A 72,089-nucleotide genomic window follows, 5' to 3' on the forward strand; every position below is an offset into this window, starting at 1 on the left:
GCCTTCCCTGAAAGGAATCAGTAGCTGCAGCTAAGAAGTGTGTCTGATTTCATGCTGCTCATGGCTGCTGTCCTTTCCATGCTGATCATGCTGGACCACATAGACCATGATCAGAATGGATACTGGTGTCTTCCCATGCAATTGATGGAGAGATGATATCCCTGTTGCTCCACTTTTGTAGCACACAACTAGTAAAATAAATGGAGAATAAGCTTTTCCCCAAATGAGATAATCTTTTGCTCTGAGTTCTTAAGCCATGTATTGGCTAACTATGGACTGCGTGAACCCCCCAGCCCATTTTTGCAGCAACCAAAGCCAGTAATATCAACTTGCTAAAATTCAAGAAGGCTTGATTAATCTAAGGCATGGTGGTAACCTATGTGCCTAGTCTAATGTTTGTGGCCCCACATGTAATTCTGAGGCAAAAATAGAGCATTTTGTAATATGATTGTTTTGATTTCAATAACTTGACTGCATGTACTAAAGGCATGCACTCTGGGGGGTTAAAACCTGCATGATTTATATGTTATTTTGAATACTATTGATGATTTTTCTCATAGTTAAATAAGAAAGTGATTTTTCAAGTATAGCTTGAAATCTGTAATCTGCTTTACACCCCTTCTTTTTTTCTTCTGATCTTGCAGCCTTTTTGTGCCTATTTTTTCCTTCATTTGCTTCATGATTTCTTTTCCATATTTTTATCTATTTCAGTCTCTGACATTCAGTATTCAGTACAATAAGTATTCAGCCTAATACATTCTCTGTAAATGCTGCCATTTCTAATGTAACAACTAAACCATTTTTTTTAAAAAAGGAATAATTTATTACTTTAAAAAGCCTCTCTGCCCTTTGGTTATTGGCTTCTCATATCAGTTTTGAATCGATAGCAGTCTCTCAATTGGGTGAAAAGTGTCATCAATGGCTGAAAAATAGAATATCAATAATAATGCTATTCAGTGTTTTCACATTTATATTTAGAATTTCTTTCTTTTTTAAAAACAAACAAACAAATCTCTCTCTCTTCTGAGAACTCTATTGATTGAAATGTGTGAATCTGACAGCCTAACAGCGCTGATATTCATTCATACAAGTGAAGGAGAAGATCTAATGGTTTTCCATTAGGACCCAATTCCACTTGCCACAGACTGTTTTTGCTAGCAAACTCTTCTTGACTTATCTTCTGAAATAAACAGGACAGACATTTCCCAAAATCTGTGCCTGACTTGGCTGATGTAATAAGGAGTTTGCCTGATGAAAGGAACACGGTGAAGAGGTGCCCTTTTGTTGAAAATTTGTTGAAATTTACCAAACAAAAGGGGAAAGTATGTTTTTAAAAAGGAACCTATGAGAGAAAAGGAACTAAAAGCTGGATATATGGTAAATTACATTTCAATATTTGGGCTGAAAGAAATTGGCAGGGTATTATGAAGACACTGCCTTGTTTTTTCTGCAAGTCTTCCCCATGAGTTCAATAGAGTTGTAATCCTATGCATAGTAAACATGTATAGGATGGTGCACTCTAAATCAGTGGGAAGATATATATTTTCCAATTTTTCTTCTACCTGAAATTACAATTTTTCTTCTACCTGAAATTACAATTGATTGCACATTTAGCTTGGGGCCCTTTCAATCCCATCTGATCTATCTTTAAATATATGATATACCTAAATCATGGGTGTGGCTTTCTAATTTAAAAATTGAGATGAGAGCCACCAAGGAGAGGGGCAATGCACTATGCTATTTTGTGCCCCGGGACCATATTAGAAAGACAAACGTCTCCTAGTATCTCCAAACAATGTCACATTTTGAGATAGGTGAGCAGAAATAAAATCTAAAATATTTATAGTTTCTACAGAAAAGATAATAAACACAACTGTTGCAGTGACATTGTGCTATTTCCTTGGGAAACTGATTTTATTCATTCCTGAAGGAGGCTGCCTATCTGAAAAGATTATAGATTGCTTTGAATAAACTAGTTGCCATTTCATATCTAACCAACTTTTTGTTTTGCTTATTCTTGAGGCAATTGATAAATATGGAATAATACCAATTGTATTCCTGGAAAGATGCCAATTACTTGAAATTAGGAGTGCAATGGAGATGTGAATATTTCCAATCTAGCTTTCTGTCAAGGACTGTTTTTAATTTTCCTCATTTAGAATATCAATCAAAGCTTGTAGTAGTCTGTCATCCCTGTGTTTATATGATTTTGAATTGTAAAAAAGGTCAACATAGTCACTATACAGAGACTCCTCTGAGTGTCTGAGCTCGGGGCCTTGGTTTAGTTTCTCGAGAGCTTGATAGAAATGTTCATATGGAATATCTCTGTTTTCATTTAGCATCTTCTTTGGTAAATGATTCCCAACCAACTGAGCATGGAATGCATTTTGAAGTAGACGGAGCATTGCATCAGAGAGAACCACATCTTGGTTTTGCTGTTTGCTGCTAGTGCTTCCTCTCACTTTGTATTTGTCACTTGGGTTTTCTTGGGTCGTATGGTCCTGAAAAATAGATATGAGGGTACCAAACATCAGGAGCTATTGATTGTTATCAAAAGTAGGTCACAAGTTTCCTGCAAAAGCTGTTTGAGCTGGAAATTCTGAGAACAAAATTACAGAATTCTTTGTGTGGTGTTAAACATGTGTAGCTAGTTATACATGTTTGAGATTCAGCACACTTAAGATGTTCTTGAGACCTGTGGAGAAATTTTGCAATGGCTTGGGGAATCAGCATATTCAGGAAGTTTATGTATTAATCCTACATGAACTAGAACATAAGGAGTTTTTTTCAACCATATGCATTACTAACTATTGACCAGGCAAAGACGAGTAAGCAGAGGAGTAAGGTAATAATAAATTTTCTAGTGTTGCTTCTCCATTTTTTTTGCAACTAGTGCTTTTGCATAGTATATTGGCACTACACCAGGAATTTCTTGAACTACAACACCTTGCTATAGTTTTTATGCTAGTCTTTCATAAATTTGTCTTTAAAATCCATCTAATCAAGTAGTCATCATCCTATGTAATGTTGGGAAATACCCGAGAGGGGAAAACAATGTTGATTTAGAATAATGCTAATTTAGAATAAAAACCATTCTCACTTATTTCACATTTTATGATAATAGATCAGAATAGATTTAGAAGGGTACCTCCATGGAGTCTATCATCTTTTCCACCCCTCTCCTGTCATTTTGGACAGTGTTGTATGATGTATAGATGCGAGGTTGCTTCATATGTTCAGGTCGTGTGGAAGTGCCATGCAGAATCAATTTCCAATTCACAATTCTGCCTTCATTTTGCATTCTTTTAGACTGAAAAGAGTAATTGTCAATCTTTTATAGTCCATCAGTTGAAAAGACAAAAATACAAGCATATTACAAAAAAATTAAATTTAAAACTATTTAAATCTGAAGATATTTATATACTCATATTGACTATGTATGTATATTTACTTCTATTAAATGTACAGAGATCAAACATAAATATTTTATTTAAAAGAGTAACAACCATTTGTAATAAAGGGAGTGGGAATCTTATTAATGTGGTACTATCCCATTCACTTTCTGAATATATATGTAAATAAGAAGACATTAATGTCTCCAAACATACTATATTATCAAATGTACAATAGAGCTTACAGCTCAAAAATTGGTACATAAGAATGCGTATATGTTATAAATGCCTACTATATAATCTAGGGTGAAGTATGTACAAAACTGGATTATGTTCAGATAACATATTAAAGATCGGATAAAATGTACATTTTGAGAACCATAATTATGCATACAAATATTTATGCATAAATGAGCTGACCATAAGTTAGTTTTTAAATATATATATATACATTGAGCGGAATGAAATGGATACATCACCACATTCCTATCTTGGGAGCATCCCCATTCATTTCTATCTAAATTGAGTTATAGGTGATGAGCCACTGAATAACATTCCTAAAGTATTTTAATTGTTATGCAATTCTCTATTTGAAGTTCACAATTTTCACACTTGGCATTTCAGGAGACAAATGTGATTTTAAAAAATAAAAATCATAGTTATTATGTTTCTTAAATAGGCCCCAAAAGTACCAGTTCACCTAAAAACTGTTATAAAATCCTAAGAATAAATTCTATTCATTATCAGCAGTGAATCTTAGTAAAAATCCCTTTGGTAGCAGTGATTAAAGTTAAGGCTCATTGGCGCAAGAATTGCTTTCTAGAGAAGCAAGATGCCGTGAATTCAGAAATGCTGCTTTCTCTATTTGTCAGTTTGCATCGAAATGCTATACTCTTTAATCTTTTAAGTCATCAGGGTATTCTGTTTTTAAATAAGTAAATAAATAAATTGTCCATATTGATAATTCTCTTATTCTATGGAATCACTAATACAAATACTCCCACCCACCAGTGATCAACTAACTAGATATTTTTCACTGTGAATGTTTGTTATCAACACATTCATTGGGATCACTTTTAGAATAATCAGTTGTAACATTATAAATCAAATTTGAGTTAAACACATTTTCAACAAAGGAACAAAGCTAACACCATGAGGAAAACATTTTGACTCTGTGATTAATTTCTCAACAAAATATTTAAATTCTCTGAAACAGTTAGCTGTAAGAAATATATTTACTAGTTGACCAAAACTGGCAAATAGACCTATCCAGTATAAATTGCCATTCAAAGAAAATTTCTTTTTTGCCTGTAGTATAAGTACCAGGTAATTGCTGCAAAATTTTGTCTTACTCTAACTGATATACCAATCCACAATTGCAGTTCTTCCCTCTTAAAGATCTCAGGCAGTATTAAAATATTTGGCTGGAATTTTTCAAAGCTACGTAAGTCTCCAGTTCCTACCGAGGTATCAAGGAAAAGGCAAAAAAGAAGTTATTTAATTAGAGGAGCAAGCTGTCACATAATTTCAGTATCTAGCTTTAGTTGTGAAACATTTGATCATTTATTCATTGCTAATATTATTTTATGCCTATTCCATCCACAGCTCAATAAGGGTTTTTTTTTGTAGGAAACTAGTTTTATAGGTTAGTGCTAAGGGAGTAAGGGAAATTATAGTTCAATTCGAAGTCAGTACAAACTTTTCATCTTGAAATTAAAGGCCATGTTTTAGAATAAAATCAGGAAGGAAGGAAGGAAGGAAGGAAGGAAGGAAGGAAGGAAGGAAGGAAGGAAGGAAGGAAGGAAGGGTTTTCCAACTGAAGCACTAATATTATTTGACAAGAGAATACACAAGTAGGAACATGATACATTTAATTTTATATTCAGTAGTTGACCGCAAATGCACCTATGCACTGAAGCTGCAAAAAATAGCTTTCATTAACCTATTTCCTAACTACATTTACTTGAGCTAATCGTGATTATGTTTTGCTCCATCTTATTTTAAGTTTGCATCCACACATACAATTTTTCCTACTCACCATATCAACTATTTTTAAAACCCAGGTTCCTGTTGGATCCTCGCCCCAGGTGTGAACAGACATAAAATCCCAGTCCTTAAAACCATAAGGTGATTTATCTCTTTGCCGTTCAGCCAGTAAAACTGTTTTGGTCCCTGAATCAGAGAAAAAAGTGACATTCCAGTATGGGATAATATAAAATGCAACCTCAGGCAAAAGACACACAACCTCAGTTTCATCCTCTGTACCCTCAGAATCATCTTTGCGTGCTCATTGCTGCCATCTTCACAATGCTGAGAACTCACCATGAACCAGACAGGAATCTCTCTAGCTCAGAGGTCCCCAACCTTTTGGGCACCAGGGTCCGGTTCCATGGAGAGAGGTTTTTCTGCAGACCGGAAAGTGCGTGGTTTTGTGTGCTTCCTGAATCTCATGTATGGGGCTTTGCTTGTTTGTGCGGTCCAGTTGCTAGCATGCTGTGGCCCGGTACTGGTGCATGGGCCGGGGATTGGGGGCCCCTGCTCTAGCTGACCAATAATGCGGTACTGTCCAGCAACAGCCACCTCTCTGTTCAGTTTAGGAAGCCTGAGAAAAAAGTGTCAAGGTATTGATTCTTCAGCTTGAGATGAGCCAGAAGTCAAACAGCTCAGCTGCAGAAAAAGTACTGAAATCCTGGGCACCTAGAAGCATGGGGTTGAACCAGATCAATGTGAAACACTAGCTGAAAAGGGCCATATATAAATCCCAAATAGATAATCTGGTGTACTTAGCACAAGATATCTCTTTATATTAAAATAAATGATGGGATTGACTTCAGGTTGATAGGAGTAGTACCTAAAATACTTGTTTCATATACAGAAATATGAATTTCAGTGAACATACTAAACTGCCAAAATTTTCAGGCAGGAGACTTTCCCATCTTTCTTCTACTTGGAGACACCACTAACAGAAACCTGCACGCAAAGTTTCTATGTGCAAAACAGTCATTCCTTCGCTAATCATCAACCTTCCTAATTTCAACTTATTTTGCAATTAGCAACCTATTTTCTTCAAAGCACTTCTGATCAGAACTGTAAGAACAAATAGAAGATGTTAAATGAAAAAGAAGGAAGAAAGGAGGAGGAGGAAAATTGCTGTTTGGCCATGTGTCATCCTAACTTTAACAGAGAAATGTTAAAGCAAAAATGCCATAATATGTGGCTTGCAAAGTATGAAATTAAGAATGTTGTCTTATTCTAATAAGCTAAACAACAATGACTGGATATCTATGTTCAGTGTGCATTCCATAAGAGAGATGCATAGTTTTGTTAGAACTACTTTACACTAACAGTATTGGCATTAATATTTTAAGAGCATACTGAATCAAACTGCATGGAGACCAATTTAATAGGACCATTAAAAAAAAGTCAAATTATGGAATTTGCTGTCACCAGATAAAATAAGACCATCTGGTTAGGCTTCTAAAAAGATGAAACAAATCCCAGAGGAGAGGACTATCAATAGCCAATAATCTTCACTGTAGTACATTACCTCCAGAAATAAAAGAAATCTCAATTCTAATGAACTACAGTGTAAGACAGACATGTCAAACACAAGTCCCGGGGGCCAGATCCGGCCCGCGAAGTGGTTTCATGTGGCCCCCAAAGCCATCCTGGAAACAATGAGGGAATGGTGTCCACTGCCTTGGCCCTGGCGCAGAGGCCCTCCTTCTGCCAGAGACCCTCAGATCTGTCCCACTCCTGCCCAGGCCCCCATAGGCACCCTTGATGCCAATGATGTAGAGCTGGCAATGCCCACCCAGTAGGCCATACGCAGTCTAGCCATGCCCACCCTGGCCATACCCACCCGGCCCCTCGAGGGCAACCGCAATGCTGATGTGGCCCTCAATGAAATTGAGTTTGACACCCCTGGTGTAAGAGAACTATCAGCCTCCTGTCTGATTTATGAAATGCATTGGGCTGGGACAAGGTAGATTCATTAATGCTGAACAGGTAATCTGAAACTTTAGAGAACCTATAAAAAAAAGGTAAAGGTTCCCCCGCACATGCATGCTAGTCATTTCCGACTCTAGGGGCCGGTGCTCATCTCCGTTTCAAAGCTGAAGAGCCAGTGCTTGTCTGAGGACATCTCCGTGGTCATGTGGCTGGCATGACTAGACACCAAAGGCGCACGGAACGCTGTTACCTTCCCACCATAGTGGTCCCTATTTTTCTACTTGCATTTTTACGTGCTTTCGAACTGCTATAGAAACAGCTAAAGCACTCTTCTGAAATGCTACTGATTTGTTGCTCTCTCTCTTCCATTTTAATACAGCAAAGATGCATGATTTAGCTAGATAACACAAATGAAGTGCATGGTTTAGATAGCATCAGTTGCTATTTGACTGATTCACACTATCCAAAATGTTCTCATGAATAAATATTTTTATTTGAAATTTCAGGATATTATTTTCTTTATTTCCATTCTAATATGTTGGCAAGTATTCCTTTCCTCAATGTATTCTTCATTTTTGTATCTGTTGAGGTATTAAAACAAACCGTGCCACAATTACTAGCTAGTACACAAATAGATAATGTTATGCTCTTACCTGATGGGGAAGTCAGGGTCACGTGAAGGTCACCCCTGCGGGAATATTCAATTGTTGCTTCAAACTGTACATGTTCCAAGGATTTAATGGCATTTTCTTGGCCTTCACAAGCTGTGGTAGGAATTTCAATGGTAACTTCACCACTAGCTTTTAATAACCTGCCAACAAGATTAGAAACTTAATTTACTTCACGAAGTCCTGATGCAGTTTTAAAAATCTGCAAAGTTTATTTATTTACTTATTTCTCATATATAAGAACTGCCCATCTCTCTCACAGCGGGATTCTGGGCAGTGTACAATGACAACATTAAAAACAAAAAGAGTAAAACTTTGCTTTTAAAGAAAAGTTTACATAGTTGTTTTTTTACTAATACAGAAGTCCTTCAAAGCAATTTTAAATTCCCATAAAGCTCTGAAGCGCAATTCAGGTTTACTGAGGAAAAATACCAAGATAATATATTGTTGCAGGGAAACACTGTTCAAAACAAATATAGATGGTGGTGGGCCCCAGCTGAAGGATGATTGGGCTGTCAGATTTTACATGCTACCTGTTCTTTGGGTAGACTGAATCTGGTTCCTTTTGTATGCAAAGTGTATGCCATAGTCCCCATTCATTCCCTCCCCCATTCGTCTTGCAACTGTTGCTATAAGGATTTTTATTATACAATTAGATAATAGAAACACTGCCAGATGGAAGCAGTCGCCTAGGGACAGTTGAAAAAATGTTATATGGGAAGGCTATGGGTTTCCATATGTTTCTGGATCAGAGTTCAGCTAAAAACTAAGCTAAAATACCAAAGTGTCAGCTCTTACCTCGGCTGAAAGTCATTGTCTTTAACTATGCATTCTTTCTTCTCTGGCACTCCTTTCCAGCTTTTGGGATCAGCCAAATCTACCAGTGCTTTAGCATTGAGTAATCCAAATCCAAATCGGCTGTTCACCATCAGTCCAGCTCCGTTCTTCTTCCATCCTGGATTGTTGGCCAGTGGATCGAATTCAGATGTCCACACTACCAAATGTTGCATATCCCTCCAGGTAAGATTAGGACTGTCACAAACAAAATTCTGGTTAATTTTGATCTTAAGGTATTGTAGTCTTTGCCCATAATCCACTATTTTAATAGGCACAGAATACGTTTCACACACACACACCCAGTGAGTCAGTTAGTTAAAGCATAAGCGCTCAGTTAAGAAGCTCCAGTAATCAGCATCTCTCTACTGAATTTCCACCAGTATTTTGTTTTTAACGTCATAAAAGATTCATACTAAATGCAGAAACCTACTTAGAGATAAAGGAACTCTGTTCTTTGCTGGGAAAATAGATCAGCTAATCGGGTTACCTTATACAATATTTATTATTCTATTCTATTTGAAGAGTCCTAGGTGATCTCTGAACTTGGTTGTTTTCTTGCAGACATTTCATTACCCAAACTAGATAACATCATCAGTGCTAGTAACATCATCATAGCATTGATGATTTTACCAATTTGGGTAATGAAACATCTGCAAGAAAACAACCAAGCTCAGAGAACATTTCAACCCTGAGTTACAAATGTTCTCATTTATTGGTTCTATTCTATTTATCATTGTGTTATATTTGTTCTCTATTGTCTACTTATTAATGGTTTTTCTGATTCTTGTCTTCAAGCCCTCTTCAAGAGAGTTTTTGAAAAGTTTCAAAGAATTGAACTGCAATAGTTCCATTAGGACATCAAGAAAAAGCACAATAATCACAATATAGAATTAAATTGATCATTCTCTTTACAATCCCATATCAGTTTGTCTGTGGTCGTTCAGGTATACGTATCCAAGAAGAAAATTTTACTTCAGGTTTTAATGTCTGTTTGAATATAGTTTTGTTATTCTGCTGCAGATGTTTATGCTAGTAATATGGAACAGGTCAGTTGCTTGAAATGTGAATTAAATCAAAGTTTCAAGCATGTCTAACTAGGAAGAAGTTTAAGAAGACTTACTTGGCTTCTAGAGCTAGAGCAAAAATCCCTGCGGCTAAAGGAGCAGAAGCAGAGGTCCCCGTGTGAGTGGCTGTACATTCATTGTGTAGATCCGCACTTATCTGAAGGAAATAAACATCATATAAAGGTTACGTATGGCCATGCACAAAAGCATTCTTCTCCATCATTGTCTTGGAACATGTTATTCTCTTCCAGATAAAATAAGAGTTGAAAACCCTCCCCATTTATTTTGCCTACAATTTTTAATTGAAATAGCTCATTTTGAATGAACATAATGCTATGTCAAAGGCACTCATCTTATTATGAAATCCTAGTAAGATAAAAATAAATGTTTCAGAATGACTGTTGAATCATAAAATGCATCACTGTAAAATGATTACCAGATTAAAAGTCACATAGGAGCTAATAGCCAATACTTTTGTTTCCCTTCTTCTCAGTCTAATAATGCACAGCACTGTAATTTGGAAAATGAAACAGATGGTTTATTAGAAAATGAAGTGCTCTGCTTGGAAAAAGTGCCTCACACTACTGCCTGCAAAATTTCAATATGTGGAAGTACAGTATTGAAATGTGTACACGTATATATGTGAATGTACAATAGTAAAATCTGTAGACCTTAGATGAAAAAATTTGAAGTTTTTGATCAATCATACTGGTTATTTTTATCCTTTCTTCTCTATTTCTCAACAAAACACTAGAATTTATTGGAAAGGGGTTACATCCAGTTTCATTTTTCATGTATCTTGACCCCAAGAGATCAGATGGAAGGATCAATAGTATTGATACTTCCTATATCATTATCTCCCTTGCCCTTTCATGAATCCAGGCAATTGTTTTGCATTTCCCAAAGGTACCTGACACTCCCATTTGGGGAAATGAAGCAGCCATTTTGAACAGTGGACCATGGTTAGATGATGAATTGGGGACAAATCCTTACCTTCTACTCAATCTCTTGACTATTGGTCACAGAAGCTGGCTCATTGCTTTGCTGGCACATAGGTCTTTAGAGAAACCTGCCACTCTAGCCAATTAGTCCATGGATGGTGATCAGAGAAGTCCATCAGAGCAATGCTGGGAGTTTCTGTCTATACAAATGGCTGACACAACCATTTATTGCCTGGATGACTGCTCCCTATGTGTTGCTCATAGGATGACCAAGTAGATGGCTGTTCAGAAAGTGAATAACAGTGTTGCTGTTGGGGGAAGTGTGGTTGCATGAGAAATGAGTGTGATGGAGTCTCGTGTTGCCCAAGTAATATGTCTTTCTATTCTGTACAGCAAGTCTCTCTGGGGTTGCTCCTCCACTCAGAAGTAATCAATGGACATCTAATAAAATCACCAGTTACATTTCACCAAGAGTAATGAATCCAGTTTATACAGTGGCCACAGTACAATCAATTTAATAGAAGGTTTACAGGATGTTAAAACTGTTTAAACTCGCATAATTACTTCTTAAAAATAGGTTCTGTTTCTCAGTCAAGACAACACTGTTATTCTGTATTTTCCTATTTGAATTGACTAGGTTTGCACTAACTCCTCCTTTGATTACTATTATAGGTGAGGTTGTACATCACAAAATTAAACATATCCACAATAATCTATCAGTTGGAGAATTTTTCTGCTATTAGTATTGAGAGAAACTTCCTAATTTTTAATCTTGACAGTGAAAGCAAATTCAGCTCACTTTTTTCTCTCCAGAGAGCTACAGTCCTTTGCATATTAGCTTTGAGTTTCCTTTATATAGAAGTTGCATTATTTTTGCAGGCAAGAAATATGGAATCCCATTTGAACAAAAGGTGACTGTATGTTATTTTAGCAATATGTTTGTGGTGTGCTTTTGATGGCTTTTTCTTGAAATATTTACAAACTAAATTTATCTTTTAAAATTCCTGCAGCTCTCCTCCCAAAATACCTCCCAATGTCACCAATCACCAACCACATTTTTTCCAGGAGCTTATTTAAAAATAAAGTTTAATCCTGAATAAAAATGCTCACCATATTTCATTTATGATTGTTAGAGCATTAAGACTAGTATCTATGAGTTTACCATCCCTGCTGTCCAAATTGCTTTGTGGTTGCCCCCCCAAATGTTGGTTAAATCTGGTAAAAACTGGCTTCCGGTTTGCCACCGCCACCGTTATGGATGCTTGGAGGATGGCTGTCATCTTCCACATCCAGTTTCGCATCGCTGGGGGGGTCCTAAAAGGGCTGAAGAGTCGCCCTGGAGGGGCGACCAGCAAGAAGGGGCTTTTGCAGAAACGCGGGGGAGCTGCAACTCTCCCATTAGTGCCTGCATTCCCTTCGAACCGGCAGACAAAAGACCGGCTATAGCAACATGGCCGGTCACTAGGCTGCAGACAGCCAAAGTCACACTTACCACCTGGCAACATTAAAGCAGTGTGGAAGAGACCAGGTAAGATCAACCTCTCTTATACTCCAATCTTCTTCTTTCCACCTAAATAAGCTGCTAAGTACCTTCCCCCCTGCGGAGAGGGAGGGGGGATTTTAATCCTCCCTTCAGAAACAGCGGTGATTGAACCTCCAGGGGTGATTTAAAAAGAAATGTTGAAAAAACAAATTGGACCTCAACTAGAACTTTGTTCCTTTGCGGACTAAAAGCTTTTGACTATTTATTCCTTACTTTCTATCCTTATTTGAAAATTTGGCTCTGTTCTTCTAAAACAGAAGAAACAACTGAAAAGAGATTAACAGGCAGTTCCCTAAAAGAAAAGAAAAGAATTTTCTAAGCACTTGGGGGACACCATCTGGCTAAACCTGAAATTGCAATCTGACACCCTAAAAAAGAGAGAGAGAGAGAGAGAGACTCGGCTGACACTTTAGAAAACAAGTTAAGACTAACCTTGAACACCAGATGTGAGAGTCCACCATGGAAGAAATACAAAAACAAATCTATGCTATCATGAAAATAACCTGCCAAACGTATCAGTTCCTTTCTACAGCTGATGATGAAATAAGAACTTTTGGGGGGAAAACTAGAAAGCGTCTTGGATAAGCAAACTCAAATTGTGACTATAACTATTAATTTATCGGGACAGAACATAACAGAAGAAATTGAACAATCAAATACTCTGACAGAAGATTTAACTACTCAACAAGCACAGACAAGAGAAAACTCAGAGAAAAACCTGACAAAATGGATTAAGGAAAAAATTAGTTACATAAAGCAGAAGGAATTTAAAGATCAAAATGAGAAACAGATGGAAGAAAAAAATAGACAGTCCAGCACAATTGCGCCAAGAGGAGAAAATAATGAGAAGATTTGGTATGTCTATCAGACCCCTCAACCCTTCAAAAATGGAGATTGGAGGGTCACTTCAACACAATACTACAACACAAGAACTCCTTGATGACCCTGAAGCAAAAAAACGGAAAATGACATGGCAAAGGAAAAAAGCCAGAATAAGATTGAAGAAGAATGGACATATTTAAGAGGAAATATGAAACAGAAAATATCTAAATAGACAGGATTGTACTTGGATTATGAGAGACTGTTTTGATGTGCAGATAAAAATACTGGCTAATTAAAAAACTTAGATGTGTGGATCTCAACAGTTAAATTGAAATATTGAACCATTTAAATGAAATTGACTAAGATGTATTTATGTTAAGAGTGATATAATGTAACTAATATACTTGGATTTAGTGATAAGAATAAGATTATAAGTCTAAATTTTGGTTATTGAATTTACAGTATGTGGAAATTATAATGAAAACAAGAATATTATATTGTATTATTAACCTGTTGATATGGAAATGAGATAGATAGGATGTGTATCTAGATTATTAGGCATTGGAGAGAAATGTGAAGGGAAGTGGGGTCACCTAGAAATATGAAAATGAGAAACTTCAAATATTTAACTTTAATATTAATGCAAATTAAAGCTGGGAAAATTTATAAGGTGATTGATTCCTTAAAGATGAAATGTTAAAATAAATAAAATATATAAAAGTATTGACAAATGCAAGGAAACCATTAAATAACTGATAGATAAAATAAGAAGTATGTTAATTTAGATAAGAGACAATATGTATTAAAGGAAAAAAGAGAGGAAATATTGGCTACAACAAATTGGAGATTTGTAATAACATGTACCTGTATGAAATGGAACTATTGTAACTCAGACACCACATTGCTTTTCAAATATATAAATGTAATATTGGAAAATCAATAAAAAATTATATAAAAAAAATCTGGTAAAAACAACCTACAATTTTTTGATCAGAATAGTCCCCACTGCTGTATGCTGTGGCCAGTGTTGAGGAACACTTCTCTGCATACCAAGGAGAATGGCCTTGCTGTGAAGCACTGCTGATGGAGATTGTGTAGATGCTGTCTGTGTAACCATCACAGTCACAGTTATCTCCTTGACGGCCACCGTTCCCTGAAGCCCAGACAAAAAGGGAACCTTTCCCTTTTCTTCCCTAAAGGAAATGAAAGGAAAGAGATGATTATTGTGAGTAAAGATGTGTGAACTTTCCCCCAGATGTAATTTTTATGCTCATTTTGTCACTACGCCTTAACATGAGAATCAAAGTAAGGATACTCCCTTATTTTGTTTGACAGATCCATATCTTTAATTGGTTTAAAGGTAAGCAGTAGATCTACATATTATAGAATTTTTTTGAATGATCTGAAGGGAATGATCGGCCATAGAACAATGTAAGCAAGGACATTTTCCCTGCATGAATAAAAGCTTAATTTATCTAAAGAGATCCTAAGATAAGGTCTAATGATAAAAATAAGATAATGGACTGAAATGTTTGAAGGGCTAACAACTAAGTAAGAAAGCTGAGGGTACAAAGGAAATGAGGACACAATAAGGAGGTCACACAGAGTTTGGTGTGAAAACTATAATCAGTGGACAGAAACAACAAAATGAGCCTTTCTCAGGTCTTTGGCTGTCCTGATGCTTCTGTCTGAGAGTTGTTGTTGGATAGGCAATACATTTTAATAGGGAAAGCAGGAGCATTATAATCTATTGGTGCAAAAGTCCACAAGAACTGGATAGAATTTCTCATAGAATGAAATGTTGGCCAGTCTCTAAGCTGGTAAAGATAAAAATAGACATTGCACACTCCAAAATGTAGAAGGCCTCTTGTGGGGTTCAGACTAATTCATATCCAACAAAAAATTAAGAGAGGTCTACTTCAGATGTCCAAACACTTTTTTATAAGTGAAGACTGAGGGTTCACTGGGGTAAAATTCACTGCATTGACAAAAGTCTGTTTTTGTTTGAGATTCTCCTTTTCTAATAATTGGCATGCAAATTATATTATGGGGAAAATAATTCACGATCCATGATGTCATACTTATTGTTTGCAATAAGCCAAATCATTTTCTCTCTTTAAAATACAATATATTAGAAGTTAAAGTGCTGTTATTTTCCTAGCAATGATGTGTTGATGTCTACACAATCTTGGAAACATAGCTATATTCCCTAAGGAATCGGAGGTATTACGGAACTAATAAACAATGGCTGCACATTTCTTGCATTACAAATTAATATTCTGGGAAATACTAATATATATTTCATACATTGCATCTATTCCATCACAATCATTTAATAAAGTACTGAATAATTAAATGGAGTGTACACTATTTGTTGATAATTTCTTTTAAAAGGACTATTCTTAGTCTTAATGTATAGACCTCAGACATCCACAACTTTGCCCAAATCCAGCTCAGACTTTGACTGCAGTACTTATTCAATTCAAGGCCATTTGCTGCATTGAATATAAAATATATTAACCAATGATCTGCCAACTAAAAAGAAAAGAAAAGAAAGGTAAGAAAGGCAATATTGCTCAGAGAGAAGACAAATGATTTTAGCACTTCTTTTATTCCAACAGAAATAGTGATAATGCATTATCTATGTGACTAGCAAGAGTCAATAAAAGTGCACTAGCATCTTAAGACTTGGTGCTTGGCATGTCCATTTCATAGTATGAAGTAGTAAAGCCTTTAACTCTGTATTTTCCTGTTGCTTCATAACTCTTGGTTCTCCGATAATTAACAGTAATTAATGTGTAGCCCGTAATGGAACTGTATCTACATGGAGGGAAGTATGCAGTGAAGTATCCCAAGGCTCTGCTTTAGGCCCAGGACTCTTCAATATTTTCATCAATGATTTAGATGAGGAGATAAAAGGGGAACTCACCAAATCTGCAAATGACACCAAGCTAGCAGGAACAGCCAACACTCCAGAAGATAGGCTCAAGATACAGAAAGAATTAACAAAATGAAATTCAATGGTGAATTCTTGCTTCTTTTAGGCAAGAAAAACCAAATGCACAGGTATAGTATCGGTGGCACCTGGCTCAATAGTAGTAACTGTGAGAGGGATTTTGGATTCCTAGTAGGCAACAAAAAATTAGCTACCGGTTCTGCTGAACTGGTGCAAACCAGCTGAATCCTACCACTGGTTGAGACTCTAAAAAGATGATTAGGGGACTGAAGGATATGAATAACAGTTGCAGGAATTGGGTATGTCTAGTTTAATGAAAAGGGAGACTAGGGAGTGATATGATAGCGGTGTTCCAATATCTAAGGAGCTACCACAAAGAAGAAGGGGGTCAACCTATTCTCCAAAGCACCCAAAGGCAGGACAAGAAGCAATGGATGGAAACTAATGAAGGAGAGAATGATCCTAGAACTAAGGAGAAATGTCCTGATATTTAGAACAATTAATCAGTGAAATAATTGGTCTGCAGAAGTTGTGAGTGCTCCAACACTGGAAATTTTAAGAAGAGATTGGGCAACCATTTGTCTGAGATGGTATAGGGCAGGGGTAGGCAACCTCGGCTCTTTTATGACTCATGGACTTCAACTCCCAGAATTCCTGAGTCAGCTATGCTGGGAGTTGAAGTCCATGAGTCATAAAAGAGCCGAGGTTGCCTACCTCTGGTATAGGGTTTCCTGCATGAGCAGAGGGTTGGGCTAGAAGACCTCCAAGTTCTGTTCCAACTCTGTTATTCTGTTAACATCAGAAATTAAATGTTCCTGCTCATCACTAGCTGCCTTTCTGAGTGATGAGCTATAAACAAAATCACACACATAGATACCCCGCAAGATTATGCAAAAAGTAAAGGCCATCTAAAAATTAAAAAAAATACTGTACAGTAGAGCTGGAGCTAGGAGACTATTAACATTTTATTAGGAAGTTTCTACTTAAAAAAAAAGATTAATGAAAGTATATTCACTGTAAAAAGTGTCTCATTTATTAACATGCTTGAGTGAATTTTTAAAGACATAGTTCATAGATTGTAACAAGTCTAGCAGTGATAATAAAAGAACCCTTTTCTTGAATTGTTCATGTAGAAGATGTTAATAACTCTCATTAGGAAAATATGACTCCTTATTTGCCTTACTTCGGAAAATGTATAATCTCTGTCAAATTTAGCTATGCTGGGAGAAAAGCAAGGATGAAGAATTGTCCTCTGTATAGTTTGTGGTAAAAGTCCAAGATACTGACCTTCAGACTTTCTCTCAAACCTTTCTCTTGACTTCACAGGGAAAATTGAAAATTCAGAAATGAATCAGGACAGCTGTGTCCACAGTGATGGAGCAAGGGGCTCAAAATGATGAAGAACCCATTGTGTTGTCACAGTGCAAGTCCTTCCATTTCATATGTGCGTCATGATGTTACCAGGGAATATAAAAAGGGTAGAGTTTATGGCATGCTGGTGTGTCATTTTGATGTCCCATGGTATTCCTCATGTGTATGAAGGATTTTTTTTAAAAAAAAAGCTTCAAAAATTAGGAATGAACAGACTGAGAAAAAGAGAAGTAAGGGAATGATTTTCTCCAAAGACTGAAAGGAAATAAAAAAGAGAACAAGGGAAAACAGCGAAGGAAAGAAGAGAATGACAGAAAAAGAGAAATAAGAGGCAGAAGAAAGAAAAAAGGGTGATGCAAAAAGATAGGCTAAGGTTGCATAGCTTATTAAACCCTAAGCCCACATTAAACATACAATTGCTGGGTTTTAATATGCTAAAGGTAAAGCTTTCCCTTGCCCAGTCATGTCCAACTCTAGGAAGTGGTGCTCATCTCCGTTTTTTAGCCAAGGGAGTCAGCGTTGTCTGAAGACTTTTCTCTGGTCATGTGACCAGCATGACTGTTCACCCGTGCTTTTACCTTCCCACCAAAGTGATACCTATTTATCTATTTGCATTTTCATGCTTTCAAACAGCTAGGTGGGCAGGAGCTGGGGCAAGTAATGGGAGCTCACCCCATAAAACAGTGCTTGGGTCTTGAACCCAGACTTGTCAGCTTACCAGCTGACAAGCTCAGCATCTTTAATCACTGAGCCATTGCTCCCCCATTTTAATGCTATGCTTAAACAAATTAAAAACATAGGGTTATTTTGATGGCAATGATAGTTTGGTTCACGCAACATGCTAAACAGCAGCAGTGCTAAACAGCACCTGTAATAACAGAATAGAACCGCAACCACCTCAAGTTATAATAGCTTAGTATAGCAGATTATTTGAACCCACATGGCTTTTATCCAGTAATTCTGTGTTACAAAAGTACATAATTAGAGGATCCTCAGTTTGGACTGGGCACTTCCCCTCTTGAAAAGCACTGATTTTAAAGTAAAGTCCACAATCTACCTCAAATGATTCTACATCTTGCCCATCTCATTTCTCAAGCCAAATAAATAAATAAATAAATAAAATACTATTTTGGAGAAGCACCAAGTGGCCAGCAACCTTCATGGAAGTATTATGGTGGCAGCTGCAGAGTGCTATTTGTTCTTTGTACTGAATATATTTTTAATCTTAATTTCATTTTTTTTTAAGTGTGATTGTGTTGTAGGGGATTGACAAAAGCAAAAAACTGATGCATTTCCCAGTATTGACCTTAAATTTGATAAATTCATTTTATTTCCAGATAGAGCATCCCTTGACTTTATTCTTAGTGGAGGAAAACTCTTTTCTTCTTCCAAAATAAAATTCCAAGTTAGCGATGAAATTGTTAGAATTCAGTTTTTCCCAGTTTGGTTTTCTTCTGTCGTGTTGAACAACAACTCCCAAGGAGGAGAAGGTTAGAAATAATATGTGCAAATGTTACCAAGCTGTGTAAATTGTTTTAATATTTAGATAATTATTAAAACAATTAACTGTTAATTGTTTTATACCTTCACTTTCAGTGAAATTGGGAAATAGGAACTTAAGCTGAGTCAAGTATTGGCTGCAACTGTCAGCAAGTCCACCTCCTATCAGATTATTAGCCCCAAACATTGGTCTATCTAAATTGTGAAAGGACAGTTAATGAAAGAATAGCTTGAAAAATTGTATAAGTCAAATTACAGGAAAAAAACATAAGGCAGGTGTCTCTATTTATACCAGAGGTGTGTGGTAAGTGGGTTTAAATGTTGTTGTTGTTGTTAGTTGCGAAGTCGTGTCCGACCCATCATGACCCCATGGACAATATTCCTCCAGGCCTTCCTGTCCTCTACCATCTTCTGGAGTCCATTTAAGCTCACGCCTACTGCTTCAGTGACTCCATCCAGCCACCTCATTCTCTGTTGTCCCCTTCTTTTCTTGCTCTCAATCTTTCCCAGCATTAGGCTCTTCTCCAGTGAGTCCTTCCTTCTCATTAGGTGGCCAAAGTATTTGAGGGTTTAAATGTAAGTGGGTTTAAATGTTATCTTAGTTTTTAGAATTAAAAAGTATAAAACACTGCCCATGAACTTCAACTACTTCCTTAACTGGATCTACAGGACCAAAAAGAATGCTATTTTTCTCAAGTATTTAAAGGTAAAGGTAAAGGTTCCCCCGCACATGTGTGCTACTCGTTTCCAACTCTAGGGGCCGGTGCTCATCTCCGTTTCAAAGCCGAAGAGCCAGCACTTGTCCGAGGACATCTCTGTGGTCATGTGGCTGGCATGACTAGACGCCAAAGGCGCATGGAACGCTGTTACCTTCCCACCGTAGTGGTCCCTATTTTTCTACTTGCATTTTTACGTGCTTTCAAACTGCTAGGTTGGCAGAAGCTGGGACGAGTAACAGGCGCTCACTCTGTTATGCGGCACTCGGGATTCGACCCACCAAACTGCCGACCTTCTGATCAACAAGCTCAGCGTCCTAACCCACTGAGCCACCGCGTCCCTTTCTCAAGTATTTAGATCATCTTAATTATAACTAACTGAGCTACGTATTCTGAAATAAAATAATGCATTAAATGTTGACACTATACAAGATAATAATGCAATATTCAGGAAGTAGACCATTTCTATTAATATTTTATAGGAGCTCTTTGTATAAAATCCCATTAATATTCAAAGGAAAACAAGTAGAAAAAAGCCAGCAAAGAAAAAAAAGAAAAACAAGAAAGTGTGAGAGTGATGATAGAAAATAACCCAGTGATTTAGATGTTAAACCCTTAAATATAAATACTGTAAAGATATTTTGCTGAGATCTTTCTAGTAGTTTCCATTTTTTGAAATTGGTGTTTCTAAATGGACTAAGCAACTCCTCAAACTAACAAAGGAACCTTTCTATTTTCTGGCACGTACTAACTGCTTTTTCACTCTGTGTTAAGAGGTCTTACCTTTTTAATTCCATATTCGAAAGCCTTTTGTGCTAGTCTGCCAGGCCCCTCAACAGTTTTCCCATCATCATTTGGACCCCAACTGGCACTATAAATATCCACGTGGTCAGGATTGAAACCAATTGAACTAGCTTCAATGGCATCTGTGACTATGCCATCCAGCATTCTGATCCCTTTAGGAGAGAGAGAGAGAAAAACCCCAATCAGTCATTAATTTGTGTTCTGTCTGAATTGCCAGTACAAAACAGGGCTTTTGACCACGTCAAAATGGAAACATTTTGTGCATTTTTATAAACTGCAAGAACCTGAGAACACTGGATTGGATATAGGTGATTCAATATGTATAGAGGATATAAAATGTCTACACATCCCTGTAAAATGCCAAGTTTTTGAGATGTAAAAAAAAATCAGACTAAGATAAATTCTTCAGATTTTTTTCCACCTTTAATAAAAGATACAAGCTGTACAATTCAAAGCTGTACATTTGGAAAGCAAATCTTTTAGGGGAAAAATAACCATTAAAAACTAGAAAAAATGTGGCTGTATTCAGAATCAGTCATATTCAAACTTATGTTAAATAGTAGCCACTACACACCTGCCATCAATTAAAGTGATCCTGATCAAGCCCATAGAAAGTTCAGCTGTTTTAGTAGTATAGTTTTGACATTTACCCAGTAAATGTCAAAAGAGATCTTACAAAGAGATCAAGTCCCTCCCCTCATCTTCACCCCACAATGCTAAACTGCATCCCTGCTTCTGTTAATCACCAAAAGGTTGGTGTACAACTTTAATATGAAATATATTAATATGAAAGACCTTATCTTTGCCAAAAGACTGTTTAATGTTGGAAGCTTGATTGATGAGAAAATGGCCTTCACTTTAGAGCAGTGTTTCTCAGTCTTGGCAAAGTTAAGACATGTGGACTTCAACTACTAGCATGCTAGCTTGGAAATTCTGTGTGTTGGTCCATACATAAGATTTTTAAGATTGAGAAACACTACTTTAGAGGTTTGATTTTTTGTAATGAGGTATATATCATTTATTTATTTGAAAAACAAAATAAAAACAACACAATGAGGGGATTGCTTACACAATTTTTAAAAATCTACACTATTGTAAATTAACTAATGGATACATACATATAAACATGCATACATACTCTTGTTGAGTTGATTATTTTGTTGACTTTCCTCTAATTTCTTAAGAAACCCCTTCCTCTCCAAACTAATAGCATATTAGTAAGTCACATTTAAAATTTAGAAAACTAAAAGGTTGTTTTTTATCAGAGTTAAAGGAAAACTAAATCTTATGTCCTGAACGTTGCTAGACTTGAATGTGATAATAGCACTTTGAATACATAGTTGAGGCCATGACATGCTTGCATCAACATGCATTGACAAAAACAATAATAAATAACTAAATTTCAGCCCACATTTGTAGGCCACACGAATTAAGTATATAGTAGCAACCTAATCAGCCACTAATGCTCAGGGATTATGGTACTTAACGAAAATATTATTTTCAGTGTTCTGTTGAAATTCATTAAACTGCAGCAATAAATAGCCCTTCAAATTTTTGTACAATCATAATGCATAATAGAAACAGAAAGTGTACCATCATTTCTTCTGTCCCTGCCATTCAACTTAATATTACTTTGTTCAGTACCTCTCCACTAGCATTTCAAACAGAACTCCAGCAAAGAAACAGACTGCTAAAAAAGAATTATTGTTTATATTTTTTTACCTCCAACTTTGGAATTGTATGCCACTCCAACTCCACATTTAACATTGTTTGCTTGCATGGCAATCTCTCCTGCACATCGTGTTCCATGTCTGCAACAAAATCAGTTTTATATGGGTCATCTTCAAATCTTATTATGTAATTATTATTCATATGAGTATATGAAATTCAGATGGAGCCAAAAGGAACTAAATTACATAGCCCTGTTTGCACAACATGATCAACAAAATTGTAGGAGAAGATTAGAGGGTTACATGAATGCCACAATGTAGTTTATTTATTACGTTAATATGCCCATCTCTACTTAATTAACCTTAAACCAGGCACCCTTTCCCCCAGTCAACCATGTAATTCTTATTGAAGAATTAACCAGTTTTGAAACAGACAAAATTCTGGAGTGATTCCATAACAATGAGATTTTTCTAGGAACATTTTCTGTTTTCTTTTTACTCACCTGCTGCAACTGCGTTGCTGGTGGTTTAAAAAAGGAGCAAACAAGGTTGGTGAGATGAGGCTACACTGATTCTGTCTGTTCTGTACCACCATGGATTTTTCTTTGATTTTTCCCCCCTCAACATTATCACTGATACCAATGATGGCCTTCAGATCTCAGACTGAGAGGTTGCACTGACTGAAAAATCAGCATTTTTCAGAATTCAATGTGTTGCACTGACTGAAAAAAACCGTCAATGCACAACCAACCCAGTCATCTTGGATCTACTGTCTACTGTTCTACTGTCACACAAATTTGGCAAGTTGGGGATAAGCAAGTAAGTTACCCTAATTATGAAATCATCCTGAGTGATTATAAAATACAGAACAACTTTAGTCAAGCTGATGTCATTCTGATTTGTTGGATCTACAAGAATTCTTCAGTGAGTATGCCTATTGTTTTCCCAACACATTTTGATGCTATCATGAATTAATTCCAAGAATAAACTCAATATTCAAGAGACCAATGAAAATGCATAGCTTTAATGAATATCAGATATCAAGTTATTTATTGAGATGATTAGATTTAAATATGCAGTTTGTCCTTTTTATTTACAGAGACTAAATAGTACAATATTTTCTATTCCACATTCCAGAAACTCTTCACCTTCATTGCATCAAATGATAGTCCTCTTGTGAAAAGCTACTTTATTTAATAGCACAGTTCGGTATGCACTGAAGCTGTTGAATGCTGCCAGTTTGAATTCCATTTACATATATTAGAAACAGTAGTTGTTATGCAGAGATGGCAGATTTCAGAGAATTTAAATCAGTGGATAATGGTCAATTATTACCAATAACTGCTCCAGCTAAGCAGAATGATACATTTTACAAAACCTGAAAATATTCATCCTTTGAAAACCTTTCATTGTCATAATATATATATATATTTCTGTTACAACAGAATCCACACAAAGAATTCAATATTATTTGCCTTCAATAGGTGGTGGTGAACTTTATTGTATCATAAAAAAATGACATTCTACCTTAATTATCTTGGGAAGTATTACATGTTTACAATTCTACACTTGAAGTGAACAGGTAAGCTGATCTTCTGCTTCTCAAACCAACATAAACCATATCAATGCAGTCCTCCACTAAAAACTAAATCTTCACTCTGTTCAGGTTGCTTCTCTCAAGTAAATACGCACTGGTCTTGCAACTTTTATTTCAGGAGTGTCCATGGTGTTGGTAATCAAAAAAGGCAGTAAGGCAGCCTGATCACACAATTGGTCCATCCATTATTGTTATTGGGATTGTGTCATCAATTGGAAATGGGAGTGTGTGTGTGTGTGTGTGTGTGTGTGTGTGTGTGTGTACAGTTGATTTATCATATTGTTTCATCTAAATCATAACCAATCCAACATCTGAATAAAACCAGACATTTTAGATTAGTCATTTGTATAATGAAGTCCCATGCACTTTAATAATAGAATCCCAAAATTTAGGCTCACATGTTGACTGTATAAATGACTTTTGAAATTTAATTTCACATTCACTGAAACTACCTATTCAACACTATGACTACTAGACAATGCTAACATCTACATCAGGACAAAACTAGATAAAACAAGAGATCTCGTCCCACTGTGGTGAGAGTATGGAAAAATCAGTATGGATATCTGTCTCCCTTGGCCCAGCAAATAGAAATATTTTAGAGTGCAATCCTGAGCAAAGGGAAATAATGAAAAGAAAGTAATAATTCTTGTCCCATCAATATATAAATGTGACATTTTCTGGGCTGTGCAGCAAAGGATGACAACAACAACTCTGTGGTCTAGAGTTAGTTTTGTCTGCTACTGTTCTTAAAGTTTAATTCAGATAGATAATATAAAGCAACAGTGAGTATCACTGAAAATCACCCAGTAATTCCAGAAAAAAACTAGCAATATATATCAAAGAGTATATTAAAGTAGATAGTTACTCACTTATTTTCATTTGTAGGATCATATCTGGGAAATGGATCATGATCATTGTCATTGAAATCATAACTTGCATCAGGATCCTAAATGTTAATCAAGAAAATAGCTGTAACAGCTGTAAACAATTGTTGAAGCAACAGAGGTAGGGATATAAGAAAAATTATAGCAAACCAGAATGGAAACTTATCTAGTCTCTCTTTCTGTTTCTTCATTGGTCAACACAGTGTCAATCTGGGATGCCAACAATTGTACATAATTGCAGTATAACACCCTTCTTTCCTCATAAACATATTAATAGAGTATTCTTTTTTTTAAAAAAAAATCAATAATAGCTCATGGTTTTTTGAGTTGTCATATTTGCATTTCTCTACCCAATCATCATGCAACAAGTGATTTTAACTCTTTTGAATTCTCTCCAGAGTCTACAGATTGACAAACAATTGGGTGAACACCCAATCACGTTTATTATTGAATAGGAATATTTTTAAACTCCAAGAATCTCATCATGAAATTGGAAAAATAATGATTGCTACTGAAATATTAAACTCACATAGTTAAAGTAAATGTCCGTGTGATTCCACTCCAAGCCATCATCAAGCACTGTTATGACAACCCCTTTGCCTGTGATGCCCTTTTGCCACACTGGAAGGACATGAAGATCCAATTTGCGCAAAGATCGGTTGATTCTTGTATCTTGCTAGGAGAAACAAAAGACAACTTATTTATGCATTGTGCAAATGTTACTAACTTGTTTTGCCTATAACACATTGTAAAAATTACTTTTCTTACAAATGCTGCACTCAAGTCTCTTTGTACAAATGAATGAATGAATGATACCAAACTTGTTCCTGCATAGCTTTTGATTATTTAATATTACATTACAAATAGCTACTTTTAAATATTACTTGTAGAGATAACATTATTTTATTATTTTATTTTATTTTATGTTATTTTATTATTTATTTTATTTTATTAAATTCGTTTGCCATTGCTTATATAGTTAGCATTGCTGAAAAAAACAGCCCCTCCTTTACTGAAATTTTGTGTCATGAATTGCATGGCACATTGAAAAAATATGGTTCATAAAACAGGAATATGGTTCATAAAACATATTTAATTTTAATTAATTTTAATTCCATTTATATCCCGCCCTTCTCCAAAGACTCAGGGCGACTTACAAGCTTAGCAGTAGCCTTCATTCTATGTATATGCCTGCTTATTAGGGCTTTCGCCTCCCCCCAAGCGGCATTATTACAAAGTCAGCTTAATTGCCCCCAACAATCTGGGTCCTCATTTTACCTACCTCGGAAGGATGGAAGGCTGAGTCAACCTTGAGCCTGGTGGGACTCGAACCTGCACTAATTGCAGGCAGCTGGGGTTACTTAAGGAGGCATTAGCCCTCTGCTCCACCAAGGCTCTGTATTGATTTGGTTTTGATTTGAGTTCAGTGTAAAAATTTATACAGTTGCTTCATGATGCAAATAGTAGTTCTGTACACACTAGCCTTGCCCAACTTCTTTCGTCTAGTATGGAATATTATAAGAAATGAAATCTTAAATCAAGAGAGCACAAGATCTATATTTTATTGTCAATTTCAATCTCTTAGAATCATCTTCTTTTAAAAATTTTGATTTGTTAGTAAGAAGTGGCTGAGTCACATTGTGGCTGACTGATTAAAAAATGGCATCACTTCATCATGGCCTTCCTTTCTTTTCATTTGAGGTACTTATCTTCCCCATTAAATTTTATAAAGCTTGTGCTCTTTTTCACAAGTGCTACTTATATCAAACTGTAATATGTTATATTTGGGCAAATGCCATAAGAGAATTGTTCCACTAGAGAATAGTTTTGTGACTGTACAGTTTTCATCTCAAAAACAGAAAATATGCTGCAGATGATTGTATATATCATAGTTTATAACCTAAAAGCCAACTTCTATTATCATATTTTGAGTAATCTCCCAAATGGTTTACTACACTAATGAAGCAATACTAAACATATATGTTCTACATGAAGATTCAAACTCTTACCAGATACCATTGTTGGCTCCACATTGGGTCATTAAATAGATTTTCTGCTGAGTCTCCTAATTCAGAACGCTTCGTTCGCTTTTTTTCATACTGTTGTTCTGCCCAAGTCACCTAAAATAGCATGAGATAGATGAAGAAATGCTGAGATAAGAAAATACTGGTGGTTCTTGTGTCTATAAATGCACATCAAAGTCTTGTTTCTTCCATGTATAACCCAGAGGTTTTCTAAGGAAGTCAGATCACTATTTATAGGAATTACAGTCTTTCTGTAAAACAGCATATGCTAATTTAACATTGTTACAGCTAAGAATAGCTTAAGACTGTCTCAAGTCTTAGCTATGGATGAGATGAAGATAATATCATGGAAGAATAAAGATGTAGATAAATGCTCTATCTAATGACCATATGGAGCAGGGCCATTAATGTTACTAAAGGGTAAGTTTAAATTTTAAGACCCTTTTGAAGGGAGTCTAAGGGACAAAATAGCCACTTAGAATCCCTACCTCCCTCAGTGGAAAAATGTGAGTCTCAAAATTTTATGCCCATTCATGTAATGATGCAAGGATGTGATGCATGAGCCAGAGGTTGCCCAACCCTATGCTATACCTTTGTTCTACTCCCCTCAACTATAGATATTCTGTGTTCCATAATTTTGAGGAATCAATCTCCTTCATGCTCCTTCAATCTGGGGGTAACAAAAATGTCTTATCTCTGAGTGTTTAACCAATTGCTGGAGTTTGCAGAACATATATTCCATATACTTAGGAGCGTGTCATGAAATTTGTTTGGCTTTTCTCACTGTGAGCACCTGTTTGGCCTATGCTCTACCAGTGAGAGAACAACTGAATTGGAAGACATATACAGTACTAGAAGCAGAATTGTTCTTTGCAGTTGGTATGTTATCAACATGATGCTGTAGCTGCATGTGATTGCAAATAAGTCACATTCAGTGAGTTCTTATTATGAGGTCATAACCAATAATAGAATAAGTATATGTGAAAAGGATACTACGGTCTGAATAATGGAGCGTGTCTGTATACTATTTCCTCAAATTTTTAAAATCATACTGCTAATTTATTATCAGTCTTACTTTATTATTTTGGGAAACCAAAGTCCAGTTTTATAAGCCAGCCCTTGTTCTTTAATTTTAAAAGGATAATAAAAACCACTGAAGCCTGACAAGAAGGCAGTATCTTTGATCCAGCAGTAATGACCCATAATCCAAGCATCAAAATGAATGATGTTTTTAATCTGCCTTGATTTTATTATAGTATGTAGAATTTATTTATTATAATTTGTTTTATTATAGTATGAGAAATATTATATTATGTATGTATGTATGTACAATCTGTGGGATTACCCATTGTCAAGAATTTTTGTCATGGGAAGTAAAGACCACTGCTTTTTGTAATAACATTGTTTGGAATACAAATTTGGTTTTTATAATATGGACCAGAAATCTAATCTGGACTTTTTGCCTCTCTCCCATGGCTTTTGCTGTCCAGGATGAAGGATAAGATAGTACCTCTTCAATCCATGTGCAGATAATGATCATATTGTTCATCAGATCATATTTCCTAAGGGCAGCAAGCTGGCTTAAGGATACAGTGTAGTTCTGACAATCCAGCAATATCCTCTAAATCCTAGCAATTACATTTTCCTCACCTGCCTTGCAGCTTCTGACATGCAAAGCAACTGCTACCTCACTCTGCCTCTTTCTAAGATCAGTCTTCAACCTTGGAAAGATCTTCTCTTTCAGGCCTTTGGCTGTTGCTGCTGTGATGGTAGGAATCAAAACTCGCTCATTATTCTGCTTGAAATGTTGCTAAGGCAGCGTTTCAAGTTTTAGCAAGGCCAAATAAGATACATTCCCCAGCACAACTGTTGCCTGAAATTTGAAATCCTAGTTTTAAATCCTAGAAAAGGACAATTAAAGATGAAGATGGCAGATAACAGATTTTTTTTTAAAAAAAGGTGAAGTAGAAAAGCACAAAGCCATATCTCTAATTGCATTAAAGAAGCAGTGAGAGAACAAGAATAATTGCATTAGCTAAGCTATTTTCATGGGGACATACAGTATAACATGACTTCAAATGGGCTTGGCTTGGGCACATGATTATTTTTCTTTTCTAGAGTAGGAATATCATTCATGTGATGTTCCCAATTATGAATTAAATGCAGCAGAATCATCAAGAAATTTCAAAGACAGTAAGGAATTTAAATGCCAGTGATGATCCTAGACCCCTCTTGCAGTGCAAAAATGCTTCACATGATTGGAAATTTGTTTTCTACAAAAGAAATGATGAAATTCATTAGGAACCCAGTGGTTAGAGAAACAGCAAAGAAAATTTAGGATAAAAAGAATAAGACATAATGTATCTTAATGATTTCACTCACATATCTACAGTACATATTAATAATAGCTTGACATTTTTGATTAGTGCCCATTTTGCATAGTTTTCCAGCCCAGTTGAAGCAGAAATTACTGTGGCAAATTCTCAAATTCTGAAGTAATTATTTCCATAAGAACATGGTGTTTAGTAGTGAAGAGTCAAGCTAATAATAATAATAATAATAATAATAATAATAATAATAATAATAATAATAATAATAATAATAATAAGAAGAAGAAGAAGAAGAAGAAGAAGAAGAAGAAGAAGATAAGAAGAAGAAGATGGAAGGGACTTTGGAGTTCATCTAGTCCAACCCCCTGCTCAGGCAGGAAACCCTATACCATTTCAGACAAATGGCTGTCTAGTCTCTTCTTAAAAACTTCCAGTGTTGGAGCATTCACCACTTCTGGAGGCAGGTTGTTCCACTGGTTAATTGTTCTAACCGTCAGGAAGTTTCTCCTTAGTTCTAAGTTGCTTCTTTCCTTGATTCTATCCCTCTGCTAATGCAGCCTAGCACTGTGTTGGCCTTTTTGGCAGCTGCAGCACACTGCTGGCTCATATTTAAGTGACTATCCACTAGGACTCCGAGATCCCTCTCACAGTTACTACTGTTGAGCAAGGTACCACCTATACTATACCTGTACATTTGGTTTTTCTTGCCTAAATGTAGAATCTTACTTTTTTAACCATTGAATTTCATTTTGTTAGATAGCGCCCAGCGTTCAAGTCTGTCCAGATCCTCCTGTATCTTAAGCTTGTCTTCTGGAGTGTTGGCTATTCCTGCCAGCTTGGTGTCATTTGCAAATTTGATGAGTTCCCCATCTATCCCCTCGTCCAAATCTTTGATGAAGATGTTGAAGAGCACCGGGCCTAGAACAGAGCCCTGGGGCACCCCACTACACAATTCTCTCCATGTAGATGCGGTTCCATTGAGGAACACATGCTGAGTACGGCCGGTCAGCCAGCTACGAATCCATCTGGTGGTGATGCTGTCTAACCCATCTTATCAAGTACTAGGTTGTGATCTACTTTATAAAATGCCTTACTGAAGTCCAAGTAAATTATATCCACAGCACTCCTCTGGTCCACTAATTTTGTCACTTGATAAAAGAATGCAATAAGATTTGTCTGGCATGATCTGTTTTTGACAAACCCATGTTGGCTTTTAGTAATGACTTTGTTTGCCTCTAGGTGTTCGCTGATTCGTTGCTTGATTATTTTTTCCAGAATTTTCCCAGGTATTGAGGTCAGGCTGATAGGTCTGTAATTTCCTGGATCCATTTCTTTCCCTTTTTTGAAGATGGGAACTACATCAGCCTTTCCCAGTCCTCTGGTAGTTCCCCAGTGCTCCAGGATATTTGAAAAATATAGTTCAGTGGTTCTGAGATCACATTTGCCAGTTCCTTGAGAACCTTGGGATGTAATCCATCTGGTCCTCATGAAGGCTTTACATTTAAAGAAAGCTTTACATTTAGAAAAGATGCTCCTAGTTTAGTTACCCTTTGCTTTTGAATTCAGCACTGTGAAATTAATTTCCTGAGATTTTGGACACCATTTGAGTGAATAGAGATGGCAATATCCCATGGAGCAAGAGACCACAGTAGGCATTCAATAACATTGTCTTCTGACTCACTGTAATGCAAATGCCCCCTACTCCAGATGTGTGAAAAACCTATAAACCAGGTTTTATGGGTTCTTTTTTGAAGGTATTCATTTTGAAACATGTATTTTCAATTGACATTATAATGTATTGGGCCTAGTTTCACTTGAACTGTACCACGTGGGTTTTGAATGCTGTGAGATTGCTTAAGCAGGGAGTTGGTAACAGTTGCTGGCTCCTCAGACAAGCCGTCTCCAGGACCATCATTGGTTGGCTCTAGGGCGGCAATAGGTTCCTTTGAACCTATTGGCCGCCGCCTATTGGCCAGTGTATAAATAGCTGCGTAAAAGTCTTGGTTACCAGTTCAGTTCCTGCATTCAATAAAGCATGTTCCTGCCTGAACTCTCTCGCCTCGTCTCCTGCTTTTTGCAAAGAACCCAGTACACAACAGATATGTTTTTCCAGTTAATTACTGTATATCATTTTGTTGCACCTACTATTAGAAATAAATTGACTGTTAGACGAATAGGAATGCAGCATGAAACTATTAAAAAGACACATTTTTAACTCCTTCTTAATCTTTAATTGAGCTGTTTCGAAGTTTGCAGAATAGAATAGAATAGAATAGAATAGAATAGAATAGAATAGAATAGAATAGAATAGAATAGAATAGAATAGAATAGAATAGAATAGAATAGAATAGAATAGAATAGAATAGAATAGAAGTGTTGAAAGGGATCTTCTAGTCCAATCCCCTGCTCAGGCAGGAAACCCTATACCATTTTGGACAAATGCTTCTCCAATCTCTTCTTAAAAACAATACCAGTAAACATCAATTATCAATAGCAACTTTAAAATAGGGGTTGTTGTTCATCTGTGAAGCATTTGTGAAATGTTTGCAAACTTCCTAATTCCTAAATTACAAGGATTTCAGTAACAAACAGAAGACAAATTTTCGAGGTCACTTTCCAGAGATATTCACATAAAAGACCCAGAGAGAAATACGAACAAATTCATAAATGAAGAAATACTTTGTGCTTGATTGTGCCTTTTGGAATTTCATTTCATTCCACAGTCAACAATTACAATTTCTTTGTTTTAAGATGCCACTTTTCAAATACAATTTCTCAATGTGGTCTAGATTAAGATTTGATCAGTCTCAGAGTCAAAACAGGGAACCATATACACATATTTTAAGATCTTTGGAGAAAAAATATGAAATATAAATATTATAATAATTGCCAGAAATCATTCAACTATTGAAGGATTATATCACATCATTTCCCAATGGTGACTTAATAGCAAACTGGCAGGCAATCTCACATGTAGTTTATTCAGAGGTGAAAGCTTCTATATTGAGAAAAGTTTACTCACTTAGAAGGAGGTTTAGAATGGCCGTCTAAGAGAAGCTATAAAGCATACATTTACTACTTACACGATCATCATCTGTGAGTTGCCTAGTGATATGAGAAGCACTTCGTTGAGATCTTCTAGGGTGATTCTTATGTCTAAGTAGATAATGATCTTCTAGTAACCCAATCTGTAAAAAACAGAACAATTTTAAATATTTTTCCCATAACAGCAAGAAACAATGAAAACTACCCAGAACACTATTTAGTTTAAGAGCTGAAACCATGCAGCAATACCTAAATGCCTAATAAAACGTATTTTAAAAATAAAGGATCAGAAAGCAGAATTATGTTCCACTAGTAGTTTTAAATCTTGTATATGTTTGTGTAGAAATGAAAGTGCATTGCTTTTATTTAATGGTAAGATGCACCAAATAGGAACATGTGACTAAATTTATTTAAGGATAAATAGAAACAAATAGGACAGGAGTTTGATGCTATCCTCAGACTGACAAAAGTAGCATCAGGGTATTGTATTTTATTGTAAGCTCCTTCCCTTTCATTAATTGTGCCGTGTCAGAATGCATGCAGGGACAATAGAAAACAAATTTTGACCTTTTTGTGTGGGACATTTGTTTAGGTATTTTAGAATACAATCATATTCCATCCTCTTAGCCTATTCTTAATATTAAACATATTAATTTCTCTCAGTCTAACTTCACAACACTTACTTTTCTTGTCCCATTATTTTTCTCACTGCACTTCTCTGAACCTGCTCCAGTTCTCTAAATCTTTCTTCAAGTGCAGTACCCAGATCTGACCAAAGAAGAGTAAAATTATTATTTTCCATGAGTTGGAAACCACGTTTCTATTAATTCACTCTAAAACTATATTCCCCCCTTCGTTTTTCCTTTTGCAGCCATATCTGCCAATTTGGTTTTCCCCATCCAGACACTACCAGCTTCTAGACACCAAATCTGGATTTCTACTAAGTTCTACCATAAATTAAAATGTATTCACTTTTTAATTTACTGTAGAACTTAGTAGAAATCCAGATTTGGTGTCTAGAAGCTGGTAGTGTCTGGATGGGGAAAACCAAATTCAGACTCAGCCCAAGCTAGACAGAATGACTTAATGTAGAAGTCTATTAGGCATATGATTAAGCCTACCTGGTTGGGTTGGAAATATATAAGCCGTGATGTATGATATCACTTTAAATGTGATGATTGGCCAAGGGTGTGTTTGCCTCCCAAAGGCCATAAAGAGGGAGCTAGGGCTCTCGCTGTTTTTTTACTGTTAGTTACTCTGTTACTGCTATTGTTGGTTTGCTACTGTGTTAAACCTGAATAACTGTGTTTTTGACCTTTGGACTGGTAAGAAGACTTTGTATTTGGAATACTCCTTGGACTGTTACTATTGTTTATCTGTTCTTTACATGTGTATGACCTGGACTGTTTATTTTTGACTGTGCTTTGTATTACACCACAAAGTAAAGTATTTTGTTTTTCACACCTCAGTGTATCTGTGTGGTTACTGTGTGAACTTTGCTGCTCTCAGTACCTTTTTTGTCTGTGCAACTTATTTATTTATTTATTTATTTATTTATTTATTTATTTATTTATTTATTTATTTATTTATTTATTTATTTATTTTATTAGCTTCTTGTTAGCTCAAGGAGATCTCTGCACGATTCCTGACAAAATCTATTAATTCAGGGACATTATTACCAAATTTGGCTGTGGATGGGGTCAGCCCCAGGGAAAACAAACTTGCATCTTGAAAGTCTTCCTGGAACAGCAGGTAGAAGCCATGGTCATGAAGGCCTTTGCCCAACTGGGCAGAAGGCACTGAAGAGGGTTATTCATGCGCTTGCCATTTGTCATTTGGATCCCTCTAATATACTTTGCTTGGAACTGCCCATAAAAAAACTCAGAAACTTCAATTAGATCAACAAATGCTGGTCTTTCTGTTTATGGGAGAGCTTCCTTATTGTATTTCTACCGTTGTAATTCAAATTAACATTATCACCTATGCAGCTAAGCATCTTGGTATCCATGAAATTGAGATAAATTCCATATGGCTGCTGAAGGTCCCAATCTACGGGGGGGGGGGAGGGGGAGGGGGGAGAAGCATTCTCTGGGTGGACTCTGTTCTTCTGAAAATTCTCCTTTCCCACTCCTTGCCCTAAGTGAGCATTCACTTCCCTTCTTCTGGCTTTCCCAAAGCTTGTTAAAACATGCCTATTTTAGAGACTGGTCAACTATGGCTCTTTGTAAAATGTAAATGATATGATATTTTAGAATGATGGGTTTGTGTACTGTAATTGAAGGCATTCTTGCATTGATATCATATTACTGTTCCTTTTAATGTTCTATTATCTATCTTTTTCTGTCTCTGTCTTCTATCATCTATCTTTATCAATGTCTATTTATCTGTGTACTATTATTTATCTCTGTCCATCCATCCGTCCACCCAAACTTTGAGTCAGTCTTAATGGCTGGTGTCCACATGGGTGAGTTCATGATATTTTCTGGATAACCTTTTTAAAAAATGCTTTGCTACTGTTGCCTTTTTCTTAGGGTTGAGAGAGTAACTGCCAAAAAGTCAACCATCTGTATCACATTTATGGCAGGACTAAAACTCAAGAGTCTCTTGGCTTTTAGCTCTGTACTTTAACCTCTGCATCAAACTCGCTATCAAACTAATATTGAATAACAGAATAACAGAGAGTTGTAAGGGACTTTGGAGGTCTTCTAATCCAAACCCCTGCTCAAGCAGGAAACCCTGTACCATTTCAGACAAATGGTTGCCCACTCTCTAATATTGAAATGTATAAATATAAAAACAAGTTTTTCTTCACATCTATTACCAAACTATGACCTATCTCTGTGCATCTGATTTTGTTCCCTAAATTAGTAATTTTATACTAAATTCTATTAAAGTTCATTGTGCCATTTTCACTCCATTTCTCTAGCCTCCATTTCCATGGAGAGGGTTCTTCCACTTCATCTTCTGCTCCTCTTCCTCTGCACCTGTGACCCATCAGCTGGTATAGACACCTATTTAGAAATTTCCTGACTGGCAGATTACAGGTTCTGAGCAGCTCTGCACCCCACCCCACTGAAATTTAAGGAGAGCAACTAGTAGCTGTTTTTCCTACCAGAGGGTAATGCTCAGTGGGATGGGAAACAAACTTGGGGGAATCCATCATTTTTAAATTTAACTGCATCAAAATGACAAGAACAATAGCACTCCCTGCTCTAATTTCCACCATCTCCAGGACTTGAGGATAACACATTACTGTATATCTGTGCCCTTAGTTCTTGGTTGTGAATTTCTGGTACCCTGTAATAATGTCTTCTCCTCCTTTTCCTGAATTAGTGATTTTTAGGAAGTTTTATTCTTTGTGATATTAAAAGAATAAATACGCGAATTGTGGTGTTTAGTTGAATACAATGTGTTTAGTTCCTCTCATTCTCATCACCAGTTCACAATAACTAAACCTAAGATTAGTCAAAATGTATGGCAGAATTGTCCATATTGCTATAATTAAATGGTCTGCTACTGATATTTCTCCATATATATTTTCCCATGAAATGTCTTTGTATTAATTTTTCAAGCTTTAAATAAATAAAATGGCAAAAATGGTTGCATGTTCTGAAATCTTACTTTTACTATACAACGATCAAGTCCTTAACTTTTCCAGAAGAAATTTACTTGTGGAATGTTGATTTAAAACTCGCTATTACTTAAAAACATTTCAATAAAGGAGTATGTTTTCTTTCTTCTCCTCTGTGGAAATATTTTTTATACACTAATAAAGTTACCTTGTTTGGTAATGAAATGTCTGCAAGTAAACAACCAGGTCAGAGAGCACCAAGGACCCCAAACTTCAACCCAGAGCTGCAAATAAAATAGTCTCTTCTGTCAGTTGTTTCTTTATTCAATGCTTTTTATTCAGGAAGTTTTAAAACACATATTACTGATCAAGTGATTTTTATCTTCAATTAAATAGCAATCTGGTTAGTCTACATTCTGTTCAATATCAATCTCTTTACTGGAATTTTAATTGGGATAGGAAATGGGAGCTTCTGGAGATGCAGAAGTTGGTTGATTCAGATATTATGAAAGCAAAATAGCTGCTACTAAGAAAGAAATGCTTCTGTTTTTGTGGTAGTAAAGGTAAAGGTAAAGGTTCCCCCACACATGCGTGCTAGTTGTTTCCAACTCTAGGGGCTGGTGCTCATCTCCGTTTCAAAGCCAAAGAGCCAGCGCTTGTCCGAGGACGTCTCCGTGGTCATGTGGCTGGCATGACTAGACACCAAAGGTGCACGGAATGCTGTTACCTTCCCACCGTAGTGGTCCCTGTTTTTCTACTTGCATTTTTTACGTGCTTTCGAACTGCTAGGTTGGCAGAAGCTGGGACGAGTAACAGGTGCTCACTCTGCTACGCAGCACTCAGGAGTCGACCCGCCAAACTGCCAATCTTCTGATCGACAAGCTCAGCATCCTAACCCACTGAGCCACCGCGTCCCTTGTTTTGTGGTAGTAGTGGTATGTATATCTATGTACTATATATACTCCATGCTATAGCTATAAGTAATTCATCAACTGCATAAATCTGATTGAGTTAATAAATGGCCATGCTATACCACTTGCCCTGATAGCTCAAAGAAATATTCATCATTATTGAATTGGTTTTATTTCCTAATTAGTTTCTTCTCAGCTTAGTGTCACAATTAAGTATAATCTAGCTCCATAATGATGTGCGCCCTTCCTCTTCAAGTTTTTCCACAAAATCATACTTTATTTTATTTAAAATCAAATAAAAACTATTGAACAATAACAACAACAAAGACTATTAACAATAACAACAAGAAGACTATTAAACAAATAAACACATTGGTTATGATCATAGCAGGATCATGGATATATATACATATACATGCAGGACTATAAACACAGCTTGACACAAGTGACAAATTAGATTATATAGCATATAAGATATTGGTATGTGAGGGGAATGAGATAAAAGGCGACTTGATATGACTAAAATTGTATCAGAAATTTTATCAATAGAAAATAAGCAGATTTTATAGATTTATATTTTATTTTTTGAAATAATATTCTTTTCTATTTTTTGCTAATGTTGGAATAAATGTACAAGTACTTGCAGATTTGTGGCATTACATAAATTAAAATGCACATTTAGAGAAAGGTGTATAAAATGAGTACTACATACTTTATCTTCCTGTTTTCAAGAAAGGGGAAGAGGGAGAGGGAGACAATGTGTGTTTGACTGCATAACACTTATTATAATGTATACAACAAACCAGGTTTTAGAGATGAGGTCAGAATTCTAAATTCTAAATCAATTTTTATTTTGACAAGTGCTGATCACAGATTCAAATTCAGTACTTTCTATTAAATAATATTGTTGAGCTTATGAATAAATTAATTTGCTAAAGAAGAAATCTGATGATGGGAATATGGATAACTACAATGGTTCACCAGTAAGTAGATGTCTTAGGGAAGATTGCATAGTGGAATTAATTGCAATTGAGTAATTTCAACCTTTTTGTAGCAATTTATTATGCTGCATTATTTGAAAGATTAGATTTAACATGGGTGATTCCTTGGTGGAATAGATTGATAGGCTGACATATACTGAAGTTGGGATATCCATAGTTCTCCATGTATTGCTGAATTACAGCTTCCTGCTCTGGGCGTGTTGGCTTGATCTAGTTTCCCAGGAGCTCTGGAAACTAAGGTTCCCCATCTCTGGTATATAGATGAATATAGTCAGTAAATCTCTAATGTCTTTCATCTGAGTATTTTGTCTTTATCTTTTCTTCTGTTTGTCTGAGTTGTTGCTAATGCAATTTTGACAGCATCCTGTGCTATGTAACAAAGTGAGCTGGTTCATCTCAGGCAGCAGTGAATCAGATCTTGCACACTTTTATTTGCCAAATAGCGATTTATAAACTGGCGAGGAGTCATTCACCATATACTTAACTCTCTTTCTCTCTCTCACACACACATCACATGTTATGCATATGCAGTACCCACACCATAAAGCTTGGCTAAACAAGCAAATCAAGATGATAAAAGAGGAAACAGATGTTAGAGAGAACTTACAGATCTACAAAAATTAGAGTATATAAAGACTAGGGGTTACTAAACGTAGCTGTGCCCTTAGCCTCCTACATCTTGATCATTATGCTTTTCTTTTCAAGTAAAGGAGAAAATATTGTAACTTTTTTTTGCCCAGACCTGCTAATTGATCACTACTTTTTGCACAATCTCAAATGTCTGTTGCTTGGGATCTGTAAGGATAGGGATAAATCTCTATCCTTAACCCAGAAATAGTCTATTTTTTTGCTGCTAAAGCTAAATCCACCCACTCTGCAGGAGCTCAGGAACCCCAGCATTCAGAACTTGAGCAGTGGCATTTGGGAAGCTGAAAGGGTTAAGGCCAAGCCAACTGAAGTTCCCAGAGGGCTTTCACCTAATTCCCTGTTTTGCAATTGTCTGCTGCTGATTTTGCTCCATTCAAGCGCATGGGCTTCTTTGCAGGAGTCATTGGCATATGCAGCTCTGCTCAGCCTTGGCCCCAAACCATCCCTTGCCTCCACTGTCATGACCGGGGTGGGCTGTTTTACTTTAGGGGTTACTCCAAGTATTACTGGTTGTGGCTGTTGTTTTAATCCTTGTACGCTACTTGAAATCACAGTTACGCTGGCCAAATAAATATCTGTCCAAGGGGAAAATGCAGCCGTGGCAAAGTGGCAGACAACCAGGGGTGACAATTATAAAGAAGGAAGATGAGGCAGGACAGGAGTGGGAATGAATTCAGAAGTTTCCCATCAGGAGCAGGGCTTTTTTTTTCTTCTCATAGAACGCTCAGAACGGAGTTCCGGCACCTTTTTTGGATGGAACCTTGTAGGGTAGGCAAGGCGGCTTGTATGACATGTGCGAGTTCCGGCACCTTTTTCTTTTACAAAAAAAAAAAAAAAGCACTGATCAGGAGCAACGTGGCTTCTTCTTGTTCGTTTCAACCGCAACAATACCAACGAGGAAGAAGGCAGCCTTGAAGGCAGAGAATCTCTGGAACAGGTTGCCTGAGCAAGGCGCGGAGCGCTCTTCCCAAATCAAAAGCAGGCAACCTTTTCTTACCAACTGCATCTCTGCCAGTCATAGGATCCATCATCCATCGTTTCTTAGTTTCTTTACTTCGGGGAAAGAGGAAAGTTGCCCGACTTAGAAAAGAAAAAAAGAAAAGAAAAGGGAGGGGTGGGGTCGCGTCTTACCTGTCCCAGAAGTTCATAGTCCAGTTCGTCTGCTATGAGCCGGGCTGCTTCGAGACCCCCGGGGATCTCGGCTGCCCATTCATTGACGAACTGCCGCTCTGCCTTAGCCAGCAGGACCACAGTCCAGGCGCAGAGGAGAGCCGCGATCACGCCCTGCCCTGCCCGGCATCTCTTTCCCATGGCTCCGGGAGAGCGAAAGGGATACTCCGGGGGGGCGGGGGGAGGAAATGAATTGTAGATACCGAACAGCCCGGAGAAGTCGGGAACTGTCGCTGGAGAAGGTGAGGAAAGTCCCTTCGGCTCTGGTTGCTACGCGATGATCAGGCACGGGAAAGGCAAGAGCGGGCAGTTGCTAAGAAAGTGCCCCGCCGCGGTCGCCTCCTTCGCTCTCTGCTGGTCTCATGCTGGAGCCGGGCTTGGAGCAGCCACGGCCAGAATGGGAATGAGCGCTTAACACGTCAGAAGGACGAAAGCGCTCCCTGACGTCAAATCTCCCGGCCTGGATTCTTGCTGGATGTTCCCGGGGGAGAGGAGGAGGAGGAGCCGGAGCCTTCGCCAACGCAGGCAGGGGGCTACGGGGCTGGGATCAAAATAAACCCAGATAAGACGTACGCGCAGCCGAGCGGCGGAAAAGGGCCAGGAGCTCTTCGCGGTCCCGGAGCCCCCCCCCTCCACTCTTGCCTTCGCCTTCCCCCCCCCTCCAAGCCTGGTTCCCAAACCGCTCGTCGACAGCCGAGCCGAGCTCGCCCAAGGCTGGGAAACGGCTCGAGAGGGAATCCGGTGCTAGCCGCTGGCTTCCCCAACCGGCGTCATTCTCTTGCACAGGCGGTGCAAAGCCTGCCATAAAGATCTGACGAGTTGGAAACGGCGGGGTTCTGTTGGTTCGGGGTGGGCGGCAGCGGGAGCGGCGGGGGTAAATTTCTAGAAGGCAACAAAAAAAGGGTGGGCGCATGTGAGTAACATCTCTTGCTTAGGAGTGCGGGTGAGCTACCCAAGAGGGCTCCTGTTCCACTCTCCTGATCTGTGTGTGTGTGTGTGTGTGTGTGTGTGTGTGTGTGAATGGAGGTGCTATATCCAGAGGTCTACCGCTCCCCCACCGCCCCCCCCCCCACCCGGTTTTAGAAAGATGCAGTCATCAATCAATAGAGGTTGCTCCCGCTCCCACTGCTTAGGTAGGGAGCCCTTTTCTGCAGAAGGCAAAAGCATGGAAATGTAGCCCAATTAGAATGTATGGCTGCTATCATTCCGTTTGATGGGATAAAAGGGTGGGAAGGTGAAGAATCAGAGGCAGAACCTTGCACCTTGCAGCATATTGGTTGGTCAGACAAGACGCCTTAGCTTGTTATGGCTTTGATTTGGTTTCTTGGTTTGCAAACATCTTGAATAGAATTTGTCTGAAAAGGCTGGCTTCGCACAGTGAAGTTAAATGTTTTCAAGTGGATTTATTCCGAATTAGTGGTATCCGTGGGGAGGGGTATGGTGGGGGGGGTAGAATGATGAGTCAGTGATTGTATGGATAAGTGCTCACCATTTTGACTTTTATTTAGTGATTACTGTTATATGTTCCAAGGAAATTCTAATAAAGTTTTGTTCTTGTATATCTACCTTATACATCTATCATTGCCTTTCTTTTCTTTTACTTCCCTCACCCATGACAACCAAAGTAACTTTTTCTGTTCCATAATCCACTTCCATAAAAGCTTTTTGCTTACTGATCATAACTCCAACTTTATTTGGATCAGGTTTGATTAAGTCTTCTATGTATCTTCTTTTTCTCACTCTCTGTCCAATTTTATAGAGTATATTAGCATTATGTTTCTCTTTGTTGCTGTTGAAATGACCTACTGGTTGGCATAACTTTGCCTTTTTAGTATTCAATTTCAATTTGGATTCTTCACTTCTACTTTTAGTTTCACAATGAAGATGTCTAAGACTTTTTGAAGAAATATTTTCAGCTGAGTGATATTACTGTATCTGCATATTATTGTTGATAGTTAGGGTTAGGGTTTTTAAAGCTGTCATATTTTCCAGTCCTACCAAAATATATTTGTTGTGTATGTTAAATGGAGCCCTTTTCTAGTCTAAATCATTATTTCTCCAGATTCGGTTCTTCCTGTATCTACATGTTCACTGTTCCTCAGAAAACTCAGGTGTCCTGTATTAATATTTCCCACACTCAAGCATGATTTACAAGTCAAAGGCATCAATCATAGTAAGCTGAAAACACAATCAAAACTAGCTAGATTAGATGTGCAAATGAAGCTGTCCTGATTGTTGTATGAACACAGGATTTAAATACTGTGATAAAGAGCACATCTTAGTGAGGTTTAGAGTTGGTAAGGGTTAGAATTGGGTTTTAGATCCATGGCTACTTCAGCGTTACCATCATTCCACTTTTCTTATCCAACTCATCATCTAAATTCATCATCTTAGCCAAATGAATTAATATATGGGTACTGTTAAGCATGTGAACTTTGTGTGCTGTATGGGTCATACATAACTGTTATCATTCAATGCAACCTCTATTTTTTGAGATATTAGACATTTTGACATTTTCAATATGTCCCAAATGATTTCAGAAAAAGGCTTCTTCATACCATATACATATATTAAAAAATCTTTAGGAAAAGAATCAAGCCTGACTATTTCCTTTCAATGCAATCTGGTACTTGACTTTTTAGAGGTAGGTCCCATTTGATTGATGTCTGAAGAATTGCCTGTGTTTGATTAAAGCAGATCTCTGCAGTTTTTTTTATTATTATTATTTTGAGTTTAAAACCGGTTTTGGTAGAGGAAAATTAAATCAAATTAAATACTATATTTTCCTCTGATGTTAATTGTTCAATAGTCAAACTGAATCATTAATAGTAATCTCCATTTTCTTACATTTCTGGTGATTTTAAAATTGAATATAAAGTAAGTATCTCTGGGGGAAAAATAATTCTCATGCATATGCAGACAACTGCATCTGACTCACTCACATCTCATATGCAGAGGGCTGTGTGTGATGGTGGGCATATGGGCATGAACAAGTACTTCTAGACAGGTGGCATATAGTTCCAGGCCACCAGCTGCACAGCTATGATTTAATGAGAAGTCACATTTTCCACCAGTCCCTTCTTCTTTCCCACAACCATTATCCCCATGGGTTTTTGATTATATACCTTCCCTCATAAGAGCTCTCAAATTTTTCTCAATTCATACAGGTCCTGTTTTTCTTTTGTTCAGAGCAATGTTCAGATAAGAAGCATGCATTCCTTAAGCTCTGTTATAACTAAACATCTGTTGCATTTTTATACTGTAATGTGTTTTAGCGTATTAACTATTTTAAGTTGTCATGCATACTTCTAGACATGAATCAAGAAAAGTTATTTTTCAACACACTCAGGGACATCTTTCAAGCTTCTTTGTGAAACTGTGGTGCTTAAATATATAACTGAAGATTTATTGTTAACAGGTAAAAGGATGAGATGCTGACACTGTCGTTAGCACATTAGGAACTGTGATCAAAAATCATTTGTGTCACAAGTAGTTGCTTTCCTATTGGATGAAGAATTTACAGCTTCATTTAATATGTGCACTCAGAAAGATAACAACTCCTTTCCTTTTTAAATTACTTCCTGCTAAATTAAGATGTGTTGGAGGATGAGTGGTGACACCTTTTCAAGAGAAACATGGCTGCTGCTATTTTTATGCATAATTTCATCTCAACTTCATACTCAGAGTAACATGGAAAAAGGACTTTCCTCACTCTAGGATAAGGTTTATTTATTTATTGTTTTTATTTGTCAAATAAATACAATCCAGGGAGGTATGTTATTATTAGTATTATTAATTTAATTTGTATACCACCCTTCTCCCAAAGGACTCAGGGCAGTGAACAGGGCAATACATAATTGTCTCCCTGGAGCAAAAATCAAAGATGTGGCTGAGAACCTAACCAAAATAATTAGGCCTACAGATTACTACCCCTTCCTCCTTCTCCATATTGGGACGAATGACACAACAAAGAAACTGAGTACAATAGTGAGAGACTACAAACAACTAGGCAATAAAGTTAAAAAGCTAGGAGCACAAGTAATGTTCTCATCTATACTTCCAATGAAAGGCCAACACCCATTGGGGAAAAAGAATTCTAGAAATAAGCCATTGGCTAAAGGTTGGTGTCACCAAGAAAACTTTGGTTTCCTGGATCATGGACTGCATTTCCTTCATGAAGGACTCTTGCCAAGGCATGGGGTACAGGGAAAAATGTACTTGGAAAAAGGCTGGCCCAACTAATCAGGAGGGCTTTAAACTAAAATTGAGGGGGGTGGGTGGCCAGTCCTCAGAATCTCTAGAACCCAAAACCAATCATAAATCCCAAGAAAACAAATCAAACAATGAGGTGGGCAGAGATGAGAAAAAAGAAAAAATTAAACAACATCCAGAAGATGCAGGAAACATACCCACGGACAGGCATAAAAGCCTTAAATACTTATATACAAATGCTCAAAGCTTGGGGAACAAACAGAGAGAACTAGAAGCAATAGTACACAAGGGAGAATATGACAGTTGGTATTACAGAAACCTGATGGGACGAAACCCATGAATGGAATGGACTGATGGATGGATACAAATTGTTCAAAAGAAACAGGTTTACAAAAAGAGGAGGGGGAGTTGCACTATATGTAAGAGAACACTACATATCTACAGAAACACACATGATCAAAGATAAAATCTCTCCAGAATGCATATGGGTCAATATAAAAAAAAGTGACATTACCACAGGTGTATATTAGAGAACACCCAACCAATCAGAAGAAATAGATGAACTCTTTGTCAACTAGTTAACAAATGTATGTGGGAAGCATACCACAATAGTAATGGGAGACTTCAACTATCCAGATATCAACTGGGAGTAACTAACTAACTCTGTAGCTAGTGGGAGATCAAACAGATTCCTAATCAACCTAGCCAACAACTTTGTCATATAAAAGGTGGAGGAGGGAACTAGACATAAAGCCATACTGGGCTTAATTCTTACTAATAGAGAAGAAGTGATAGAAGGAGTTGAAGTTACCGGAACCTTGGGCGAAAGTGACCACGTCATACTGGAATTTAATATAATGCAAACACTAGCAACAGAAAACAATCTAGCCAGCATCTTAAACTTCAAAAGAGCTAACTTTAACAAACTCAGAGAGAACCTAGAAAAGATCCCATGGATGAAAATCCTAAAGGGGAAAACAACCCAAGAAGCATGGGAAACTCTGAAAAATGTGATCATAAAAGCCCATACCAGCACAATACCACTGAAAAAGAAAAACAAGAAACTCAAGAAGAAACCAGCATGGCTGCACAAAGATCTCTCTGACAAACTGAAAGACAAAAAGGACAAATACAAAAAATGGAAAGAGGGTCAAAGAAGTCAAAGGTAATAAACAAAAGGTTTCTTCCAATATATGAACAACAAGAAAAAAGTCAAGGAAACTGTAGGTCCACTCAAGAGAAAAGATGACAAGGAAATAACAGGCAGCAGGGAGAAAGCAGAACTGCTTAACTCATACTTTGCATCAGTCTTCACAAAAAAAGAAACTATAGCCCAACATACCCAAAAAAATACTGCAAAAGACAAACTAGAAACAAAAATTAAAATAAGCAAGAAAATGGTAAGAGAACATCTATCCAAACTTGACAAATATAAATAATGAGGACCCGACAAATTACATCCTAGAGTTCTGAAGGAGCTGGCAGATGTTATCGCAGAACCACTGCACTACATCTTTCAAAAATCCTGGAGCACAGGGGAAGTACCTGAGGATTGAAAAAGGCATGATGTGGTTCCCATCTTCAAGAAAGGGGGGGAAAAAACAGACCCAGGAAATTACAGACCAATCAGTCTAACATCAATATCTGGGAAGATCCTGGAAAAGATAATCAAAAAACAGATCTGCGAACAATAAGAAGCAAACAAAGTTATAACTAGTAGCCAGCACAGGTTTGTCAAAAACAGATCATGGCAAACCAATCTTATTTCATTCTTCAATAAAGTGACTAAATTAATAGACCAGCAAAATACTGTGGACGTAGTGTACTTAGATTTCAGTAAGACATTTGATAAGGTAGGCCACAACTTACTCCTTGGTAAGCTAGAAAATGGCTGACAAACCATACTCAACAAGTGGTCCTCAATGGCACTACATCCACATGGAGAGAAGTAAGCAGTGGGGTACCACAAGGTTCTGCCTTAGGCCCAGTACTCTTCAATATCTTCGTAAATGACCTAGATGAGGGAATTGAAGGGGAACTCATCAAATTTGTAGATGACACCAAACTGGCAGGAGTAGCCAACACCCCAGAAAACAAACTCAGGATCCAAAAAGATCTTGACAAACTTGAACAATGGGCCCTGTCCAATAAAATGAGTTTCAATGTGGAGAAAAGCAAAGTTTTACATTTAGGCAGGAAAAATCAAAGGTACAAGTACAGACTGGGCGAGACATGGCTTAAAAACAGTAACTGTGACAGGAACCTTGGAGTGAACGATCACTTGACCATGAGCCAACAGTGTGCAGCTGCAGCCAAAAAAGCTAATACAATCCTGGGTTGTATAAACAGAGACATAGAATCAAGATCAGACAAAGTATTAGTACCACTTTATAAAACCCTAGTAAGACCACACCTGGAATACTGCAGCCAATTTTGGTCACCATATCACAAAAAAGATGTTGAGAGTTTTGAAAAAAATCAGAGAAGAGCAACTAAGATGTTCAAAGGCCTGGAGACTAAAACATACGAAGAACGGCTGCAGGACTTGGGTCTGGCTAGGCTAAAGAAAAGAAGAAATAGGGGAGACATGATAGCAGTATTCCAGTACTTGAGGGGCTGCCACCAAGAAGAGGGGGTCACGTTATTCACCAAAGCACCAGAGGGCAGGACAAGAAACAATGGTTGGAAACTGAACAAAGAGATAAGCAACCTAGAATTAAGGAGAAGCTTCCTGACAATGAGGACAATTAACCAGTGGAACAACTTGCCTCCAGAAATCGTGGGTGCTCCATCATTGGAGATTTTTAAGAAGAGGCTTGTGTGAGATGGTATAGATCCTCCTGCTTGAGCAGGGAGCTGGACTAGAAGACCTCCAAGATCCCTTCCAGCTCTATTCTATTCTAAATTTAAGGAAAGTTGTTGAGAAGGCAGTCAAACTGCAATTTTGAAGGTGAATGGAAAGTAAACAGTCTTAAACTTTTGGTATTGGGTTTCAGGCTGGAACATATGCTGAGACTGCACTGATTGTGTTTTTCAATAATCCTGCAATGGATTTAGGATGGAGAAGTGCATCACTTCTAGCCCTCTTTGAGCTCTCAGCCAACTTAAACATAATATTTTTGATGAAGAGGGCTGGGGCGAAGAGACATGGTGTGGCCTCCTTTCTCTATTATTTCTTCCAGTTGATATTAGTGTGTGTGTATGTGTGTGTGTGTGTGTGTGTGTGAAAGTTGTAGCCCTAAGGCCCATGTTTTATGGGGACATGCCTTAGGATTCACTATTTCCTCACTTATGTTTAACATCTACATGATGCACCATTGAGGTTATCTGTTGGTAGAGAATCGAGTATCATCAGTTTACATCTCTGTATACATTTCTGCCCTTGTCTAACCAAGTAAGACTGTCTTGGTTCTCTACCAATGTGTAGATGTTCTGGAGGTCTGCATGAGGAAAGCAGACTCTCTTACTGCTAATAAGATGGAGTGCTGTAGGTTTTCATTTTCCTAGGATCCACTTCTGGAGGTTTTCATCTTTGGTTCTGGGTAGGACTGAACTCTCCTCTCAGAGCTGGTTTGTAATTTGGGGACCCTCTAGACTCCTGGCTCCTACATGAAGATCAGTGGGGCCTTTCTGCAAGTTTATATTGTGCACCCATTGCATCTTCTAGTTCAGGAAATTCAGTTTGTGATTACTCATATCTTAGCCACTAACCTGTTGGATTTCTATAATGCACTCTACATAGGACTATTTTTGAAGATCAATTGGAAACTTCAGCTGGTTCAAAATATAGCGTGAGAGATAGCAATGGGTGTGTCCAATATGGAACTGGGATACTTGGGAGATTGCCTCTCCCTGGCATGTTTGCCTGTGGCACAAGGTAGATATGCTCCAGATTCCCTCTCTGAAACAATGTCACTTAATGGAATTTATGGGTCACTCTTCTCTGCCCTTTGGAATGAACTTTAGCCCCCTATGGTTGAATTGTTCCAACCTTATTGCAAAAGCTGCAAAGACTTGGCTTTTAGATGAACCAGTTCTGTGATATGTATGTTTTTATTGCCAGTCTTAATTGCATGTTGACTCTATTTTATTTTGTTGGGAATATTTTTGGTTTTTGAATTTTCCTCTTTTTTATTTTTCTTTTTGTATGCTGCTGACAGTTACAAAGTGTGAGATAAGCAGCCTTACAAATCTTATAAATGAATAAGAACAAAAGTCTGCACTGAACTAGAGCACACTTAGAAACAATGAACAGAACATATTTGATTTTCATTCCAGCTATCAACAAGCAAGTGACAACATCTGGGTGACTCTTGTCTAGATCAAAAGTCTAAACAGGTTGGGATTAGTAAGCGCTTAGATAGGTGGTCCAGGGAATATAAGTACATTAGAGGAGGGAAGGACAGCACAGGGCAGGATACTAAACTTCTGCAAGAGAACTTATAAAAATGTAGATCCAATGCAATATCCAGATTCCATAAATATATGCTGTAGGAATTAGATGGCTGGATAGAATAAGAAATTTCTGTGTTATGTATTGATTCTAACTTATAATAGTTCTCGTACACAGGATTTCTGATTTTAGTAGTTGTAAAAGATAGTGCAGTAAGATGATCCTGATTGGGGCATGGTGGCTAAGTGGGGCCATTATCTGTAATGTTATGTAAAATGTTTGTTTTTTCAGACAAACCCATTGATAGCTTTATTACTGAAAACAAATTCTGAAGAAAATCAATGGGTACATTTAAGCTTGGTATTTAGGAAACTGGTTAAGACTATAATTTCATATAGTAAATGGGAGAAAATATGTATCCAGATATCTTGTCCAGATGTTTGGCATTGTATTGGAACATGACATAAGTTTTTTTTTAAAATTGTACTTGTAATGATTTGTATTGCTTTTTCTACTTCATTGTTTTGATTGTTTGTTTCCTTCCTGCATATAATACCTTATAGGGTTCAGAGTATGACAAAGGGGTAATAATAGGTATGGTTTTGTTTCTGTTTGTTCTTAAAATAAATCTCCACATATTCCTGTTTAACTTTATTTTTGTGGGTACAAGCCAATGTTTATGTCCACTCCTATTCATCTAACAATCTGGAGCTCTGCAAGGAAAAAAATATCAATGTTGTTTAAAAATAAAAGATATGAAAGAATTTATCAAATAAATTCTTTAAGGTACTTAGTTTGAATATACTCAATTGATATCAGCCATTGTCTAATTATTTTATGACAATATTAGTTTGGTAACTAATAATTATAATTCTATAACTAATTATATAATATTGGTAGTGAACTCTGAGAGTTGCTATGCCAACACAACAGGAACCAGCTCAGGTGCAGCTTAAGATTTTGCTTTTGTCTGCTTGACTGATCAAGTTGGAGACATTGTAGGTTTTGTTTGTAAAATAACCTTGTTCTAATCTTGTTAAAATCTAACTTTGATCTATAAGCAGTGAAAAATCACACTGTTGTTAATATGAAAACCATTTGTCGTGTATGAGTAACGGGTATCTATTTAAGAAGTTGGTAGTATTTTAGTCCACAAACAATATCTAGTTTTTTTTATAGCTGGATGTAGAAACCATAATCCACATAGCAACAATGGTTAAAAGCAAGCAAAATGATTTTTATTGTATAAGCGGTATCCTCACATTTTTGGGTCTTAAGGAACAGATCAACCTATGCTGTGCCATGTGCTAAGATAGTATTGTATAGTAGAACACATTTGATTGCAGCATAATTCAGGTTGTTCTGGTCAATATCAAATGCTCATTAAAGGCCATGAAAATTCTGGAAGGTTACTTATTCTCCATCAATTATACAATGGTATAAATTGCTCAGCTCTCAATTTATATTTGAAGAAGCATTTTAGAGCCTGGGATCCATTTGGAAATGTTCTTGGAAATATGGATGGCATAAATTCTTGTACGTAATTCTTCCTTTTTTTTCTCTATGCTTAAGTGAAATGACTAGATGCAATGTTTTAATTTACATTAAATACTGTATGGAGGCTTAATTTTTGTATAGTACAAAAGTGCACAGGTTCAGTCAGCTTCAGATAGGTTTCATGCCATATGCAAGAGCTACAGTTAAAAAGCAGGCAGGCTAGAGGTAACTTTAGGAGATTGTTTTGAGAGTTTTAAAGGGAGGCTTCAGCACGTTGTCCTTCTTAGCAACTCCCCTCTTGATTCTGCTGGATGGTTTCATAAATATGATCTCTTTAGCCAGCTTTCTAGCTTGATTTCCCCCCCACCCACTTATATAAAGTGCAGCATGCACCAAGCTTTTAAGTTGCCCTGTTTCCCATCCTCTGGATTAAAAACAGCCCTTATTCTCCCCCCCCCCACTCATGCCTACCTGTAACACAGCTTCCCCTCAGAGGCTGCACAGTGTTACAGACAATCCTAGCTGCAGCAGAAAATGACACTGTCATGCCAACATTATTGGTTTTGGTTGGAATTTATGTGCACCCTGGTACGTAGCTTTCCTAACAATTCATATTTTTGACCTTTTTCTGTGGGCAAATCAATAGACCAATGTACACAGCACATGCTGAAAGCAGGAAGGTGGGGGACAGTATTTTCTTCCTCTTTTGCATGGAGTGGGGTATCTGTGTGAAGAAATTTTCATTTCTCCCAGAGCTGTTACTGCCCCCCAGAGCTCTCCTATTGGTCATCTGAAGGGGAGCCTTAATTGGCTCCTAGCATCCCTGCTTGTCTCAAATGCTGTGCTCAGCAAGAGTGGGATGATAAACAAGCCTAACTTCAGACAGCAATCAGCCAAATGATTTTAGCATTTCCAGAGCATTCTGCAAAACCTATGATTTCTGCCACGCTTACTCCCAGAAGTATCTTGTTTTGGGAACAGTGACCAGATTTGACCTTCACCCTCATCTGCTACCTACACACTCCCAATTTTGAAGAAAAATTCTTCAAGGGTACTTCCAGAACTTGTATTATGTGTAAATACTGATAATCTGACAAATGATCAATTATTTCAATTATTTATATTTATAATGTGTTACCTATCATGATCCACATCTATTGTCCTTGAGAAGTCTTAGGCATATTGGCCCTCTGACCAAGGCTGAAAGAAGCTGATATTCAGCTTCTCTGGACCAATACCAATTTTCTTGTCCTTAGTCTTTCTTACAGACTTATCCACGCTATATCTGCAAAGTAAACAGAAAAGTATTTCATCTTCCAATGGAGATCAGGTTAGCCTTCTCCCTGATGGCATTCAGGAACATGTTGTAGGTTTTACAGCTATATATTTCTATTAAGTTTTCAATATCTTTTATTCTTTTAAGTCTCCTTTTTCTTTTGTTATTATTTTGTGTACTGGTTTTGTGATTTTATGATCCAGTTATTAAATGCTATTTTAAACATACCATGCATATTTTAATAATTTTTTGTATATTATTGAATTAAATTCTTAATACATTCTAGTCATAATGGTTTCAGAATTATAACGATAGAGTCACTTTTTCAAGCTAAAGGCCAATTATTAACTGAGATATTTTTTTTAAAAAAAAAGTTGGTTTGATGTTTCATATTTAATAAAAAAATACACTTTTTTTCAAAAAACCCCTTTGGTAGTGGTAATTTATGTAAATTATTTCACCATATATAGCAGGGCTTTTCAACCTGTAATATGCCTATCACTGGTGATACTTTGGCACCTGGCAGGTGGTACGCATACAACAGGTTGAAAAGTACTGTAAAAAGCAAAAGTGTAAAAAAAGTGTAAAAGTAGATGAGCTGAAGTGGCAGCAGCACCAGAGCTGGGGGAGAGTCAGTGTGTGGCTACAGCGTGTGGCTACAGTGCAGCTACAGTGCAGTGATAGTGTGCGGCTACAGCTGATCAGCGCTTCTGAAGGCCTTGGGGGTGGCTAGCAGCCACATGCAATCTTCGGGCTAGAGTTTCAGCTGGAGCTGTGGTATTGCTGAGACCCCAGGATCGACACACAGCTCCAGCTGATTGGTGCTTCCAATGCACCCAGAAGAAAAAAGGAGGAGGGGGGGAGAGAACAGAGGATATAAAAGGAGAGAAGAGAGGATATAAAAGGAAAAGTAAAACCGATACTTTTTTCCTTTTTTATGTTTTGTAGCATTTTATTAGACTATAGAATAAAATACAAAAATACAAAAGCAAGCAGTAAGACATAGTGGGGAGGAAAAAGAGAAAGAAAAGTGAGGAAGAGAAGGGAAAAAGAAAAGAAAAGGCATTGATTTCCGACTTCCAGTGTTGCTGTAGAATAAAGCATTAACACCGAACATCAACTTTTTACTTTTCCTTAATATTATAAAATAGCCATTTCTATAACAACAAATCAATCTACCGGTAATCAGTAAGACCCAAAATTCTCCCTCCTTTTTTTTTAAGTCATCAAGTTTTTGACACCTTGCTAAGCACTGGTGGTACGTGAATATTGTCATGTCCTAAAAGTGGTACAATCTGTGAAAAGGCTGAAAAGCCCTGATCTGTAGAATCACTCCAGCTACACTTAGTTTGACTGGGTCCCTGAATAACTCTTTAAAAGCTGAGTGCCTTTGATCAGGGGCTTAGGAGAAGTCCTCACGTTCCAAATTAGTTGGAGGTTAAGACAAGGAAGCTGAGATGTGTAAGCAATCACAAAGATTATAGGAAACACCTGTTTTTACTTCAATGACTACCTGCAGACTAATTGCGTGTGTTTATTTGGAAAGATAATAATTGCTCAGATAATAGTGCATAACACATTTTCACTCGTACTGCAGACAAACATTAAGAATGGCTAAGCGTACCTAAATTGATGAAACACAAACATCTCCTCCCATCTGTCCAGGCAATTGAGTAGAGATCTAATGACACCATACATTATTGCCTTTGTGCATTGCGAGCTAACAGGAAGCAGCTGGAGAGTCACCTCAAATTTTCCATTTCTAGCAATCTACAGTTGTTTACTTTAACCCCCAGATTAATTCAACTACAAGTCAGAGGCAGACTGATATGGAAAGCAGAGGAAATATGTATTCTTTTGGGAAAGGGCAATGTTCATTCAAGGGTATTGGTTGTGATGTCTTATTATATTTCTGTCTCTCTGGCTTAAAATGCTGTTCAGGTACTGTCTAAAAATAGCAAGATTGCAAGCATCTTTTTAGAGCTCAGGCATCCTGGATGCTCTCTATATTTAGTTAGTAGTTATAGTGAACATAACCTTTTCTACTTCTGTGTTGGTTGATTGGTGGGCATAGGCCTAGACTCACAAAGGAGAGGTACAAAAAGTTTGGCTTAATTAGTTTTGAATAAGGGAGGCTATTTGTATTACAGTAAACATGGTTCTGCTTGAATGTGATTGTTTTGGCAGGAGATTTGAGATCAGAGCAGAGTGAATGGGAAGGCATATTTCCGAGTATGGTGGAAGACACATGTTTCCTCTTAAGAAATATCTCTGTGGCTTCTTAGTTTTGGATGTCACCCCCATCCCCCCTAAGGGATTTGGACATGTGAGTTCTTTCATAACATTTTAAGGAAACAAAATTAAATCTTTCATATATCTTGGAGTGACATTTGTGACATTACATTTAGCTCTGTTCTAATTTTTATTATAAAACAAATGCCACCAGTATTGAATGAGCATAAAAGGAACTATTTTATTAGATTCCTTTATAACTCGTTTTTATTTATTCAGAATGAAAGGAAGAAGAAGTTCCTCAAGTAGCAAATTACATTCTATGATTGCCATTTTAGTTTTCCAGGAAGGTCATCCCTGTACTGGGAAATTTAAGCTCTCTGTTCTAAAGAAAGAAAACATTGTTGCAATATAGGTACCAATGTATATATTTTTAACTTTGATTTTCACTATTAATTTGTAACTTTTAATTTGTTCTTAACTCTGTTTTTAATCTGTATTTTATTCAGGTGTTTATATTATATTATAATCACAGCATCATTTAGGTAAGATAGGCAGTGAAGAAATAAATAAAATAGAATGTTGAGGCCTTACATATTTAGGAGAGATTCCACTGGTTTCTCTTTAATTAACAATTTTCATAATTGGTAGATATGTTCCCCTTATTAAAAGAAAGGATTGACTATTCTTTTATTCTACTTCTATTTCATTCATATCCAAACATAGATATTAACAGGTGAAATAAAATGGGTAGATTCATATGGTGGTGTGTCCATAGGGTGGGCTCAAAATGGGCAAAATAATAATAATAATTGTACAAGTGTTTTTTTCTCAATAGCTATACCTCATCTTTCACCTCCTCACAGCTCTGGGGAGACAGCACTGCAACCCAAGCCCTGTCCTTTGGATGGGTGTGAGCCTCTGAGGCTTATAGAAAATGGGCAGTGTTTCAATAGCAATCCATTTCCCCCATTTTGCCCAGTTTGAGCCCCTTGGGGATGCCACTGAATTGATTTTCCTTATTTTACACTTCTTTGTTGCTTTGTGTCCTAACTGAAGGCCATGGCCAATTATATTATGAAATCAGCGTGGAAGGAGCTGAATTTTTTAAAAAAGTGGAAGGGGGTAACTAGGAAGATTTTAAAGGGTAAATGCAGATATTTTAAGCCGCACAGATGTTTAAAACAGTGATTTTGTCCCTTAACTCATCAATTTTGAAAGGTCCATCTGATGTATGGGGGCTTAAGTTTGAGTGCCTTAATCCTTTGCAAAGTTTTATTTTACCTTAAACCCCTTTCTCCAAATGTTGTTGTTGTTAGTTGCGAAGTCGTGTCCGACCCATCGCGACCCTATGGACAATGTTCCTCCAGGCCTTCCTGTCCTCTACCATCTTCTGGAGTCCATCTAGGCTCACGCCTACTGCTTCAGTGACTCCATCCAGCCACCTCATTCTCTGTCGTCCCCTTCTTCTCTTGCCCTCAACCTTTCCCAGCATTAGGCTCTTCTCCAGTGAGTCCTTCCTTCTCATTAGGTGGCCAAAGTACTTGAGTTTTAGCTTCAGGATCTGGCCTTCTAAAGAGCAGTCAGGGTTGATCTCCTCTAGGACTGACCGGTTTGATCGCCTTGCAGTCCAAGGAACTCGCAGGAGTCTTCTCCAGCACCATAGTTCAAAGGCTTCAATTCTTTGGCGCTCAGCCTTTCTTATGGTCCAGCTTTCACTGCCATACATTGCAACTGGGAAGACCATAGCCTTGACTATACGCACTTTTGTTGACAGGGTGATGTCTCTGCTTTTTAGTGTGCTGTCTAGGTTTGCCATGGCTTTCCTCCCAAGGAGCAAGCGTCTTTTAATTTCTTGGCTACAGTCCCCATCTGCAGTGATCTTGGAGCCCAGGAAAATAAAATCTGTCACTACCTCCATTTCTTCCCCATCTATTTGCCAGGAATTGAGAGGGCCAGATGCCATGATCTTGGTTTTCTTAATGTTTAGTTTCAACCCAAGTTTTGCACTCTCCTTCTTCACCCGCAACAAGAGGCTCTTTAGTTCTTCTTCACTTTCTGCCATTAGAGTGGTATCATCTGCATATCTTAGGTTGTTGATGTTTCTTCCGGCAATCTTAATTCCAACGTTTGATTCATCTAGCCCTGCCTTTCTCATGATGTGCTCTGCATATAAGTTAAATAGGCAAGGCGACAGTATACAGCCTTGCCGGACTCCTTTCCCAATTTTGAACCAATCAGTGGTTCCGTGTCCAGTTCTCACTGTTGCTTCTTGGTCCGCATATAGGTTAATCAAGAGACAAATAAGATGGTCTGGTATGCCCATCTCTTTAAGGACTTGCCACAGTTTGTTATGATCCACACAATCAAAGGCTTTAGCATAGTCAATGAAGCAGAAGTAGATGTTTTTCTGGAACTCTCTAGCTTTCTCCATGATCCAGCGTATGTTAGCAATTTGATCTCTAGTTCCTCTGCCTCTTTGAAATCCTGCCTGTACTTCTGGTAGTTCTCGATCCACATACTGCTGGAGTCTAGCTTATAGAATTTTAAGCATAACTTTACTAGCATGTGAAATGAGTGCAATGGTATGATAGTTTGAACATTCTTTGCCACTGCCTTTCTTTGGAATTGGAATGTAAACTGATCTTTTCCAATCCTGTGGCCACTGTTGAGTTTTCCAAATTTGCTGGCAAATTGAGTGTAGCACTTTTACTGCATCGTCTTTTAAGATTTTGAATAGCTCAGCTGGAATACTGTCACCTCCACTAGCTTTGTTGTTGCTCAGCTTTTCTAAGGCCCACTTCACTTCACATTCTAGGATGTCTGGCTCGAGGTCAGTGACCACCTCATTGTGATTATCAGGGACGTTAAGCTCATTCTTGTATAGTTCTTCTGTGTAATTTTGCCACCTCTTCTTAATCTCTTCTGCCTCTGTTAGGTCCCTGCCATTTTGGTCCTTTATCATGCCCATTTTTGCATGAAACGTTCCTTTCATCTCTCCAATTTTCTTGAAAAGATCTCTGGTTCTCCCTATTCTATTGTTTTCTTCTATTTCTTTGCATTGTTCATTTAAGAAGGCATTCTTATCTCTTCTAGCTATTCTTTGGAATTCTGCATTTAATTGGGCATATCTTTCTTTTTCTCCCTTGCCTTTCGCTTCCCTCCTTTCCTCAGCTATTTGCAAAGCTTCCTCAGACAGCCATTTTGCTTTCTTGCATTTCTTTTTCTTTGGGATGGTTTTGGTTGCTACCTGTTGTACAATGTTGCGAACCTCTGTCCATAGTTCTTCAGGCACTCTGTCTATCAGATCTAATTCCTTAAATCTATTTGTCACCTCTACTGTATATTCAACAGGGATATGATTTAATTCATACCTGACTGGCCTAGCGCTTTTCCCTACTTTCTTTAATTTAAGCTTAAACTTTGCAACAAGAAGCTCATGGTCTGAGCCACAGTCAGCTCCTGGTCTTGTTTTTACTGACTGTATAGAGCTTCTCCATCTTTGGCTGCAGAGCATATAGTCAATCTGATTTCTGTGTTGACCGTCTGGTGATGTCCATGTGTAAAGCCATCTCTTGGGTTGTTGGAAAAGAGTGTTTGCTATGACCATCGTATTCTCTTGACAAAATTCTATCAGCCTGTGCCCTGCTTCATTTTGTACTCCAAGGCCAAACTTGCCTGTTATTCCAGTTATCTTTTGGCTTCCTACTTTAGCGTTCCAATCCCCCATGATGATAAGGACATCATTTTTTGGTGTTAGTTCTATAAGGTGCTGTAGGGCTTCATAGAACCGGTCAATTTCATCCTCTTCAGCACTGGTGGTTGGGGCATAGACTTGGACTACTGTGATATTGAATGGTTTGCCTTGGATCCGAACTGAGATCATTCTGTCATTTTGAGGATTGTATCCCAGTATTGCTTTTCCTATTTTTTTGTTGACTATGAAGGCTACTCCATTTCTTCTGAGGGATTCTTGCCCGCAGTAGTATACCTGATGGTTAAAAGGTAAAGGTAAAGGTTCCCCGGCACATGCGTGCTAGTCGTTTCCAACTCTAGGGGCCGGTGCTCATCTCCGTTTCATAGCCGAAGAGCCAGCGTTTGTCCGAGGACGTCTCCGTGGTCATGTGGCCGGCATGACTAGACGCCAAAGGCGCACGGAACGCCGTTACCTTCCCACCGGAGTGGTCCCTATTTTTCTACTTGCATTTTTACGTGCTTTCGAACTGCTAGGTGGGCAGAAGCTGGGACGAGTAACAGGCGCTCACTCTGTTACGCGGCACTCGGGATTCGACCCGCCAAACTGCCGACCTTCTGATCGACAGGCTCAGCGTCCTAACCCACTGAGCCACCGCGTCCCACTGAGCCACCGCGTCCCTGATGGTTATCTGAATTAAATTCACCCATTCCTGTCCATTTTAGTTCACTGATACCTAAGATGTCGATGTTTAGTCTTGTCATCTCTTGTTTGACCACGTCCAGCTTTCCTTGATTCATGGATCTTACATTCCAGGTTCCTATGGAGAAAAAATCTTTACAGCATCGGACTTTCCTTTCACCACCAGACATATCCACAGCTGAGTGTCCTTTCGGCTTTGGCCCAGTCGCTTCATTCTTTCTGGCGCTACTAGTACTAGCCCTCTGTTCTTCCCCAGTAGCATATTGGACGCCTTCTGACCTGAGGGGTTCATCTTCCAGCGTCATATCGTTTTGCCTTTTGGTACTGTCCATAGGGTTTTCATGGCAAAGATACTGGAGTGGTTTGCCATTTCCTTCTCCAGTGGATCACATTTTGTCAGAACTCTCTGCTATGACCTTTCTGTCTTGGGTGGCCCTGCACGGCATAGCTCATAGCTTCATTGAATTACGCAAGCCCCTTCGCCACGACAAGGCAGTAATCCATGAAGGGGTTCTCCAAATACCAAAATACTAACAAATATTAAATTATTATAAAGACGAAGGTATGGTTATTGAGAAAAAACTTAAAATGTTTGGTGTTATTTCTGAGTTAAATTACGGAAGAAGGAAGTTTGGCTTCAGTAGGATTTACTTCAGTCAAGACTCATATGATTATGTTATTACTTGGCCATATAATTCCTACATACGTTATAAATGTAAATATATATTATACACTTATTTTTTTATAAAAATAAATTTACAAAGCTACAAATTTATAAAGTAAATGCACAAACCTCTAGAACTTGTGGTTCTCCAAAACCACAAGAAAGGGGCTGCACTTAAAATTCACAATCTATATTTCTAACCAACAGTGGGAAACACTTAATATAAAACAAATTACTATAAAACAAATATATGGGAGTTCTTTATAATTGGTAATGGACTCTAAGGTCATAATCATTTTATTTAATTTGCCTTCAGTCTTTTAATTGCCCTTTTCTTCTTTGAAAATAACTTTGTTAGCCAATGAGATTTTTCTAGGCTGGTTTCCACCAATTAATTATTTGGTCTTTTGTTCAGAATGTTTGCTACCTGGCCCTTTGCAAAGAACTCTGTTTAGTGTACTCTTGCATTTAGTTCTGCTACAGATGAGCCTTGATTCCTGCTCCAGGAAACAATCCTGTTTTAATGTTTACTGTTCAAATACCTTGATTATATGCTTTGAAGATGACTCCAGTTATGACATTCATGTAACTTTATTTGGAAAAAAATCAGACTCAGGCTACTGTGATTTTAGAAAGTCAACGTGAAAGCATCGTGCCTATCATTTCAGGTTTTAGACATTATGTTATCTTCTTAAATAGAAAAAAAACATAAATTCAAGACATCTTTAATTGCATCAGATATAGTTTTTATATTTTTCTTATTCCTACCTTTGGTTTCAGAAGTAAATGTAGCTATCTTTTTAATATAAACACAAAATTAGCCTGTTGTGATTTTTAATTTGCTGTACAATGATAAGCAGATTCCTTCTCAATGAGACTTATTTATATTAATTTACACTAGTTTGTTTTAAGAACAACCCTAACAGAATTTTATCATTTCAGGAAACTGCTGGCATATGTAAGATATTTGAAAGCTGTTACATATTATGCATTCCCTTCATGTGAAAGCCTACTCTGGCAAGGTACAAAAAACTGATGTCATTTTTCCCCTGAAATGCTAACTTTCTACATGCAGGAGTTTTACATAACCTGCAGTTTACTACATATGTTCCCCAGTGAAGTAGATGTGAATGATAATATCAAACACTTTATTTCAAGTGTTTACAATAGTGCTTTCTTCATCATTAGGGTAGCCAAATATTTTAGTTGTTTAATAGAGCTGGAAGGGACTGAAATGACCATCTACACTAGAGTAACACTTTGTCCTCAGAACCTGAATTGTTATTTCATTAAGCCAAATAAAACTCTTTTTAACCCCAGTTGTCATTTTCTCACAGATCCTTGTTTCTAGACTACAGAGGGGAAAGGGGGAAAGGCAAGCGTGAATCAAAACTTAATCATTATTCCAGTTTATCCTAGTCTTTTTGATTGAGCTGTTGATTATGTCTTATCAAGTTGTTGTCAATTCTTAGTGACTTAGTGACCAATAGATTGATTTTCTCCATGAAGATCTGTCTGTAACTTGGTCTTTTGAGTCTTCCAATGGTGCACTCACTGCTGTTATAATTGAGTCTATCCATCTGTTGCTGGTTGTCCTCTTCTTCTCTTTCCTTCCACTTTCCCCAGCATTACAGCCTTCTTTAGTGAGCTGCCGGGTCTTTTGGCAAGCTCAGCAGCAATTCCTATTGGCTTCCAAAAGCCAATAGCATAGCTGACTCAGGAATTCTGGGAGTTGAAGTCCATGAGTCATAAAAGAGCAAAGCCTGCAATAGGCTTAAGCCAACAGCAGCACAGCTTGTGCAAAGGCTTTTTTTTTTTTTGCAAAAAAGGTGCCAGAACACCGTTCTGAGCGTTCTATGAGGAAAAAAGCTCTGGTCCTCCAGACAGCTGCTTCATCATTCCCAAGAAAAGGCACTCTTATTGCTTGCACCTGAGGTAGACTACCATCCCTCCTTTGGTACACAACTGCTCACACAGGAACAATCTGAGAGCAATCCAAGAACAATTGTTTAAACAATCCCATTTTTTTCATAAATGAAAAATATATTACTATATATAAAAGCTCATTTTACTGGATTAACTACTGGACAATGCTTTAGATTTGATTCTAAAAAAAGTGCTTTGAGCACATAGGGCGTACCCATAATATTTTAAGTAAACTCTTTAAAGTAGCTATGTCTTCTCCTAGACATAGGGTGGTGGTGCTGCCAGTAATTCTGGAAAAAGATATAGTTACTTTAAAACAGGGGTCTCCAACCTTGGCCACTTTAAGGCATGTGAGAATTAAAGTCCACAAGTCTTAAAGTGGTCAAGGTTGGTGATCCCTGCTTTAAAGGGTTACAGACTTGTGCTACATTTTTAAGTATTAAAAATTAGGAGTCCAAAGCACCTTTTTTGGAACTAAATATAGCTGTCTAGCCCTACTAACTACTATTTTCTTACTTCGTGAAGAAAGGAGTTATTTACAGGGAAAATGGCACTATTGCACAGCAAAAGGAGCCAGCAACCCCTTGCAACTTGATAGAGCCCCATTCCCTTATACTGAATGTTTCAAACAAACTCACTTTAAAGAAAGTTGCATTTGGTAAACACCATGAGTCATTTATTTTTGCATTCTTGAAAGTGCATTTGAAAAGGAGAAAATCAATTTGCTACTTCGTTATGGTTAATTTCTATAGTACATTTTAGCATTCAAACGCTTTCACAATTCTCATCCTATTAGTCTTCACAGCAACATGAGTTACAAGAAAAATAAAGGGACATTGCCAAGGTTGTTGCCTCAGCTTCATCACTTTTCTTTAGCTTTTCACTATAAGCTTAATAAATCAAATAACTAATTTTGACCCTAAGGCCAGAAGACAACAATATAAACCTAAAGAGTAATTTAATATACATATATGCATTTTTTTTCTTCCATTCAGTCATGTCTGATTCTCAGAGACTGCCCAGATGAATCCCTGTTGTTTTCTTAGCAAGGTTATTTTCAAAAGTGCTTTGCCACTGCCTCCTTCCTAGGACTGAGAGAAAGTGACTGGCCCAAGGTCACCTAGCTGGCTTTGTGTTTAAGGCAGAGCTAGAACTCATGTCTCCCAGTTTCTAGCCTGATGCCTTAATCATGAAACCAAACTGGCTCTCATACATATACATATACCAGCATCAAGTTCCCTTCATCCAGTGCGCTCCCACAGGGAGGGTCTTCTCAGAGTGCCGGCGGTAAAAGATTGCCCGCGGGTAATGCCCAGGGGGAGGGCCTTCTCAGTGGGTGCGCCTGCCCTCTGGAACCAGCTGCCCGTGGAGCTGAGGACTGCCCCCGACCTCCGTTCATTCCGCCGGGACCTGAAGACCTGGCTCTTCGAGCTCTCTGGCCCAGGCTGAGAATTTTAATTTTAATTTTAATTTTAATTGGGGTTTTTACTCTTTCAGGGACTGTTATAATCTTTTTAATTGTTTTTTAATTTTTGTATTTCTTATTTTAATTCCCTGTAAACCACCCTGAGTCCTTCGGGAAAGGGCGGTATACAAATCCAATTAAATAAATAAATAAATATACGTATACATATACATACACATATGTAGGCATACATATCAGTTAATACATTGTAATAACAATAACAATAATAACAATAGTAAGTTTTATTAGTATTATTTATTATATACCAGAACCATGGGATTATACATGTCCCTTGCTATGTTACGCTCTAGCTTTGTCTTGCAAGTGAAAATCTTCTTCATTATAACCAGGCCTATCATTTTATTTCAGAGTCTAAAGGGTAAGTGTTTTCTTTAAATTCTAAAGTCACAACAATTTATGTGATACATACATAGAAACTCACAATTATATGTAACTCAAATTATAAGTATTAATGTTTAAAAAACAATTGCCTATTGCTTATAGCAGTGGCTCCCAACCTTTTCTATACCCCGCACCCCTAGAACGCTTCTAATATATTCTCACACCCCTTACAAAAGTTCAAAGTAACAGCAATGAATTATGCATATACACTATAATTTTGTGTTGTCCTTGGACAGGTAATTTCATTGTATTTATCAATATATCGTTGTCTGATTTGAAGAGCTGTTTGTGAACAATCCTTAGAATCCTACTTCTGGAATATAAATGTAGCTTCACTGTCAAGCAATAGAACCTCAGCAAGTAAGTTCTGATGTCCCTGACCTTTTCTGATTGCAGGTTGCATCGAGGTATGTGTTTTATATTGTGTAGGTGGAATCTCCCAGAAAACGTGAAAAGGGTTGTCAGTAGGATACATGTTCCAGCTGCAGTCTTGCATAACTGGTATAATCCAAATGTTGATTAGTTTTATAAGAAGTACCATTATGAATTAGTCTAAAGACCCATCTAATCTAGCATTCTGTTTTCTATCACAGGGCTTTTCAACCAGTGGTACGGCTACCACCTGTGGTACATTGGCACCTAGCAGGTGGTACACGACCATCCTAGAAAAGTGGTAGCGGGGGAGGGGAATGAGCTGAACCGGTGGTAGCACTGCACAAACCTGACCAAGAGATGGCTGGAGCTGCAGGGCTGTCAGGGCTCAGTGGAAACACCAAGATCAGTGCCAGGCTCCAGCTGGAGCTCGGCACTGATCCTGGCGCTTCTACTGAGCCCAGGAGAAGTGCTGATAGGCTGGAATGTTGTAGCATCTCCAGGGTCTTGTGATTTACATTCAGATGCTTGGCAACTGATTCATATTTATGATGGTCACAGTGTCCAACCACCCAGCAGAGGGGGGGGGAATAAAAACCAAACACCCCCCCACCCCCACTGCCAATCCTCAACAGAAATGCTCACAACAATGAAAACCTCAGATAGGAGGAAGAGCGCCGCTGGGCAGGCAGGCAGGTGTCTTGCTCGGCTGTGGCTTCAGGGGCACTTTTTTCAGTGCCATTGTAACTTCAAACAGTCACTAAGCAAACTGTTGTAAGTCAAGGACTACCTGTACTTCATAACTTTTTTCCTTTTTTTTTTTGGTCATCAAGTTTTTGACACCTTGCTAGGCGACTGGTGGTACTTGGATGTTGCCATATCCTAAAAGTGGTACAATGGGTGAAAAAGTTGAAAAGCCCTGTTCTGTCATGTCTAGACAGGTGCCTATGGAAATTTCACCAACAGATTATGACTGTTGGAGCTGAGACCCAGCATATCCAAGGGCACATATGTTACTTGTAGTCCTCGACATATGACTGTTTTTGAGGCCAGAATTATAATGGTAAGTCATGATGGTTGTTCAGCCAGTCATGATGTGACCACACCTGATTTTACCACCTTTTTGATGATCATTAAGTAAAAGCAGTGAACATAAAACAAATGCCATGTCATTAAATGAACATTGTGATCATTAAGCAAACCCATTGCTCACTATGGGTCATTTTTTGCCAGAAATCAGAAGTAAATGCCAGTTTCTGGCTGAAATGTTATAAATCACAGTCATGTCACCGTGGAAGTCTGCAAATGATTGTAAATGTGGGCCAGTTGCTGAACACACAAAATGCAGGAGGGAGGGGGTGACTGTCAGAATTTTGAAACTGGGTTATAAGTTGGAGTTCATTATAATTTTGAAAGTTTGCAAGGTGACAGGTTGTAAGCCCAGGACTACATGTACTTATGTCAATAACCAACAGATGCCCAGCTTCAAGACTCAAAGTGAAAATAACAACAATAGGAAGGAATGGGAGAAAACATATTGGAATTAAATTAGAGTGGGTATAAAAAGAAAATTGTACTTTCACGTTCAACTGTTTTGTGGTCTTACTAGTGGGCATAAATATTTTTATTTTGCTTGGCCGTATTATGCAGCAGAGAGCCTAAAACCAAGTACAGGTAGCCCTTGTCTTATGACAATAGAGGTGCCTGCCCATTACAGTTGAAAGTCAGAATTGTCATTAAGTAATATAACCACATGAATGCCTCACTTAATGACCCCTACCCCTGCTCTTCTTGATGTGGTCATTAAGCAACCACACAGATTGTTAAATGGATCACAGGGTGCCTCATGGATAGGGGAGGCCCTGGGAGGCCTAGTACAGACCTATGCCCACATCTTTCAGACCTCCCAAACTCTTCCCCACCCCTGAGGCATCCCACACTGCATTTTCTGCCTCTCAGAGCCCCACAAGCCTTGGGCCTACTTTCTTACCCCAACAGTCCTACTCTAGCATGTCCTGTTTGTCCCATGGTTATGAAATGCATTGCTGGTATAGCTGATATGTGGATGTTATTGCATGCCTTGCTGGTATTATTTCCCATGTGCTATTGCATTTGGAAAAATTACGGCTCTTACGGTGTTGCTTCATATATGGAAATTATTCTATGTGATTCTTGAGAATGGGAAACCCAGAAGAAGCAAAAGAAAGCCAGAAGATAATTGTGAAGATACCCTTTAGTTGAAATACCATGGCTCTGTAATAATGACCACAATGTTAAATTTAACATAATCCTTCCTGAAGTCTGATTTGGGTTTCATCAGAAACAATTCTAAAGCTTTAAGCAAATAACACTTCACAAAAATTAATTATTTGATTTGGTGAACAATGTTGTGCGAGTTAATGAACCGAATTCCAGTCTGTTGAATGACTCAGTGGGGAAAAAAGTGTGCTTTAATGTTGGCTACTTATTAAAGCTTTATATAAAAGCTATTCTTTCTGGTTGCTACCATGGTCTAATTTCTTTCTAAAGCAATATAATTAGCACTATAGAAGGACTGACCTTTCTGAAAATCTTTTTTAAAAAAAATATTCATGCAAACTTTGATACTCAAAGCACACTGGAACACTGCAGAGGACTGCTGTTAAGAAAGAAATCTAGGGTAGGTGTATTGATTGTTGTTACAGAGAAGACGAAGTAGCACTTATGTCATCATCTAATGGAGGATTCTATAGAATCCATGTATTATTCTCTTACATTTGCTGAGCCTTTCGGAGGCTTATTGACTTCCGTCTTACACTGGGTAATGTAGACAGGAAATCAATCAAAGTCTATGTGATGTATCACTCACACTGAAAGCACCTCACTGAAAGTATGTCTAAGATGTACTTTTCTAAGTTTCATGGACTTTCCTTCAATAGTGGCAAACTGGGTTTCCCCAGGACAGAAATGAAAAGATCCAGAAACCTGACAGATCTACTCTGGGCTTTATTACAATCACACACAAACTCTGTGTGATTGTGTGTGTGGTGTGTGTGTGTGTGTGTATGTGTGCGCGCGCGCACACACACACACACATATCTATACCTATATCTATCTATCTATCTATCTATCTATCTATCTATCTATCTATCTATCTATCTATATCAGGGATGTCAAACTGCTAGCCTGCGGGCTGGTTGCATGCAAAAAAAGTAACAATATGTCATGACACAACATGTGACGTGGCGAGTTTGACACCCATGAGATATAAGAACCTCACTTTTAATCACTTTGGATATTACTTTACCCAAAGAAAAAAACGGAGAGAGCAATAAAACAACTATATACAGAACATTCTGCCTTCTCCTAATGGACCTGGGGAACCCAGGGTGATATGAAGCCTATCAAATGGTTGGTCTGATGGTTGTCACCAGGGGACTGAGGATTTATTGGGTTTTGTATTTCGGAGTTATTTTTGTAAGCCCCTTGGAGTTACTGTGAATGTGTTGGACGGCTATATACATTTTCTTAATAAGTAATAATGACAATAAAGTAAACATTGGTACATATCCCCAGGCTCATCAGGAGAACCCTGTCTTCGAGGCTTTTTAAAAGAGTGTCGAAGTGGGGTCCAATCTTGTATCTGTAGGGATGATGTTCGATAGGGAGGAAGCCACCAGAGAAGGCTTTTTTGGTCCCACTAGATGGACCTCCTTTAGAGAGGGAGGTCTTCTATTCACTTGCAGAAATGGAAGAAAAAACTGCCCGCCAAGTGGAATGGAAACAGACGCTCAGTTCTCAGCTGTCTCAGTTATATTTGTAAGTGTGTTTTCCTCCCTATATTAATGAATTGGATATTTTGCATGTTTGTAACATGACCAGAAGGACAAAGACCATTTCACACCAACGCTCATACCACAAACATTAATATCTTCTATAATGCAATAATCTTACAATATTTTATTACAGTTAAAATGCAAATAAAACTTATTTTTTCAACCCCAGCATAGGTGGTTGTGAAACTGTGTCAAATAATTTGATGTATTTCTACCTCACTGAATTTCAGATCTGTTATCTTGGTGCCATCAGAAAAGCTGAAACTATACTTATGACAGATCCACACAACTACATGAAAACAGGCAATAGAGTCAGAGCAACAACCAGTTCCTTAATCAGCATCTGCTTCCAAACTTGTTTGGTCTCCAGAATTATTCCAACTGTATAGCTATTCCTAAATCCATATGCACCAATACATAGGCTTACCAGAGGAAAACATTGAAAAGAATTGTTAGTCATAGATAAGGCTTTGTAAAACTGCAGTTGATAACAAAGATTCATGGAAATATGAGAATATTTATGTAAAAATCAGTGACCTTGAACACTGGTAACATTAAGATTTTGCAATGCATGAACACTCATAGAATAGTTCAATATAATCTATTATTATCTTAGCAGAAAATGTGAGCTGGGTACATGAATAATAAAGCATAATTCAATGATGGTCGGCACAGCCTGCACAATACATTTTTTGCTTTTAGGAAAACATTGAACAATGACAATATAGAGTTGGGAATTGTGACCAGTCACCTTACACAAGAGAAGATACTTGTGTCTTGCCCTGAGCAATAAGAGCTTCAAAACAAGAATTATGAGAACATAGTTGTATCTATTGATTTTAAACACTGATGGAAATCCATATTTTTGACACAGGTAACATGGTCGGTTCTATATTGCAGTGAAACAGCATCTTCCCTCTGTGTGTAAATTCCCTAAACTAGAGAGGGATCTCTCATATCTTCCCAATGCTTCAGCCAAGCATCATCTGTAGGTTCAATTTATGTTTCAGGTGTACCTAGATACAGCCAATACAAAATTCAAAAGCAAAATTCAAAAGCAGATATAAATATGGGGCACTTCATGTTGTATAGATAGATTAATATATAAATGTATAAATTTCAGCTTGATAGAAAGCTTCAAAGCAATAGCTGATGGGTGGCCAATAAATTTAAGTGTGTGTGTGTGTGTGTTTGCAATTATTAAAGACTCTAATAAAAATACAAAGCTTCAATTAGTTCTGTTATTCTCAGAGTGCATGGGGAATCTTTGTAAAAAAACATTGCTTCCTTATCTAGTATTACCAAAATGATTAAAGCAGAGAAGATAGCAGTTCACCTGAGAAATACAGAAGCTCTGCATCTTCAAAGAAATCTAATTCCCTTTTATTTAAGTGAAAGCTTCGTGTAGAGTCTTTTCTAACTGAAATGATGGGCGCCAATTGTCATAATAGCTATTGGCAAAGATGACCAATGTTAGTTATTAAACTGTGATCCATGTGGCATCTATATAGCAATGATTTACAGAGACTTGCATATAGATTTTCCCTTCGTAAGAATATGAAATAAACAGAGTTGCTGCCATTTGTTGCACATAGGCACTTCTGCACCTGACTTTATTTGCAATACAAAGAAATCACATCTCTCTCTCTCTCTCCACTTATTATTGTATTATAGCTATTAATGCACATTATAGTCTAATTGACTCTGCTACCATATTGGCACGTACTGGTTTCTCTCATATTATGCAATGTTATAAAAGCGCTCTGCATAGTTTATTAGAATATAGTTATGATCCCATTTGTATCTCTATGACATCCAATGAGATTGCCAAATATTTCTATTCTCCAGATGGCTACAGGCAGAAGTATTTTTTTTAAATTCCATTTATATCCCGCCCTTCTCCGAAGACTCAGGGCGGCTTACAAGCTTAGCAGTAGCCTTCATTCTATGTATATGCCTGCTTATTAGGGCTTTCCCCCCCCCAGCGGCATTATTACAAAGTCAGCTTAATTGCCCCCAACAATCTGGGTCCTCATTTTACCTACCTCGGAAGGATGGAAGGCTGAGTCAACCTTGAGCCTGGTGGGATGCGAACCTGCACTAATTGCAGGCAGCTGGTGTTACTTAAGGAGGCATTAGCCCACTGCTCCACCAAGGCTATTGATGTTTACACAATTGTGCAGCATTAATTCTCTACTAATTTGTGTTGCCAATGTATGATCTGCTGTTTAAATGTCTTCCAGTAAATACGTCAGTGGGTAAGAGTAAGAAGGACTACTAAGAACATGAATCAGAACTATGCTGTACTCTCTTCAGTCTTCTTTTTATATGGGAGTAGAGAGGATTTAAAGCCAGCAAAGCCGAAAACTTTATTGAAATCAGAGAAGTGGTTTGTTTTGTTTTCTTCAAATTGTACTTGAGTACTGATGACGTAATGGATATCTTCATGTACTTTCTTGGCCAAAACTGGTTTACTATTACTTTCTCCTAGGATACTTTTCCAAACTTCTAGTCCAGCTTCTGTCTTAAGATTTCCTACTGATTTTATTCCAGTGTTAACAAAATCCTTCAAAACAACATTGTCATTGTCATTGTCATCATGCTCATCGTCATCGTGAACAGCACTATGCACTAAAATGCTAGTTCATTAGGCTAATTTAAATCTTGGATTTTAATAGTACATTTTGTAGAAATGTAGAAAGAATATTATCACATTTGTAGTTGGATGTGGGAGAAAACTCCTCAGAATACCATGGATAGCCATGAAAACAAACAAATGAATCATCAAACAAATCAAACCAGAATTCTCATTTAGGAAACAAATCATCAATCTTAAATTATCTTATTTTTGACACATGATGCAAAACCCCAGATCTCTGGAGAAATGCTGGGAAAAGTGGAAGGAAAGAGGAAAAGAGGATAAATAACAGCCAAGGTGGATGGAATTAGTCACAGTACTAATGAGTGCATTGTTGGAAAACATTAAAGATTAGGTTAGAGACAGACGTAATGGAGAAAATCTATGCTTGTGGTCACTAAGAAATTGACAAGAACTTGAAGGGACATAAATAATTTAAACTGAAATGTGCTATTAAATGTACAAAAGTAAGCCAGTATTTAAATAGAAATACAGTTACATTCAATACCTTTGACACTGATGTCCTGAGATCCAATGCAAACTAAAGGCTTATATAATATATAAATGGCTTCTGTTTTTCAAAAATTTAATTGGATTGTGTATAAGATTAGCACACATTTTTGTAAGAGCATCCTGAAAGGTTCAAAAAAGTCTAGATGCTGAGTGTTCCTGAAACTCCAGCTATTTTAAAATGTATGCAATGTACTTTAAAAGGGGCAAGGCTGTGTTGACATAATCACACCTGACATCTTGACTTTTTTGACACCATCGATCACACTAGCTTGCTTGCTTGCTTGCTTGCTTGCTTGCTTTATTTATTTATTTATTTATTTATTTATTTATTTATTTATTTATTTATTTATTTATTTATTTATTTATATTAATTGGCTGTCCAACTCTGTCCATTTCTTGAATTCCCTTTTACTTATAGCCTTTTAAGTCAGTGGACACACTAAATTCTCATTTCTCATTGAAAAAATAGTCACTGAGTCTAAGGTTCAGAAGTTACTATTTAGATATCCCCTATCTTGAGTGCTATCAGTAGCACTTACAACTCGGAGTTTCTTGAATTATAGTTGATCTGTGAGAATCAATATAGTTCCTCGGATCAGCATATATTTAAGTAATAAGGTAGTTAAGTAGGTATAGTTATTTGTAAACTGCCAAGAATCACTTAAGATAGTGAGGTTGGAAATGTATAAATTGTATTTATAAATAAACATAAAGTAAAAAATAAGTGCTTGTCTAAAATCATGGCTGTCACTACTTCTGCTCCTAATAGCCATGGAATTATTCTGTAATTTTAGAATTAAAAGTGCAGTGAAGCAACTAAAACTCCAAAAGGATAAGACAGATTTAAAAAGGTATGTTGACATCCTTTCTCTCAAGCTGATTCTCCACTTCTCTGTTGACTGAATAGCAGTCCTGCATAGAACTTCTTTGCCTCATGTTTTCCCTCTGTAATTCCTAGTATAATGATACTAACCCCTTCATGGATTACTGCCTTGTTGTGGCGAAGAGGCTTGCGTAATTCAATGAAGCTATGAGCTATGCCGTGCAGGGCCACCCAAGACGGAAAGGTCATAGCAGAGAGTTCTGACAAAACGTGATCCACTGGAGAAGGAAATGGCAACCCACTCCAGTATCTTTGCCATGAAAACCTTATGGACAGTAACAAAAGGCAAAATGATATGACGCTGGAAGATGAGCCCCTCAGGCGGGAAGGCATCCAATATGCTACTGGGGAAGAGCAGAGGGCTAGTACTAGTAGCACCAGAAAGAATGAAGCGACTGGGCCAAAGCCGAAAGGACGCTCAGCTGTGGATGTGTCTGGTGGTGAAAGGAAAGTCCGTGTGTCTGGTGGTGAAAGGAAAGTCCGATGCTGTAAAGATTTTTTCTCCATAGGAACCTGGAATGTAAGATCCATGAATCAAGGAAAGCTGGACATGGTCAAACAAGAGATGACAAGACTAAACATCGACATCTTAGGTATCAGCGAACTAAAATGGACAGGAATGGGTGAATTTAATTCAGATGACCATCAGGTATACTACTGCAGGCAAGAATCCCTCAGAAGAAATGGAGTAGCCTTCATAGTCAATAAAAGAGTAGGAAAAGCAATACTGGGATACAATCCTCAAAATGACAGAATGATCTCAGTTCGAATCCAAGGCAAACCATTCAATATCACAGTAGTCCAAGTCTATGCCCCAACCACCAGTGCTGAAGAGGATGAAATTGACCAGTTCTATGAAGCTCTACAGCACCTTATAGAACTAACACCAAAAAATGATGTCCTTATCATCATGGGGGATTGGAATGCTAAAGTAGGAAGCCAAAAGATAACCGGAATAACAGGCAAGTTTGGCCTTGGAGTACAAAATGAAGCAGGGCACAGGCTGATAGAATTTTGTCAAGAGAATATGTTGGTCATAGCAAGCACTCTTTTCCAACAACCCAAGAGACGGCTCTACACATGGACATCACCAGACAGTCAACACAGAAATCAGATTGACTCTGCAGCCAAAGATGGAGAAGCTCTATACAGTCAGTAAAAACAAGACCAGGAGCTGACTGTGGCTCAGACCATGAGCTTCTCCTTGCAAAGTTTAGGCTTAAACTGAAGAAAGTAGGGAAAAGCACTAGGCCACTCAGGTATGAATTAAATCATATCCCTGTTGAATATACAGTAGAGGTGACAAATAGATTTAAGGAATTAGATCTGATAGACAGAGTGCCTGAAGAACTATGGACAGAGGTTCGCAACATTGTACAAGAGGTAGCAACCAAAACCATCCCAAAGAAAAAGAAATGCAAGAAAGCAAAATGGCTGTCTGAGGAAGCTTTGCAAATAGCTGAGGAAAGGAGGGAAGCGAAAGGCAAGGGAGAAAAAGAAAGATATGCCCAATTAAATGCAGAATTCCAAAGAATAGCTAGAAGAGATAAGAATGCCTTCTTAAATGAACAATGCAAAGAAATAGAAGAAAACAATAGAATAGGGAAGACCAGAGATCTTTTCAAGAAAATTGGAGAGATGAAAGGAACGTTTCATGCAAAAATGGGCATGATAAAGGACCAAAATGGCAGGGACCTAACAGAGGCAGAAGAGATTAAGAAGAGGTGGCAAAATTACACAGAAGAACTATACAAGAATGAGCTTAACGTCCCTGATAATCACAATGAGGTGGTCACTGACCTCGAGCCAGACATCCTAGAATGTGAAGTGAAGTGGGCCTTAGAAAAGCTGAGCAACAACAAAGCTAGTGGAGGTGACAGTATTCCAGCTGAGCTATTCAAAATCTTAAAAGACAATGCAGTGAAAGTGCTACACTCAATTTGCCAGCAAATTTGGAAAACTCAACAGTGGCCACAGGATTGGAAA

The 72,089-nt window shown here is 37.6% G+C and overlaps 1 protein-coding gene across 1 annotated transcript; it reads right to left on the reverse strand.

The window, feature by feature from the left end:
- Positions 1-2,141: 2,141 nt before the first annotated feature.
- On the reverse strand, positions 2,142-39,560 carry PCSK1 (proprotein convertase subtilisin/kexin type 1; the record flags this gene model as incomplete). The annotated part of the gene is made up of 14 exons (XM_081315573.1): positions 2,142-2,501; positions 3,149-3,310; positions 5,431-5,564; positions 7,997-8,154; positions 8,810-9,043; positions 9,969-10,069; positions 14,199-14,411; positions 20,545-20,717; positions 22,288-22,376; positions 24,705-24,781; positions 25,249-25,395; positions 26,729-26,839; positions 32,157-32,261; positions 39,381-39,560. 14 exons carry the CDS (start codon positions 39,558-39,560, stop codon positions 2,142-2,144), a joined length of 2,244 nt encoding a protein of 747 aa, XP_081171699.1.
- Positions 39,561-72,089: the final 32,529 nt, after the last annotated feature.

This window comes from Vipera berus, assembly GCF_964194415.1.
Source record: "Vipera berus genome assembly, chromosome: 2".
In the NCBI taxonomy this organism is placed as follows: Eukaryota; Metazoa; Chordata; class Lepidosauria; order Squamata; family Viperidae; genus Vipera; species Vipera berus.